General features: G+C 26.9%; 1 protein-coding gene across 1 annotated transcript; it reads right to left on the bottom strand.

Moving 5' to 3' along the window:
• Nucleotides 1-4,298: 4,298 nt before the first annotated feature.
• Nucleotides 4,299-57,476, bottom strand: LOC111641133 (protein FAM13B-like). Its single transcript, XM_023387254.1, has 25 exons — nucleotides 57,104-57,476; nucleotides 56,273-56,602; nucleotides 43,983-44,085; nucleotides 40,171-40,369; nucleotides 32,047-32,057; nucleotides 29,960-30,161; nucleotides 29,635-29,818; nucleotides 28,581-28,788; nucleotides 28,360-28,505; nucleotides 22,837-22,916; nucleotides 19,078-19,283; nucleotides 18,324-18,536; nucleotides 17,459-17,939; nucleotides 17,266-17,368; nucleotides 17,115-17,171; nucleotides 16,915-16,977; nucleotides 16,776-16,837; nucleotides 16,644-16,702; nucleotides 15,771-15,852; nucleotides 11,208-11,452; nucleotides 10,851-11,126; nucleotides 10,593-10,765; nucleotides 10,421-10,522; nucleotides 7,245-7,299; nucleotides 4,299-6,095 (listed from the first exon to the last, which is right to left on the bottom strand). Exons 3-25 carry the CDS (start codon nucleotides 44,046-44,048, stop codon nucleotides 6,030-6,032), a joined length of 3,339 nt encoding a protein of 1,112 aa, XP_023243022.1. The 5' UTR covers nucleotides 44,049-44,085; nucleotides 56,273-56,602; nucleotides 57,104-57,476; the 3' UTR covers nucleotides 4,299-6,029.
• Between the last annotated feature and the right edge of the window lie 5,045 nt (nucleotides 57,477-62,521).

Genomic DNA, 62,521 nt, shown 5'->3' with positions numbered 1-62,521 from the left:
ATAAGAATTAAAATTGTTAATTTGAATGTTTGAAATATGACACACGATAGGGGTCATGTTTCATAATGGATTTTTGATAATGGACGCCTCTAGTGTCCATTATCAAACGGTTACGGGACGGACAGACCCGTTGAATGGGTTATATATATAGATGTTATATTGTATGCCGAGGCCGCAGTTCCCCATAGGCTTAAACTTATACTTTCACCCCAGGGGTTAGGTTTACCCTAGGTAGCCAAGACGGCGGCGGCTCCGCCGCGAAAAAGGAAGAAATTTTGTTGTTCTCTGGAAAGGAAGAAACTTTGTTGTTCTCTATTGTTCGTCGGATTCTCTTTTGCGATGACGACATTTTGTTTTTCCGGACGTAGACTTCTTTTTACTCGTGCACTTTCTTTTGGAAGTAACGTTTGTTTTTTTGTCGATTTTATACGTTGCATTGGCTTTGTTTCCGCCGTTTTTTTCCCCTTTTTGTTGTTGTTGTTTTTTTCGCTTCCTTGTCGCTTGTCGAAACTGGAGAGACAGCGGGTAGACTCTCGGGTTCTTTCCGCGTTTTTGCTGTTTTTCCGGAACCAGGATATACGTTGCGCATATGCTTAACGAATGCGTAAAACTTTTCACCGGGGTTTTTCGATGGCCAATTCGAGAACTTTTTGTACGCGAACGAATACAGGTGGGAGTCGGACGGATCCTCCGTGTAGTGTCTTGGCAAATTCTTCTTGTTCTTCAAATAACCCCGCAGTCTTTCGATCTTTTGGGTGTGCACCCCGGTTTTCGGATTGATGGAATTTTCCGAACGGTTGACTGTTCTGTGTTCGATGTCTAGTCCTTCCAGTTCGTCTGCGTTGCTGTAACCTTTCCGTTCGTTCGTGCGAACCGTGCTTCCGGAATTGACAGATTTATAAACGATCCAATTTAGAGCGGTTTCGGAACTACACATTCTACGAACGTCCTCGACATGCCGAATGTCTAAACCTGCGGCAAATTCGAAGTCGCTACCACCAATATCGGCACATAAACCTAAATTAGCATATTCCGATTCTAAAAGTCGACAAAACTGCCCACTCGTGCACTTTGACCGAAATCCTTCTTCGCTATTAATTTCTAAATTTACCATTATTAGAAATATTAAAAAAATTGATTTGAATCGCACAAACCTCTCCCTTTTTTTCCTTTTTTCTTTTTGAATTCCTAAATCTCTTTTTGCTTTTGCGTCACCAAACTCACCCACAAACGCACGTTACCGTCCGATAATAATTTGCATAATTAATCCGTCACAAATATCTAAACAGCGCCCTCTACGTCAACCGTCACCTAGCGATCTTATCCGAGGCTACAGGAAGCGCCGTCATCTTGGCTACCTAGGGTAAATATAACCAAAAAGTTTAAATAACCAATAAGTTTAAATGCGCGTTTTGGTTATTGTCGATGGTCGCCATCTTGTTTGCATATGTGCATGTGCATGTGCATGCACAAACAAGATGGTGACCGGAAGCACCGACCGAATTGGCGACCGCCACCGTCTTGGATACCTAAGGTAAATCTAACAAAAAAATAATAATAATAATGCCGACAGATTGCGCTCCACACATTGGCGTAAACAGACTAACATGGCAGGCTTGCAGTTCTTTCGCTGTTAAAATAGTGTAAATTTCTAAAAATATTTGCAAGAACTTTGTTTCATCATAATTTCACAATTTCTATGAAATTCCCGGACAAAATTAATAGTTCACCTGGACAGTGAGTCAATTCCCGGACTGTCCGGGTGAAAACCGGACGGGTGGTAACATTAATTATTATGGTGAAAAGGTTACTAAATAATTTTGAATATATGTTTCCAAAGACAGATAAGATTTTGCTATTACTATTTGTTTTGTTTTGTTTATCAGATAATTATAAAAAATGAAATACAGTAGAGCGTCGATTTTCCGAAAGTCAATCATCCGAAAGAATTGCAGTCGCCAGTGCTGTAGCGCTTCAATCTTTGGCTATGTCTTGGGATACTCAAATATTTTACGTTTTTGATACTAAATTAACATCTGAAGTATAATTTTTTATTGTTTTTATATTTTTCAATATATTTATTTTGTTTGTACAAAATAAAAAAAAATAATTTTTAACGATACAATAGTCTTTGTTAGGCTTAACATCGACGAAAATTCAACGCGAAGCGACACGCAACGGAGAAAAATTCAACATCGGATACGTTAAACTATTTTTTCGTACATAAATCGGTTATTCGAAATATCAGTTATACGAACAACCCCAGTCCCCAATTGATTCGGAAAATCGACGCTCTACTGTATTATATTATGAACACTGCTTAAATGGCCATATTCTTAAAACTAGTGACTTTTAAGAATATTGAGTAATATTGAAAATTTTAAGAGCAATCGAATTTTCTATTTTCAAATTAAAAACTACGAACCGATTTGTTAGGAAGTTCATTTGGGACAACTTGTCACTAAGACTGACTCATCAGAGGAGAAAGAAAAAACCTTCTGTTTGGTTTGTGGTGAGGGTTTGGTCTCACAAGCTATGTACAGATGTAAATTCATATTATGTTTGTCACAACTAAATCTGAAGATAATATGTAAAGATTCGAGTTATTTGTCTTTCGCAGAATAAATAATAGTAAATTAGTAATCTGTTTTCTTTATAGAATTGGCACGAGTAAATGTCATATTACGCATAATTTAACATAACCAAAATATAAATAAACTCAGGAAATCTAAGAACTTAGACTACATATACCCCGTCTAAGGGTATGTTGTTTTTTGTGTTTTAGGCCCTTTACCACTCAAAAAGAGCACAAAAAGGCCCCAATCTAGAGGTATGTTGTCACAGGGTAAGTTTTAAAATAATAACTATGACAAAAAAATTATAGAATGTTATATATATTTATTATAAACCAAATCAAAAGATATGTAGGTGTATACATTTTCACTTAAACCTAAATAAATTCATTATAGACCCTAAAACTAGAAATATAACAGAAGAATAAAGATAACTAGGCCTGGTCTCCCCTATACTCTAGCAATGCTGGATAGCTCTCTTGCACCCGAATAGGCACGGATCCATGTAGGCCAGGGGTCGACAACCTTTTGAATCGGAAGAGCCAAAATTACAATTTACAACATTTCAAAGTTTTAAAGAGCCACAAAATTTTTTCTTGCCAACAATAAATAGTACTCGCATAAATAAAGTTTTTTGATAAAAAAAAACTAATTATTTATTCACAAGAAAAAATATCTATTCATATATAAGTAGTGTTTTTCACAACAAATTAGATAATAGAAACATCCGACGACGGCGTCATTCGAGAGCTTCCGACGGACTGACGACAGTGACGACGCGTGTCATGGGGGAGGGGTGCGGTGAAAAGCGAGTACAAGTGACTGAGAAATAGAATCAGTGCCTAATCCTCGTTAATCGATTCAGAATGATTTTTAAATTTTTTTTTTTTTTTTTTTTTGATAAAATAAATATTATTTGCGTATGGAACTAAAGAGCCGCAGCTTCACATCCAAAGAGCCGCAGGTTGCCGACCCGTGATGTAGGCTATAGTGTCTTAAGCCCTTTTCGTTGGGGGGATTAAAATTTATCTGTTCGAATTTCAAACATTTCTAAATATATTTATGATGGTAAATTTGGTTTTATTGAACCATACGCAATACAATCGTTTTGCGTATGTTAATATAACAAACTTATAATTATTTAAATGTTTTCATTTTTGAGTTAGTTTCTTCTGGATCTGCCATTGCATACTCTTTGCATATTGCTTTAAAAATTACAGGGGATCATCTTGTTGCGCACGGACTGTAATTACTTTCTTCACTAAATAAATTTACTCGTATAAAAATATTTTTACTTCAATAAAATCGCTATTCAGAAAAAATAAAACGAATTTCAGAAGGGCCAATTTGAGCCTCCTTGTGATGTCCAAAACGTTCAATATTCTATCATTTTTACATTTTATTACTATTTTCCCATTGTGGTTAATCGTAGATGGTTCAGGAACGTCCATCTTTCCCACGTTTCTGTCGAAATCCATCCTTCGTTATTAAGAAAATACATACGGTACGTATTAAATTACATATTTAGAAACTCGTTAACAGTAACTCTTTCACGGATAATTTTTAATGTAATGCTAAAATGTAACTTCATACAGATGCTACACAGTTATTGATAGAGAAAATTCCAATAATTTAAATTTTATTACTAATCACCATAAGATCTTTATGCTTAATACTGATTTATCATCATTAATATAAATTGTTAAAAAATTATTTTGGAAACAAACGAGACAAAAAAAATTTATATGCACAATTCTTCCTTTCTTTATTGTGAAGTCAAAATATTACAGTAAGAACAGACATTGAAATAAATTCTTTTATTGTTGACATTATCTAGAATTTTCAAAAATGTTAGCCAAAAGACTCCACATTTAAAAGTTTCATTGGAGTTTTCTTTTTCCTCACAAAAAGGTCGACATAGTTGCAATTAATTTAAAACAGATTATGAAAATATGTTCTTGGTTATTCTTATACGCTTACAGTTATTAAAATACTGTCGAAGTACGAAAAATTATTTTTGTTTTTATGTTTAAAACTTGCTTCTTCTCCTGTTTTTAAATTTACTTTAAATAATAATATGATAAAACAGTGATAATTTTTCATTGCACCAAAACTGACTCACCTGAGTTGAAGGATTATTTGTATTGCAAGTATGACTAGAAAATAATACCTTCTTTATTGAATGTTAGCCATAACAAAGATTTTGAATTTGGTATTTATGCAAGAACTGATTCGTTTTGGACTCGAGATCAATTCTTGACAAATACGTGAAGGTCTGTACCAAAAATTTCCCAAATTAATTTTGACAAGTTTCATTCTTGTGATATGGATTACTTTGTTCATATTTCACAAAATTTGGTTAAATTACTGCCAAATTAATTAAATCTCTTTTCTAAACTTTTAGTTATCTTTTAGAGGGAAATTCAAATTTTTTCTAGTATAAGATGATAAAATGTAAATTTAAAATTCTTGAAGAGTTTTAAAACATTTTATCCAATACAAAATCAAGTCGAGAACTTCTGGTAAAACCTTTCAGTACTCAATATAATCAAACAAATCTTAAAATTGAACATTAAATGCATAATAAACACTTAAAAAATTAAATATATTCCAACAATCTCACGAAGAATTTAATAATAATAATAATATATATGAAAATTATCCATTTAGCTTTAACGAAACTCATATGACTATGCACAAATATATAAATATATATGGGAAAGTATGTTATTGTTTTACAATATAAAGTAATTGTGTTTATTGGAAACACAATTTCTTGAGTATATAAATTATCACAATGGAACACACGTTAACAAATTAATAATTATTGTTGTACTTTAGCCCTTTGGCATTATGTTGTATCTGATACTGGCATCGAGAATGCCGAGAGTATTGTGAACCTTCCGCACGGCAAACCACCTCTGTAAACAATTCTATTACAGATAAATCATACTTAAATTACAATCAATAAATTTCTGCTTTCATAAGAACTATGTACAATTATATAGAAAATACAGCTTCCAATATTAACAGAATAAGATTTCAATATGACACGAATGCTGATCAACAATAATGCCGTTCAATGAAAAAGATAGCATGGACCACATACATTCCAACAATCATGCAGAAATGTCACACACACATCATACTTGTACGGCTCCAATATATGACGGCATCTCTAGAGTCAAATACTAATTCATATAAAATTAAGACATCACAAAAATACTGTTCATATATGTTATGCCAAATGCATAATGGAGTATTGAGGCTACTGTACAAATGAAAATCATAATGAAAGCTGTACAGTGAATAATGTTCGGCAAATTGAAGTGATGCTATAGCTTCTCTTCTTCCGTCACACCGCATAAAATATTCCCTCAAAATGGACAATCGTGTAACTCTTCCATAAAAAAAAAGAAGAAATTATGAAAAGTAAACGAAAGAAAGCCAATAGTTTTAAATAAGATGTTGTTCATGCTTGGATAGTAATGCTTCCAACAATTTCAACTGTGCTTTGACATGCTGAAATTTAATCAGAAATATTTATTAAATATTTATATTTTTTCATTTAAGACAAAAATTATAGCAACAAAACTTAACATACAATTTTTGTAGTCTTATATTTAGATACATTTCCAATGATATCTTATTACATTTTTTTAGAATTAAAAATAAACTGAACTTTTACTATATAATATAACTTTCATTATGTTAAAGTATTTATAGAAAATCATTTTCAAAAAGCATACCACTGCTAGAATTCATACCATTTGATAAAACAATACTAGAAGCCAATTGTTTTATGACGAGTTTAAGGCTTCTGGTTGCTCTGGCTTCTTTTGCTTATTCCTGATCCACAAATATTTAAACAAAAAGGACATAACAGCATTTATTTCAACCTCCTTACTCTTGATTTTGCCCCATAGACTTTTATTTGTTCCATAAAACAAAACAAATTCCAATAAGGAAAAGAATAGAATCTGTAATGACAAAAGTCATTAAAGACAACACAAAAAAGAAAAAAAAAGCTTCTGGGACTGATTTTGACAAATAGTAGATATGCTAGCAGAAGTGGGTAGGTGCAGATAGTATGGTATAAGAAGTAAACTCCATCTTCAGTGTTATGTAATATTAATAAAACCTGTGCCAAAAGTTCAGTATATTTTTGACTACTGCATATATAAATTTTCTACAAACAAATACAATTTTAAATATAATGCATCCAAAATATATTGTTTAAAGTTTTATTTTATTATATTATGTTTTAAATGTATTTAAAATCATATTTGTACATAAAAAGTTAAAATAATGTAGCCTGAAAATCTGGCTACTATACCTATTATTAATTAAATACTACATAATTAGGTACTAGAGGTAGGCATTAACCACCTTTCTTATTAAATTTAATAAGAGATGGCACTTAATGCTTATCTCTAGTAACAAATTATTAATAACAACAGTAAAGTAGCTTGAAAATCTGGCTGTCACTTGACTTATTACAAAAATATTGGTCTTTTGGATATTTGTACATAAAAAATTCATATATGCAGTTTTAGACTTAAAATAGTAATTTTTCCAAAACATCTATTTTAACATGCACAAAATACTTGAAATTCTATATTTAAATATTTAAAAGTTTTTAATCTTGTTAATAAAGTTAATGTATTTTACCTTATACTCTCCATAGATACTTTCCATTGGAATTCTGTCTTCTTTTTGCAATTTTCTGAAATTATAAAATATTTTCAGATCTCATCTCTTGAAATTTTCAATATTACTTATTTAATACTAAAAAAATTAATAAAATCTGCATACTCTTTACAAGTGCTCTCCAGCACACTGAAATAAACCATAATAAATTGAACAATGCAAACATACTAAAATATTCTTTGAACTATTCAAAAGTATAAACTTCTAAAAACCAACAATTTTTTAATCACAATATATCAATAAAAAATTTTTACTTTAATTAAAATTGTTAAATGTACAGAAAAACTTTACATAAAACCATATGTTTTTAAATATTTAATAATTTACTTGTTGCAAAATTATACTTTTCATTTTGATTATCAAGTTTACTGGGATCTAGTTACTGAGTAAAATAACAATCTAGTAAAATTTTATCATATGATACTAAATTTATCAATATTTTCTTGTGAGTTTTAAATTTAAAACATTTTATGTAACAAACATGAAAAAGAAGAAGAATTGGCAATTCATTATTTGCTACTGTCATTATAATATGATGACAGTAACAAATAAGAAGTTACGAAGATTATTTTCTTCAGATATGTACAGTCGACCCCCCTATAACAATGTTGATAATTCCGTCTTATATGAATTCCGTGTTATACGAGTCACTTAGATTTTACAAATACGTGAGACGTTCAAACCCTGGCACACGTATTTGTAAAATCTGAGCGACTCGTACAACATGGAATTCATATAAAACGGAATTATCAACAGTGTTATAGGGGGGTTCGACTGTACTATTCTTTTTCAAATTGATTTTGTACAATAGACCTTATTTTTTATGAACTTAATGCAAAATAGAAGTTTGAGATCATTTAACCAAGAGAGAAAAAGGTAACAATTATTCATAAGATACTGTCAATTTCTGTTTTTGGTTGGTATGGTTGACAAACATTATCTCATTACCTGCTGCTACAAACTGACTATGCAATAAATATTCCATTATAAATGCTATTAAATGACAAATATGATAAGATAATAAGATAATTTGTCCATACTTGTTTTTTTACATTAAAATACAAGTTAAAGATATATTAGAATAAAAATTGTTTAATATATTAGAGAATATATAAGCATCTCCATTATTATTTTTTGAAAATGACTTTATGTATGCTATCATTTCATCAAATCTTTACAGAATGACTATTCAAATACTAACTGAATAATTTATATACCAAATTATGGTGTATTAAAAACACTTAGGAATATTTAATTATGTTTTGTAAATTATTACACCACAATGTCACAATAAATAATTGCTCCTTAATTAAAGTTAAATTAATATTTAATTCTCTTAATGTGAATTCTTTGTATAACTGTCACAATGCCGGGCTGCAATTTTTAATCATATTTTTAATTTATTTAACTTAAAATATATGCTCTCTACCTCAAATTAGCAGTGGCTTGCCCCTGTACACTGCACTTTTCCTTTAACAATAGAGTCATGCTTCTTGTCTATTTAACACCTTTCAGGGAAAATTTTTTGAATTGAAATAATGTGACTTTCGGTTTGTATATAGTTAACTGGGGCCTTTTGCCCATAAGATTTCTAAATATAGTCTTATCTTTCATCTATCTAACTCTATTCTTCAAATTAAGGAAAGAGACATGAACAGACAGACAGATGACAGTGGAATTTATAGGTCTACAATTTTTTTTTCAAATTGCAGCCCAAAAACACAGATTTTTTTTATTTACATTACATTAGTATGAAATATCAAAGTACAGTTTTAGAGAAAATGGAATTTTTCTTTTATGAATGAATCCTCTATGTGAGATACTAGTAAAATAACTAAATTACTAACTTAAAACTGTAATTTTGGCTACAAAAGAAAATAATCAGACTATTTTTAATATACATAAAGGCAATAGTTTTATGTCAAAACTTTTATTAAATGTTTAAAATTATAAAGTAGTCCTATTCAAAATTATTTTGATATCCAACATTGGTTGGGTATCAAAGGAGAAACATAAGAGATTGCTGTTTTGTCACTGATCCTTTGTCCATCCTTTTATGAATGCATACCCACTGTAAACATTTAGTCCTGTTTTTTAATGAAAGACTTCTGCTTCATAAGACTTATGAGTTTCCAAGCCATTTTCTTTCAATCTGTGATTTACTGGAAACAGCAACTCTTCACTTATTCCTCAATTTCTCACAGCTTTCAAGCTCAATTAAATAAGACTGAATTTGAAAGACTGCAATCATTTCATATGGTAATTTTTCTTTGGAATCTTGGCACAAAAAGAAGCAAACTGTTAATCATTTTGAAATGACTAAAACACATGTTAACTGTTGAGTGATGACAGCCACGTGTTATGAAAATTTGGCAACAGGACATTCCATTATTAAACACAGAATAATAACCTTAGTGTGTGATGCACTTAGTTTAAAGATTTCACCTGAAGACAATCAAAACAAAGAAGCCTTCAGAGGTGCAACACAGAGCAATCTCAACTTTGAAAAAACAGACACCTGTTATATAACTGAAATCAGATAGTTTAATCTACTATAGATCTTACTTTTCTTGATCATTTATGATATATTTCTCATGAGTTATTCTTTTTAACTTTTAAAATAATGTTGATATTTTAATTCTGTCAGTTTTCAATATCTGATGAAACTGTCTTCAAAATGATGCATTATTTATTATATTTAGAATTCTATTTTTAACATTTAAACCTATTTTGGTAAAATGAGATGTAGTACTTTTGCACCAAGCTATAAAAGTGATAGAAGCTTTATAAATAAATTAAAGCAAATGAAGACTAGTGATATTTGCAGATCAAATCAGAAAACATCCTATCTATTCTTAAGCACAAAAATTACAATTTTTATTTTATTACTCATTGTTTAAATTTAAAACATGAATTGTTTATGTAAAATTTTTTTTCATTTGCCAATTAAAAAATCCATAATGACAGATTTTTTAAATAGTTTTATTTTTTTCCACAGAAATTAAATTTTAAACATTATATATACTTTAGGAAAAAAGTGTATGACATATAATATATTCCATTTGCCTTATGAATGGCAGTGAATATAGAATGTTCAAAGATTGTAAATTTCATAAGTATCATACAGAAATACTTACCTGCCTGTCTGTTTTTGAAATTGTTCTTCAAAATCTCTAAGTAAACGTCTTAATCTATGTTTTTCTATTTTTGCATACTGTTGGCGACGAATAAGTTCTGGTCTGGAATTTAAAACTAATTTAATAAATTTATTTAAAATAAATAACGGATATGCTAACAAATTTGGCTTACAGTGGGAGTTCATGTAAATTTGAACCATATTGTTGTACTTCTGTAGGAATATTTCTCAACTTTACATTATTTTCAGGTGGTTTTTCTGTTGACTTTTCTAATAAAGGAACAGTTTGTTCAGTAGTAACTTCTGATGAACTCTGACTAGATTCAGCTACTACTGTTGGGGATGTCTGAATAAAATACATAGAAGGTTATTTTAAATACTAAATTTATGTATTTTATCATTAAAAATTCTTCACATACATACACACATACCTCATTTTCTCTTTTATGTTCTGGAGTTTTAAAATCCATAGCAACATGTTCTAAAATGGGTTGTAGTTCAGCTAGAGAATCTTTAACTTTCGATGTTCCACTACTCTGATAACCAGATTTTGAAATTATTCGTTTTACATTTCGATAGCGATCATATAGTGGACGCATCAAATCTCTATCAGTTTTTGAAACAGGCCTTCCGTGAACACTTTCAAATCGAAGAAGTGCTTTCTGAATAGCAACTTTTTCTTCAACCACTTGTTCTTTGGTCATTGCCTAATAAATTATTATATTCCATCATTAATAATTAAAATTAATTAAATTTGAAAACTATATTAAATTTAATAAGCTCAAAACCTCTAATTCTTCTGGTCTTTCTGCTAACTGCCTTTTATCTGATAAACTTTTTAGTGTATCTTTTAAAGAATCTTCAATTGAATGCCTTTTTCTGCCATCCCTATTAATAACACCATGATTTTCAGCTACTTTTACTGTTGTTGTGCTTTTAGAATTAGGAAGTTCAGTACAGACACAAGGTTCGGCATAATAAGAAACTGGAGATTCAACTGACATTTCCATAACATCACCTTCTTCTTTTAAATCTATAAATGTTATACATAAATAGATTTTATATATGTTATAAATTATCTATATATTCTATCTAACATCATAAACTATATATCAGGGATGGCCAACACGTAGACCGCGGTCGACTGCAAAGGTTTTGAAAGTAGCCCGCGAAGCTAAAGTTGAACAATTTGCTTTCACTTAAATTAATGTTTAAAAATCTTAATTCGATAATTTATTCTTACAATAATAGACTGTCTGTGCAACGTACCCATACTGTTTGTATTTATCCTGATGAACGTTAACACATGCGCATATAAAAATCCTAAAATTGTTTGCTCATATTCATAGTCGCACATAGACTATATTTTACCAAAAAAGTAGCTCCTAAGGGATAAAAGTTTGGCCATACCTGTTATATATCATGTATTTCAAAAATGATTACAATTCTCTATGTGGTGAGCTGAAACCTACTAATAAAAAGTCAGACCTTCCACACTATTCCAACAAAATAGTTTAACAAAATTTAACAAGATCAATGTTTTTGGCTATACAGTAGAGTCTCGAAAACTCGGCACTCGATAACCCGGCAGTCCGGATAACTCGGCCACACCCTGGCAGAGCAAAAAATTCCTTAGTTAATTAATTTTCATTATAGACAGCTTTATGCCTCATAAAGTATTTTTCTGAGGTCTGTCTTATCAGATAAATTACTGTACACAGTGTATTCATTAATTTTCATTTTCATGTAGTGAAGGCTCTATGCCTTCATAAAGGATGTACTTTTCCTTTGTTTAAGGGTATTTGGGCAGTTTATTCTCTGTTGTATTCTCAAGTAAACAATACATACAAGTACAGTACAGTATTTTTTGAGGAAACACTCATACTTATTTTTTTTTTTAACCCCATTCCCGATAACCCGGCATTTTCACAAACTTGCCACCCTTCGGTCCACATTAGGCCAAGTTTTTGAGAACTCTACTGTATTAAGTAGCTTATTTCAGATTTTAGATATTCAATTTCAGACTGTTGAAACCTAAAGCAGGCCGCTTAATGTAACCGAAAACATTCATTTCATTAAATTTTATTAAACTGTTTTGCTGACAATAGTGTGGAAAATGTGACTTATTAATAATCATTCATTACTGAAAAATTTTAATGTTATTCTCTTCAATCATAAAAAATAACAGAAAATTATTTTTGGTTTTCTTCATTATGAAATTATCATTTCAATAGTTATATTGTAGTTTGTATAAATCATTTAAAAAAGTCATTCAAGTTTAAATCAAATGTTGCAGGATAATATTTTGTTTGAAAATGATTCTATAACTAAGCCAATGGATGTATCTATACTAATATTATAAAGAGGTAATGTTTGTAAGTTTGTACGCAAGGGCTAATCTCCAAAACTAACTCATCCAATTCAAAAATTCTTTCACCATTTACAATGGAACTTCAAGATGGACATAGGCTGTATATTATTCCGTTAAACATTCATATAAATTAAAAGATATCATCTAGGGTTAAGGCTTTTATGTCCAACAGATGGCACTACGAGTATGACGCCCTAAGTTTGTTTTTCTGTGAGGCATTATGCTTTTCTGTAAAGATGAACTAAAGCAGATCATCTTCTATCTATCTATATAAATAAAAATGTAATGTTTGTTTTTTCCTACCGATTCCTTTGAAATTTTGACACAATGCTGCATTCGAATACACACGTGTTTTTATATAATATGTGTCAAAATTTCTCCCACTGGGGGAGAGATGGACAGGATTAAGGCTTACTGTAAAGAACTCTGCTTCTATTTATACTATTTTAGATGCAGTTTTCTTGCATTTTTGATTGCGTTTTAACTGGGTACGTCAACAGAATATACACCAAAAAGGGATTTTTCAATATTCCCCCCGCAGAGGAGAGGGACAGGATTAAGGCTTACCATGAATAACTCTGCTTCTATTTATACTATTTTAGATGCAGTTTTTTGCATTTTTGATTGCGTTTTAATAGGGTACGTCAAGAGAATGTACACTAAGAAGGGATTTTTCGAAAAATTCTCCTCCCTCCATGGTGGATGTGTTATACATTTATAATAGATACATTTTGAGCCACAACAACATGTGGCAGGGTCATTTTCAAGATCATAATTTTTGTAGATAACTTTTCTCAAAGTAAAGAAGAATTGCTGAAATCCTTTCTAGATGACAAATCAGTTCATTGTTATCCTGAGAGGGGGCTACCATAGGAACACCATGCTTTTGTAGGTAAGTGTTGTTGTTAAAGCGGAAAAAGGAGGTGTAGCAAAGAATGTGTGCCCGTTCCAAAATCTGTTTACGACGTAGCTTAGTAATTAGGATTTATGCAAGTTGGTGATCAGGCAGCTTGACAATAAAATCATACTGCTGTTCATTTCCAACATATACAAGAGGTATGTTGACGACATCTTTATCCTAGGGAAAGCAGAACCGAATATAAACCATTTCATAAGTTCAATGAATGACAACCCGTACGGCCTCGCTATCAAATTGGATCGGAAGAGCAACACAGCAGCACATTTCCTGGATGTCAACCTTCAACTTGATGGCACCAGTGTAATAACAAAAGTCCATTATAAATCATGCTATAGGCCATTGTTCATCTCAGCCAACTCTGCAAACCCTTACGCCTACAAGATCGCTGCCTTCCGTGCCCTAACAAAAAGAGCGTTCACACCCACACCAGATTTGAAAACACCAAAGCGGAGTTGAAACACATTCATGATATAGCCGTACAGCATGGTTATATTGGAAACCTGATACACAACATTGCCTGCACTTATCCCACACAAATAGCCACACGTGACACTTCCAACACACACACACAGCAAACCTAAATTAAAAAGTTAATTTCAATTTTATTTAAAATTTTTTATGAAGGAAAAAATTTTTAAGTAATCAAACCCATGGAGTGTATTTACTAAAAATTGAGGAAATATGGTACCATGATCTCAAGAAAATAATGATGGAATTTTGCTTTACTTTCAAGTTTTAATTTTATCATTAGAAATTTTCATACTAGGACTTCTTATATTTATATTTTACTAACTGCAGATATCTATAAAGTAAATCCAATGGCAATGATGATATGACAATATTTTCATACATGTTCTAAAAAAATTTGATTATTGCTATCTTATTACTAAATTTTATCTTGATTATTTAGTACTTCACAGATCATAAAATAGAACAAATAATAATAATAATCAAATATACATTCTTCCAAAGATGAAGATATGTTTATTATTATTTCTCCTGGGAACAAAATTTTCCCATAAAACAAAAATACTTTCAAGCATGACAATAAGCAGGCCTAGACTTGTTATGGTATTTTTTATGAATGAGTAAATATATTTTAGTTGCTTATAATTCATAGATCATTTAAAATACTTCAATTGATACTCTCTCATATGAACAGTGTAATCATTTTTAAGAACATGTAGTAATGATAGATACAACCATCACTATCACAATATCCAATTTGTCCCATTTAAGAGAGGTCAGGCTTTACTATTCTATCTTTCTGATCTACTATGTTATTAAAGTTAGTCCTCTTTTATCTCTAACACATCTTTCCTAATAACTAATTCTTAAAACTTTTTATTACTGTTTGTAACTCTCTCTCCAATCCTACATTGAAATTTATAACTTTTTAACTTCTCTTAGCTCTCTTATGAGTAACATTCTAGAATTTGTATATATTTGTCTAAAACATTTTCATCTCACTACATGCATCTTTCTAATTTGTCTTTTTGTTTTTTTCATTGTAATAACACCTTTTAATATATAACATAGGAATAAAAATGAAACTATTGAATTAATATATAAGTCATAAATGATATAATAATAAAAAAATGACCATTTAAAGAAGTTTACAATACTATAATAATATGTTATGGTGCATAAAAGTATATCAGAACATAAACAAATAAATACATTACAGCTGTCTTTTTATAATCCGACAGGTATGGGACCAAAGTGGTATTGGATTACCGAAAGTACATATTTGACATTGTTTTGCTAGCAGTAGCCTACAATATTCTCTACTCCAACTGTTCACGGAAAACACACATGAAATGTGTGTCATCATGTAAGAATTGGGTGGGGAGATTCACGTTGCGACATGGTTCTGTGCAAGCAGACACATAACGGGGATGGGTACCTTGACGGAAGGTGTGTCGGACTACTGAGCATGTCGTATTACAAAACGTTGGACTATCAAAGAACAGCTGCTGTATTTGTTAAATTTTATAAAATATTTCTAAAATAATAGCAAATAAATGTCAAAATATATTATTTTTATCAAGCAGAACTTACGTTTTAGTTCTTTCCTTATTTTATTTAGTTCTGTAATGATTTTCTTCATATCTGGATAATTCATTTTTTCTGCATGAGATGGCTAATATGAAAATAAAAATGAGTATTTACAAAATTATTTCTATTTTTCATTCATTTTACATGGCAACTATTTCTAAAAAGAATTCAGAGAATTCTAGAAATTCCATTTTCTTTTAAATTGTTTTTTCCTTAACTTTAAAAGTTATGTTTTCTAACACAGTGGCATAACTTCAGATGCTTGGGCTTGGGATCCAAGTCTTAAAAATTTTTGATATCAAAGGTTTGGAATCCAATAGCATCAGAAGGCTTATATCCCATATTCGAAGTCATACCACATGTAAATTTATTTGATATTAGTCTCTTAGTTGCTTACATTGCATATTAGAACATCAAAATGCATATAAGCCTTTTATTGTTATTGGATACCAAAACTTCAATATTATTGAAAGTAGTTAAGACTCAGGCTCCTGGGTAATAATATTATTGATAATTTAATTCTTTATTTACACACATTATTGATAATTTATTTCTTTATTTACACATTTTATTTTATTTATGCATTAGTTTTATTAATGAAATTAGCTTAAATTAATTTTTCCTCATGTTTTATTTTATTCATATTTACTATTTAAGTGTAATTCACAAAGAAAGTTTTTTTCATGTAACTAACAACCAACAATCATTAGATTACTAAGGAAGAATATAAGTCTTATAATACTTTTTAAATAGCATTAACAGACTAATTATGAATCTTACTGTGTATTTTATCATATTTATAATACTAACTGCATAGTTTATAATATAATTGAGATATTTAACAATGTTATTTTACATCAAATCAAATATTCTTACTCGATAACCATGTGTTGCTTCATATGCTTCATCAAACTGTTTAATTTTCTTTTTTAAACCTATAAATATAAAGGACTTAAAAAAATTTTATAAATATAAAAATTTACACTTAATAATACAAAGTTTCTTTACCATGAATTTTTTTAGTTAGGAACTTAATAGAAAGAGTAACTGTTTCATCGTCTTTTGAGGAACTGTAAAATCATTATATTATTTTCTTAAAAAAATTAATTTAAAAAAAAATAGTTAAAAATTTATTATTTTCTTTTACCTTTTAATAAAATCTTCTTGTTCAACAGGAGGGGAAGGAGGAAGACTCTGATCAAGATGTTCACTAATGAAAGAAAAACAGACATCATTAAATGATGGAGAAGAAGAGAGTAAGAAGAAAATATTTTAATTACAATAAAATCTAAATCTTTAAAAAAAAGTTTAAACAACATTTTGCACAAAAAACTTTTAATGACTTACCTTCTATGAGATAAATAACTTTTATATGCACTTGGAGAAAGAGATGCTTCAAAAGAACTACAAAACATTAAGTCAATTGAATATGTAATAGTGTAACATTTTAAAGAATAAATATTACATTATTTCAAGTTAATTATAAATTTGAACATACTTTGTTTTTCTTAAATGGTTTGGGCATGGTGATAATGTAGCATCTTCACTAGAAGCATTTTTTAAAATAGGCCAACTAAATCTATGTTCAGAAGAAAGTTGTTCTGAAAAAAATGAAAATATTTGAAATGTTTTGTTTCTATACATTAAAAAGAATTCTCAAACTAACAAAGTTTATTTATAATGTAACTTACCCAAATCATTATTATCTGAAGCACATTCTGAAGAATAACTATCCCTCATAATATCACTATGATAACCAAATTTTCTCTCTATTAGATCTGATTTTTCCTCAGTGATATCATCTGAATTAGGCAACATTGCATCATGTCCTGTAGAAAACTCTTCCAAACTATTTGATAAATCAAACTGTTCTGAAAGATCAGAAGGAGATACTTTTACAAAACTTTCTTCCATAGATAAGGTAGATTGTTCTGTCTCAAAACTATCTCTTGCATTAGATGAAGTTTGTATACTTATATCATCATTATAATTCTTTAATTCTGTAATTTCTGAAGGAATATCTGTTGATTGTTGATTAGTAGTAGTCAAATTGTTATCTGTTAATGCATCTACTTTCTCTTTATTTTGATTTTCATATTTGTCAGAAATAAATGGTACATTCTTCTGATAAGTGCTTTTAGAAACTAGAAGCTGTGACCTTACAGAAGATCTCTAGAAAAATTTTTTTTAATTTAAAATATTAAACTTGTTACGTTTTTGAGAGATACTTAGTATGATTTCAGAAACATAAAATAGATCTCTATCAAAGGAATTTACACTTGAATGAAATAAAATAAATAAAACTCATAATTTTCAAGTTCTTTAACAATTTTGCAAAGGACTTTGTAAAATATTCATAAAAGGAAATTATTTTTTTTGTTTATAGTTTCATGAATACTATTAAGAGTAGTGTCAATGATTTCTATTAGTATTGTATCCTTCAAACATTTATTTCATAAATGAGAAAAATACTGATAATTGTTAAATTTGTAGTAACTATTAGCTTCATTCAAGTGATAATCCTTGTTTTATCAGAATAGCAATTATTATACTTACTGGAGTAAGACGTTCAACAATTCTTTGTGCCTCATGGAAACTAAAATCTCCTGAAGAAAGCACAGCTTGAGGATCTAATACTGGTTCAGAATTAGACAAAGTTTCTATTTCTCGCCTTTTTGGTTTAGGAGGTCTGGGACTATGGATTTTACTATCACGATGGATATCCAACGATATGGAATGATCATCTGTGACAAGCTTTTTAGAATTTTGCTACAAATATTAAGAAAATATGTGTAATTTGAATTTCTGTCTGAAATAATTTAACCTTATTCTTATAATCATAATGATAATAATAGTAATAAAACTACCAATTCTCCATAAAAATATAAGTTAATACTTTATTTATTTTAAAGTTAACAATTTTGTTTTTAAATGCACTTTCATTATAACAGCATTAAATGATTCAGTTCTACTAAAAAAATCTGTCAATATTTGAAAATAATTCTCATAATCCATATTAAATTTTTAATTTAAAGAATAAACTTTTGAATTATAATTAATTTTCAAATTAAAATAATAAGACTCAGGTTCTTAAGACATGATCATATATTAGAATTGCAATATATTTTTGCTCTCTAGTCACATCTTAGTTATGTGTCATACTAGTGATTTATTAAACTCTGATTATAAGAGTTTGTGAAGATTTATTTTATCACAAAATATCAAATGCATAAAATATATGTTATAAAAATATTGTAAAAAAAAATTGTAATATTTCCTTAATATAGTAATAATAAAAATTTATATTTACATGATTATGTTCATATTTATCAGATGACTGAAAACCATTTATATCATCCACACTATAAGCATCTGTCCTTGTACTTGCTTCTGAACAATGCGCAAAACTCAAAATTTCTTGAGAATGAGCATTTCGTCCAGGAATTTCATGAGAGTTCTGATGTTCTTTGCTCAGCAGCTTTCTATCCTTCCGTTTTCTCCGAAACTGTATAGCACCTAACAAGGAGTAAAGCAATACAACAATTAAAAGACAAAGTTTATATTTGAATATCGAAGCTATTTAGTTTAATTTTAAAACTAATGTAATGTTCCATGTATTATGAATATGAAAGTATGACTGATAAAAATATAAAAAAATGTGAAATATAAGCAGTAAAATTTTGGTTTCTTGTAAAAAAAGTAAAATGTAATAATAATAATAAATTATAATCAGTAAGAATTACTCATGTTTTATGAATTCAATTTTTTTAATTATACATTTACATGCAACATATGCTAAAATAAAAAAATATTAATACTAATATATTTACTGAAAAATAATCTACTCATTCAAGTCAAAGTTAAAATATTCATTATTATTGACAACTGATGATATAGCCCAGTACAAATTAAGCAGTAATGAACTAATATTATATGAAAATAGTTAAATTAAAAAAATAAAAATAATATTTTAACACTTGTAAGTATTCAAGTTTTGTTGTTTATTAATGACTATTCTAATCTACAGTATAAATTATCATTTTGAAATGAATAAAAATTTTGTGCAGAGGCAAAGTAACTGATGAAATGAAAACTCTTTCTATAATCCATTCTGTAAAAGTTATGATTATATCAAACTTATGCTCCCTTTATATAAGTAGCATATTATCAAGTTTTGAAGTTAAACAGATCTGTTCAAACTGTTATAATTTATTTCTGTACTGTACTGTAAATTATATCATTAAAATATTTTTAGGAGAAAAAATGCTGCAAATATTTTGACAGGAATGTTGATAATGATATATACTTATTTTATTTGATTATTGATTTAACTGAACTGATTCATACATATTTCTAGAAAAAAAAAAACAGAAGAAATGCAAATAACTTAAAAAAGATATAACAATTCATTATTCATTTTTATTATCCAGAAATTAACATTTATTAAATTTCAATTTTAATCTATCCGAATAAATCTTACTGCTTACATTATTAAATTATGTCAGTGTATTTATTCTGTTCAATATATAACTCAAAATAATTTAGTTTTCTGTATTTTATTATTAAATTAAAATACTGAGAATTTTATATTCATTGAAATTAGTTACTTCATGATATTTATAATTAAATGTATAATATGATTATGCAACAATTTTATAAATATTTTTACTTAAATTTTTAAATATATTCCTTGAACTTTCAGTGAATGGTATTATTTAAGATTAAATCATATTTAACAGTTCAATTTAAAGCATCAAATATTATCTTAACAGTTATATTTTAATTTTTAAAGTCTTATCTATTGAAAATATGAAGTAAAAATTACATTTAATATAATCTTTTAAGTTATTTATTTTAAATATTAAAAAATTATAAAATATATTTTCTAACAAAATTATTACTGTTTAAAGCAATGATTTAAAGTAAACCTTATTTATGATTCAGTTATATCTTGCAAGCATTACATAAATAAAGGTTTAGTTACCTTCAGCACATATTCCTAAATTTATATTGAAGAACTATTAAAAATATTAAATAACATTTTAATTTTTTTAACATTAGTATACATTCTTAATTTTAATAACATTTTTAAAGACAAATAATAAGTTTAAAGCATGCCATTAATGAAATTACTATTTCTTAAGTTAAAATTAATTGTATATTGATTGACTATTTGATGTGAGGCACTAGCATGTTAAACCTATATATTAAATAACCACAATTATGTCCATTATAGTGAATCTGATCAACAATTGGAATTGAGCCAATGTGATTCAGGAACTGAAATGATTAATTGTAAATGATTCTTTTAAACTTTTTTTTCCCTAATACATAAAAGTGCATTCTAATTGAAGGGCTCAATTTAAAAAATTAAAGTCCCCTTTCACAATTTCTACAATAACTACACCATCTTACATGGTTTTCAAAGACCAATCTACTATCTTAATGGTTTCTTGCATAGCAAACATTAAGTCCTACATTTAACACTTTTGTAATTTGTGATTATAGATACTTTACATTTCAAAAAATCAGCATGTCCATGAAATCAACCTACCTATTGATAAAAAAGATCAAAAAAGACAATTTTACAGTGTACTGCAAAAAATATCTAATGAGAATGCTAAAACTCATATAATGGACACTAAGTGATAGCAGTTATTGTAATAATTATAATTAAAACAACAGAATGTAAAGTTCAGCACACTGTCAAATTGAAAGAATCCCCAAGTATATATTTTTCTTTTTGTACAGAGTAGTGAATTTGTAGGGTTTATTAATGTACAATTGCATAAAATATAAAATAAAAATATGTTTCATAAGTTTTATCTTTGAAGATTTAAAATCTATAACCTCAATTATCTTGATAAAAGGAAAATGTGATTTAGTGATTTTTTTTAAAAATTGGGGCCTTCAATTTTACATCAGAACATAGTAAAAAAATTTTTGTGCATAATGGCAAAATTGCAGAATGACTTAACTACACTAACTGCTTTTTCTTAAATATTCTGTACTGAATTGGGGTATGTTTCATATGTCATAAAACACAATACATATTATTTATTTATACTCATCTAAAAAAATAACAACACATTAAAAAACCAAATACAATTCTTAAAATTTAACTCTGACACTTATAAACACAATAAAGTTGACATTATTTCAACATTCTGTTTAGTGGATTTTTAAATAATTACTTAAAATAGAATGAGTGTTATGAGCATAGAATATTGATACCATCTTCATAAAACTCATATACCAGTAGAACAAACAAACATTTTTTAAAAAGTTTAATTTCCTCAAGATTTTTAAGATAGATGTATGTATTCCAAAAAAGCATTAAGAAATTATTAGAATTATTTTAAATAAAGTAGTTCATACTTTTACTTTGTATAAATTAATTTTTTGATAAATAAACAAAATGTTAATATCATGATTTTATAGATTCTTTATATCATATTTATTTGATTGTACATTATTCTTGGAATAACTTAATCTTAATAAAAATATCAGACTTTTATTATTATAAGAAATTTCTAATGCAAGATTTCAGTATAAATTTGCAAGTTAAAAGAATTCAACAGAATTATAAATTTATTTAATGCAGTATTTTAAAATGAAATTCATATAGTATTATCTAACTGTATCATCTAGTGATAATGAAATGTTGATTAATTATAAAAATAATGTTTTTCCTGATTTATAAATTTTAATTTACTACAATGAGAATTACTGCAATATATATATGCACAAGACATATTTCATCACTATTTGTTTATGTAATATATTTATGTATATACAGTTGAACCCCCCCTATAACACTGTTGATAATTTCATGTTAAATGAATTCCATGTTTTATGAGTCACTTAGATTTTACAAATAGGTGTGCCGGGCTGTGAACGGCTCACGTATTTGTAAAATCTAAGTGACTCATAAAACATGGAATTCATATAAAATGGAATTATCAACAGTGTTATAGGGGGTTGACTGTATGTACTAAACTAATTCCAATTATTCTATAAAATTAATTACCATATTTATATTATAAAAACAACAAAACTTTCTACTAACCATTACTTTCTTCAACAGAACCTTTATCTTCTCCAAAAAGATGTTCTGTAATTGTTCTGTTAATTGTTTCTTCAACAAGACTAAATACAATACAAAGAAAATATTAACTATTTTAAAACAATTTCATTGTAATTTAACTTAATAATTAAAACTTTATCAATTAATAAATCAAAAACTTCCATTATATTTATTCCTTTATGAAAAAATGACAGTATTAAAATTTCTGTAGTAAATGTAAATGAAATCAAACATAGATATGAAATACAAGTTTTTGTTCAGAGTAAAATGTAGTTGTTGACTGTCTACAATTATTAGCAAAATTAAGAAGTTTTAAGAAATTAATTAAATTAATTTTAGTCATATATAATATAGTTAATGTTTAATTAACAGCAGTGCATCCTAGGTATGCTGGGATCTACCTAAACTAATAGTGCCACTTTTGCACTGAATTTTATATTTTATAACTTTATATAAACATTTTATATTATATAAATTGCAGAATTAAAATTATATATAATTTTAATTCTGCAATAGTTGCATTTTTACAGATTTTGAAGTATCAAAATTATGAATGATAAAGCATAATTTTTGTAATGCAAGTTTAACTGAATTTTTTTATACAGGTTGAATCAAAATAAAATTATGCAAAACTTACAATGCAAGTGATGAAGCTGTTAATACAATAGCATATACAGGTAACCCCCGTATAACACCTATAGAATATCCGTGCCGTGTTATATACGGCACGGATATTCTATAGCACGGATTCACTCTAACACGGTACTTTTATAGCACGGATTTACTCTGACACGGTTCGAGAATTGGGTAAAATCCTCGTACAACAGGAAATGTAATAAATTTTTACATACTTAAGTACTAATAGTTCACGAAAATAATAATTTTCGTGAACTATTAGTACTTAAGTATGTAAATTTTCTCTTCTCGCCTTCTGTCGATACACGTGGTCCTTCTCGAAACTTGTTTCAATGTTGCCAGATCGCGACGCTTCTGCTTCTGATGTTGCCGAATGTTTTTCCCTTATTCCATACTTGCTTTATTCTTCATAAGTGCTTAGCACCATATAAGGAAATTTATAAAGACCTTTTAACTAGAAGCAAGCAATCTAAAATTACATACATTTTGCAAAAGGTAAAGCATGGATCTGAAGATAATGCAGAAAAATGCTCAGAGGATAAGGATAACTTGCCAAAAAGAAAACGCTCTCGGTTAATAGTGTTTAGTGATGATGAAGAAAACATTGTTTAATTTATATTAATATGTATCACTTAAAAAAATTTTAATGAAGATATTTATCTTAATTATGAAAATATACTAGCATGATTTTTAATTTTTGGAACCTAACCCTCCTTTTCATATTAGTTCTTTGTTTCGTATAACACGGATTCGCATAACACGGCAAGTTTTTGGAACGTAACTACCGTGTTATACAGGGGTTACCTGTACAGTATCACAAATAATAATCTTATACAGTACTGATCTTACATATAATTTTTTTGGGTAATAGGTGTTTTTGTGTGTGGTAGTGGTGTTGCATTCTGGCTGCAGTAGGTACTAAAATAAAAAAAGCAAAGAGCACTGTTATTGAAAACACATCATTACTTACTACCACTTTGTACATGCAAAATAAATTTATATATTATTACTACTCAACTGATGTCTTATTTTATCCCTATTTAATCTTTTAATGTGTACTAATTTATTTAGGAATTATTTCTACCTAAAATTATATTTATTATTATTAATTTGAATTTTTGTGCTCCTAGACCCAGGCCTAGTGCACCTAAGCTAATAGTAGTACCAGATTGATTCAAAAGTTTCTGAATACAGACACAAGATACAAAGCTTTATTGATGTTAAAACACAAAGGTCATTCTTCAAAATAAAGGAGCTGTGGTCTTGACTCATCTTATTGCAAATTGGTGGATTCTTCAGCAATACCGCTTAGTTGGTTTTAATGCCAAAACTCATAAACCCCATTTTTGACATCATGCACTATATTGAAGGAATGGTGTTGCAGAAAATGTGCCAATGATCGGAAGAGGTGAAAATCTGATGGAGCAAGGTCAGGGTAGTATGCTGAGTAAGGAAAAACTTTTATCCCCTTCAGCTCTTCTAACTTTACTTGGACCACTCTGGAATGGTGTGCCAGAGCATTATTGTGCTACAGCAGTGTACACTTTCAATTAAGCAATGTTGAATAATGAGTGTGCAGGACTTCAAACACTTTTTCCAGTTGTCAGGCATAGAGGTTGCTGTCCACAGTCTGGCTATTAGGAATCAGTTTCCAATGTACCAAACCATCCAAATTCCACCAATAAAGTCATATAGACCAAGACTTGTCTACAAAGCTGGTGTTCCCAGAATTGAAGCAACAGAACCATTCAGCTACAGTTGTCTTGACCTGGGCCTTCAATTTTGCAAATTTTCTCTGCTGCTACATATGTACTGAACCCTTGTCTCCAGTAGTAATGCCACGTGCCTCAAATTATTAGTTTTTTTGTCAGTCATTTTTTATTGTGGAAAACAAAATTCACCAAAGGAATGAACTCAACAGCTTTATAAAATAATAGTATTTGCTTTGATGATGATGCAAATACCAGCTCATTTGCATTCACAGCAGTTTTGCCAGTGCTAGAGATATTTTTCATAAAAAGTGTTGTCAGTGTTCGGATCTTTTGAATCACCCTGATAAATCAGTGGAGAAAGGAGCTATGAGCCACTGGCATCCTAAACTAAATATGTGCATTCAAAAGCAAATTTAACTGACTGAAGAATTATCCTGATGAATTCTTTTATCACATGAATCAAATTTGATATCTGTTATCACTATGTAGATTAAATCAAAACTGAGATATTTGTGCTGTGATATATAACTTGCTTCAATCTTATAATGCTCAATTTCTTTACCTCTTTGATAACAACGAGGTAAAGAAATTAGTTCACAATGTAAAAAATTTTTTTACCAATATAGCATAAAAGAATTAATTTGTGGTGATATAAATCTACAAAGAGCAGAAGACATTATTAGAAAAATTGAATGAAATATATTATACAGTAATACCCCAAACTTACACGATAGATGGGACCGAGCGGTAACTGCGTAAGTCGAATTCGCGTAAGTCAAGGTATAATTTCACATATAAATACATACAAATAATTTTTAATTGGGGCCGGAGACTAAAGAAAACAATAATTTATAAAAAAATGTTTAATAAAATCTTAGATAATACATATGTATAACAAATTAGGCCTATATTATTTTACAATTTTTCACATTTACTTGATTATTACGCCATAATTTTAACATTGTTTCCATCTCAGCGATAATACTGTGACGTTTACGAATGATGCTTGAATTTAAAGATTGAGCATTTTTCACAGCTTCGAGAATTTTTTCTTTGCCTTTTATAATTGTTCTGACCGACAATTCCGGTAGATCAAACTTCTTTGCCAATTCACAAATTTTCATTTTTGTATCGAAGTCTTTAATAATGGGTACGTTCGTAAAGTCAAACGAGTTAAACGCGTTAGTAACGAATCGTTCGAAAAGTCTAACGAAATAGGAATAACGATGACGTCATTCTCGTTTAACTCGTTCGACTTTACGAACATACCCAATGTTAACTTTACATTCCAAAGATAAAGTTTTTCTTTTCTTGTTTGATGCAGAAGAATTAGTTCTACTTCGTTTGGATGACATAGTAGAGTCTCTCGAGTCTCCGTAGATATAACAAACACAGAAATAAATAACACAAAATAAATTGTAGCTATGTGTCGATTCTGCGCGACACGTCCGAACATGTAAGCTGAACAATAGTGCAGGGGGAGTGAGTAATCAAGGGTTGCGTGGCACTCAAACAAAAGACGAATCGACGAGATTTGAAAATCGTGTAACTCCGGGTTCGCGTAAGTCGGGGTATTACTGTATAAAACAAAGTATCTTTTAGTGTAAGTTTTATTTCATTGAAATAAAATTTGATTTAAAAAATTTACTTTCACAAATAATCCTTACAATTTCATAAAACTTGTTTATTACATTCAGTACTAAATTGGAATATTTCACATAAAACATTTATGTCAATATTTATTAGAATATATTTTTTTGAGATAAAATTTAACTTTAAATCATTATAATAGTAAGTCTTATAGAAGATTTTGTGATTTATTCTAATATTAATATATTTTAAAAAATGATAATGCATACAATTGCTTTTTTTAGTCTGTAGATGTGATAACTCCAAGAAAATAAGTGTTTGAACCAATTAAATATTGCAATATAACTGCCTTGTTTCCATTTTATTAAGATAGATATGCACTCCTTATAATAAGAATAAATGATAAATTCAGTAGAAAAACAATATTTTCAGAAAGTAAAATATGGTGGGTTTTTTTCTTATAATTGCCTAATTCACTATACAATAAAATTAACTATTGTCTGACTAAGAAAATTATTTATAGTAGAGTAGATTAACTGTAACATCAATAATATAATGATGTATTAATTAGTTAACACTTTTCAAGGTTTTAACTATCATTATACTGAATTTTAATGAGGATTTTATTTATATTATGTAAATTGCCACCAATTTTTGTCAATGCATGTGAAATAAAGTCTTTAATATTTAGGTCAACATTTTTAAAAACATTTTTGTATTCATCACTCTTTAAACACTAGAAGACCTAACAGAAGAAAGTTCATAATACTTACAAAACCTTGGTTTTTTCTTATCTCAAATTCTCCATCGATTTTCTAACAAGTATAAACTTATTGATTCTTAACTACATTTCTTTAATATGCTATTTATACAGATTGAATGTTAAAAGACAAATAATTCAGATTCTGTCATGCAACATTAAGTTAAAAACAAATTCAGGGAGAATAATTTTCTTTAATTTTTTGAGTTTTAATATTTATTAAATACAATCTAAATATTTTTATAAAATTATTTTGGTCATTTCTAAATATATATATGGAATGCTTTGAATTTTAATTGTAAAACACTGTACAAGTTCATCGTTATATTTTTATTCTAGAATTTTATGCTAATGAAAACTTTGAGAAATCCTGAAAATAATCAAATATTCTTGAATTGATTAGACCTATTAAAATTTATTTTAATTATTATTATTTATTTATTTATAAAAATTTATTTTAATAACCAAACATAAACTAAGAAAACATTTAATAATTTATTTTTAATAAATTAAGTACTTAGTTATAAAATATACTTTTAAAAATGGAAGATTGATCTTGAAGTGGATTAATGTTTTTACTACTTTAAGAAAACTTAAATTAACTAAACTGAAACTTAATTAGACAGAATTAAAAGTGTTAATGAGAATCTACTGCTATCTATTAAATTTTAAAACATAGATACAATTTATGTACTAATATTATAAAGATTAGCCAGTTTTAGAGATAAGAAAAAGCTTTTTATGAATTCTTATAAATTGACCTATAAATAAAATAAATTTATATGGTAATTCTGTTCAAATCATTACCTATTAACCATAAGAAATGGAGGTTGTCTTTCTGGCAATAATTCTTTATCAGGATGAATCATTAACAATGCATTATCCACAGATGGAATAACAACAGATAAAGATTCCAAATCTGTAGCATGTCCAATGCTAGGATAAAGACTTGTCTAAAAAGAAATTCCTTAATATAATTTAATTATAAAAATTACAATTAACTGCACATATAAAATTAACATAAATACCTTTTGAGTGGCTAAAGTAGAGGACGGTAAACCAAGACAAGCATTATTGTTAAGTGAAATTAATCGCTCTTCATCTCCAAGTGTATCAACTCTAGTTCCAGAGTATTCAAGCTCACCATTAAATATATTGTGATAATCACTGATAAAGTAAGTAACAATTTGATTTGTCAAAGATTGTTCTTTTAATCCTTTAAAATCTTCTGCAACTCTAAAAATTCAGATAATTTTTAATTCAATTATATTGAAGATGATCTTTAAACATGAAAAAAATAACTAATATTACAAGTATTAATTAAGAAAAGTCAGTATGTAAGTCATAAATGAAAGCTGTAATGAAAGCAATAAGTTTTCAATATGTATCACTAGAAGCAGCATAAATCTAGTAGATGACAAACTAGTTAGCAGATATACATGCATATGATTGATGGTTATTTTCAGTAAAAATAAAGAGAATTCTTAGGGAAAAGTATATGACTATATTGGAGCATGTAATATGGATTTTTTGCATACAAAAAAAACTCTTTTTGCCCATCTTTTCAGTATGCTAAGAAAGGAAAAAATACTATCTTGGCAGTAAATATTTCTCTGAAGATGACACGATTGAAAATGAAGTGTAAAAATGGCTGAGATGACAAACAAGAATTCTTTGCTGTGAGTTCCAAGAAACTGATAAAGTGGTAGAACAAGTGTATTAATGTTATAGGAAATTATGTTGAGAAATGAATGTTTATTTCATATTTCACTTGTTCCATTTATGATTTATTTACTGACTTTTCCTTGTATTATTATTATTATTGTTATGTTATTATTATGCAAATATCATACTCAGCTAATACTGATGTCATGTTCTATGATGGACTCAAGTCAAGACAAACAAGTGTAATATTAAGTTGTGTTATTATGTATGTATCAATGTCTAGAAACTTCCTAAAAATGTGACGTGTTCAATGTTGCAACTTTCTATAGTGCCATGTATATATTATTATTATTATTATTATTATTGAAATGCTTTATAATTAAAAAACTCATATTTTATTTTGAAAGATACACTAACCGAAAAAGATTAGGTCCAAATACAATTCCTAATGCAGAAGCATTCATTCTGTTTTCTTCTTCATGATGACTAACACTCACCAAAAAGCAAGAAAGATATTTCAAGACATTTAAATTAGCTAATGGTAACCTCTGTACAAGATTTTTAAGCTGTTTTATGCACTCTTCTTTGCTTTGTCCATTAGCTAAAGAAAATAGAAAAAAATATTCAAGGTTTTAAACCTTATTCAATCATAACTTTAAAATTTTTTTAAATATTTTGCTATGTGTTATATTATTTTATTTATATTCACTTTATGTTAATATTTTTTTTTTATAATACTAACTTTTAGCTGCACTTAGAAAAGCTTGATGCATGGAAGCAGGAATTAATGGATCAGGTAATTCACGAAGAAATAATTTAAGCAAAGCTGCCGCTGAAGCTACATCACCTTCAGTTTCTAAAGGTGCATCTCCAGTTTGATCAAAAGATAATTTTAAACGTTCTATTAAACGTGCATTTCCACTAATACGAAATAGTCCGTTTGACTTTACGAACATACCCAATGTGAACTTTACATTCCAAAGATAAAGTTTTTCTTCTCTTGTTTGATGCAGAAGAATTAGTTCTACTTCGTTTGGATGACATAGTAGAGTCTATCAAGTATCCGTAGATATAACAAACACAGAAATAAATAACACAAAATAAATTGTAGCTATATGTCGATTCTGCATGACACGTCCGAACATGTAAGCTGAACAATAGTGTGGGGGGAATGAGTAATCAAGAGTTGCGTGGCGCTCAAACAAAAGACGAATCGACGAGATTTGAAAATCACGTAACTCTGGGTTCGTGTAAGTCGGGGTAGCGTAAGTCGGGGTATTACTGTATAAGTATTGTTTCTATGATATAAAAATATCTTATAATGTTATTATCGTGTTTAATTGTTTGATAGATTTGTCTAAGTAAGTTAAGTTTAAAACTTATGCATGTACAAAAATGGAAAAACCTGTCAGTAATAGTCATTAATATACTGTAATATTTAAAATGTTTATGTAACATTGTAATTAAATAAAAAATTTGAAAGCTAAATTAAATATCATTATTTATCATTTGTTAATAATATCTCTGTTTAAACAGCTGGACATAATATAGTAATGCATCTATTATTTCATTCTATTACTATATCAAACTGAAAACAAAATGATGTAAGCATCATTTCATTGTCAGTTTGATGTAGTAAATTANAATAATTAATATTTTGAATTAATTTAAAAACAGATGTATATTGAATACTTTAATAGTGTTATAAAACAAATTAATGAACATAATTGCTTAAAAATTTCAAAATTAACCAATTTCTTTTGAAGTACAAATAACTCAAAACTAAATGAACTATTAGTCTTAAAAATAGACAAGCAAAAAAATTCAAAAGGTAAGTCATGAACTTTTATTCCTGGTCAAATTTGACATGATAATATACCATATTGGATTCCTAAATAACCATACTAAATGATTTTTGAGATAGTTATTGAATATGATAACAGTCAAGTATTGATTAAAAATTCAGAGAAATCATTCTTTTATATTAATGTAAAATATAAATTATGAAATATGTGAATATAAAAGTTTAGCTATTGAATCAGGTTACTATTGTTTTCTTAGTAAATATATACCTGAAGACAAAGAGGCTCTTATTATGCTAACATATCTTATTGTTTAAAACCAATAAATTCACAGTCAAAAACTTAAAGTATCTAATAAAAAATTAATTTTTCTAATTGACAGCTAATTGAAAATAATAAACACAAAACAATTAACACTGAAATAAAAGAAATGAAAATGATAATAAAATATTAATTTAATTGAACTAATAATAAAGATTTATTTCATTTAAAAACTTTGATATCATTAATTTGGGATTTCATTATTACTCTAAAGATTGTACAGTAGCTAATATAAAGTAAGTAATATCTAATTAATCTGTGTTTATAGCACTCAAATGATAGGCTGGTAATCTCTAAAAAGTATCCTTTCTTGGCAATATCTGACAACAATTACTATTTCATGAGTTGGCTAAATAACAAAATTTCTTCTATTGTATTTATTTATATCTTAATTCACCAAAAATATATTCTAAAGAAAAACAGTTTACCAACTGCCCTTAGTCATTCTATGTTTTACGTTTCTATGTACATGTGTATAAAATAATTTAATGAACTATTTACTTATTCATATGTACTGTATATAAATTACATAATGCAATTATGTATACAGTAATTGGAGAAATTTATAATTTATCATTTTAGCAAATCTTTTAATATTGCTATAAAAATTTATAAAATGTTTATAAAGATTTCATAGAATAAAATCGATATTTAATATACTTTTAAAGAAGTGATATTTATTCTTAATTACAAAATGCTTTTAGACTGCACATCCTTCTTCAGGAGAACATGCTGTGATATTCAGGATGTTACAATGTTGTCATGGAAACATTCTGTTCTTTCTCTTTCTCCCTCTCTCTTTTATTTTTTTATTTATTATGCCCTGAAGATGGACAAGTAGTTTGAAAGCACTTACTGATTAAGAATAAATATCAGTCCTTTAAAACATAACAGTTTTGATCTCTTGAAAACATTCTCCAATTTAATTTTATAAAATCAATAAAGTTATATTTATGGAAAAACATGAATAAGTTAAATATTACATCTTTGGTTTAATTTGGGAAGCACTCATAAATTAATTTATATTTTTGACGTATTTATTTATTAATATGAAATTATATATTTTGTGCATTTTAATCAGGGTTTCTCCAATGGGATCCCAGGAAACCAGGCTGTGTTTTAACCTGGGAAATTCTTCTCATCCTGGGAAATCCTGCAAATTTCTTAAAAATTCACTTTTTTCTTATTTTATGTTAAAGTTGAGGAAATTTTGCAAATAGAGAGTATAATTAACACATAAACCATCAGAATACATTTATATTTATTAATTTTAAGCTTGCTTATTAGTTTTATAAATTTTTGCTTATTATGGCATGTCACAGATTGTCAATAATATGTAGCCTATTTGTGACAGGACTCTGAAAATTCTTTACTTCTCAGAACCTGTAATATCTGGAATAATTGTGCCTATGCTGTCTTAATTTTTAACAATGCCCAGTAGCTTCAATAACTGCATTATGCCAGATTGTGCAAATTGTGCAAGGATACAAACGAGCATAAAGTATTCAAGTATGAAGTTTTTCTTCATAAACCTGATTATTAATGCCAAACAAACTGCCAAATTATTGGGCTGTAAGCTGGATACCACTATTAAAGCAGCCAAGGTAGACAAATCAACACTAGATGACAAAAAAGTACTGTAACGCATCTTGAAAATAAACTAGAAATCTTCCAGGCTACAGGTGAAAAACACATAACATCCGTCTTCTCTTAAACGCATTAAAGATGATTCCAACCACATCAATTGAATGATCAGAGTATTGCTGTCTTTTCTGTATTGATCAGAGTGTTGTCCATCATTATTATAAATTTTTATGTTTTATTTAAAAAACGAAAATTACCTGTCATTGAGAAGTTTGATCTAAATTCATTTTTTTTCTATAAATTTGCAACTCAATTCAAAGATATTTTAGTTGTAAGCAGTTTCCAACAAACTTTAATAAATTTTTTCTATTTGTAAAAATTTCTACATAATTCAAAAGTAATTTTTAATATATATTTTGCACAGCATTATAACTATTATGATTTTGGAAGTTGCAGAATGTATTAAATACTTTAAAAACTGAAAAATAATTATATCATTTGATTTCAAGATATTTTTTTTATATTTTAAAAATAATTAACTATATCCTGGGATTTCCCAGGGAAACAGTTCACTTTTTTTACCAGAATCCCGGGACAAGCAAAAGACCAGGAAATGAGAAACCCTAATTTTAACAAAAATTACATTAATTAATAAATTATATCTTTTTTTATATGTTCAACACATTTAATTAGTGTATAATAATATAAAGCAATAAAAAACACAGATATATTTATATAATTTTTCTTTTTATATTAAAATTCCTAGTAAAAATTTTTAAAATGATTTTAGAATAATTTTAAATAAAGATAAATTTCATCTTTTATTCATTAACTTATCATACTTTTACTTTTTCTGTATATATTATTTTAATATTTAATTAAAAAGTGTATATTTTCATCCCAAAAAATCATTTAAGAAATTATTTATGTCTTTTGTTAAAATTTTTTAAATGTGTTAAATTGAACACTCAATGTGGTAAACCCTTATTTAAGATAACCTTTATAGTTATGTAAGTCAAATACTATAATGTAACAAACATTAAAAACAAAAACCATATAAAGAGTTTATTTCAGTCTAACATTGTCATGTTTATTGCGATACTCGGATGGTATGAAATGGCACACTTTCAATGATTAAGCAGACAGGAATTGAAAATATATATCAAAAAACACCACTAACCAACACCGGAGTGAAGTTATTTACATCCCTGAAAGCCTGTTACCAATATGAACTCCAATAACAACAAAAAAAAAAAAAAAACAGTTCTTCACAAACAGTGGCGGAGCAAGACCTAAATTTGACGTGGGCAAGGTACATTTTGTGAGGCCCTCTGGTGGCGCAAGAAGATGGATTTTATAAAATAAAAAGCAGTTTAAACTGTCAAATTTTTATTCATAAAAATGCAAATTATATTCTTTGACTAACATTAAAGAAAAATTTAAAAAAAAATAAAAATAAAAAAAGAATTAAAGAAACAGAAATGCTTTTAGCTTTACTGAACTCCTTAAATAATAGCGGCCGGATGGCCGAGCGGTCAAGGTGGCAGCCTACCTGGGGGACCTGGGCTCGAATCCGAACGGGTCGAAAAATCCCCAGGAATTTTTCGGGAGGTGGTCCGTTTGGATATGTCGGGCCCCGTCCCTCACCACCTGGCAGCCCCATCATGGGCCTGACCGAACCCATAATGGGCTTGCAAAAAGAGGCCCTCTTAGTGCCCACAGGCGGAAAGAGTTTAAAAAAAACTCCTTAATAATTGTATCGTAATTTAGCTTAGATGCTATATAAGCTTCAATAGATAAAAGTGCCAAAGCTGAAAGTCTTTCCAGGCCCATTGTATTTCTTAAATAATTTTTTATTAGTTTTAATTTTGAAAAGCTCCTTTCAGCGTAGGTTGGAAGTCACTGCTCTCACCCACTCGCAGGACTGAGTGTAAATCTTGACAGTTTTTTAATATTTGCTCTTTTGGAATATTTTTTAACTCGCTTAGATCATAGAGAAAAACCAAAATTTTCAAAATGTCGATTTAAAGACATAAATCTCGAATCCATATTGCTTATTATAGAACCAATCGTGGTGTTAAATAAGTCTATTAAGTTACCAGAATTCCTAGTGCCGTCGTCTGTCTTGAGAGATTCTCTGTGACCTCTTAATGCCAGATTATGAGAGGATAAGAAATTAATGATATCAATTAATCTCTCAAACAAATTGTGCTAATGTTTTTGAGATTCACGAATTAGCCTTTCGTTTTCTTGGTCTCTTATGTCAATATATTTATCGTTTTATGACGAGTAAAATTTTTCCGTTGCGTTCACAGCTTTTTTAAGTAATGCGTAAACCTTCGAGGCGCGAGGCCCCTCGGACCGCGAGGCCGTAGCCCACGTCGCCCACGCCTTACGCCGCCTCTGTTCACAAACATTTTTGAACCATAAATGATTGCCCAGGAGGACGTCATCAAGAAACACATATTTGAATTTCAAATCATGTTCTTATTTAATTGCATTCTATCAGAAATTTGCCTTCACCTGAAGAAGAACCATTCATGGTTCGAAAACATTTGTGAAAAACTGTTTTTTGTTTTTTCATCATTATTGGAGTTCACTTTGGTAACATGCTTTGAAATATGTAAAGAAATATATATCTTAAATTTTTTGGATATCATAATATTTTCTAATGTTAACTCTAAGAAACTGTACCATTCACAGCCAAATATCAAATGATAATCTGCCAAAAAAATCAAATTTTGAAAAAATGGACCAAATATTTAAACTTGGCATCTTCAAAAATCACTTAAATCATATTTTGTGCTCGCCAGTAACTTTGTATTATGTAATTTTCCTATTCAAATGTCACCATACCACTGATCTGACAGAAATTTGGAACTATTGCAGAAGGAAATTGAAGTAATTCAACCAAAAGTAGTTGTTGACTTCTTCCCAGAAGAGAGGATGCTCAACAACTACTATTTAATACTGATCTACTATTAATATTTAAAAAGTGATCCATGTTAGACAGGTTGTGATGGCCTGCATGTGATCAAAGTTGCTAACACCTTAATGTCTGAAAGACTTCATATAAAACTTATTTAAATAAAAAAAACCTTGAAAAATTCTGGAATAATTCCTTTTGTGATAATAGTCTTTAAATTTTGGCAAAATATTGTATAAACTACATGGGAAGTATGTTCTTGTAAATATTGCATTTATAAAAAAATTATTGGACTGCAATTTTAAAAAATTGTAGACCTATAAATTCTCACTGTCATCCATCCATCTCTGTCCTTTAATCTTGAGAACTAAGTTAAATAGAAGAAAGTGAAGACCAGACATGGAAATAGTAAGAGAAAGAAGACCAGATTAACTATATATGAACTTCTGATTTGTACTGCAAGTCATGTTATTTCAATTCAAAATTTTTCCCCAAATGGAATTAGATACATAACCAGCACAACTCTATTGCTAACAGGAAAAGTATGATGTACAGAAGCAAAACACTACTACACTCCATATAGACAAGTGCTATGTGCCACCTGTCACAGTAATGGTGCATCTATTTTGTGCTATATTATTGTTGCAGTAATTCAGTGAATATAATATATATTTTTTAAAATTACATCCGTTTTTGTAAGAATTATATTTAGTTAATTATTTTGTTACATTTTTTCCAATAGATCTAACATGTAAAGTCAGCAATCAAATGTAGACAAAAATGAATTGATATATAGAAATCAAATCAATAATTTGGAATGGGATGTATGACATGATCTAAATTAGAAGTATTTGAATGTAACTGCTGAGTTTTGTAGCAACTGGTCGAACAGCCTAGGCATGCATAGCAAACAAACAAGTACAGTATGCAAAAAAATTATTAATAATTCCATTAAAAAGGAATTAGAACAAATTAAAAGAAAATGCAACAATTTGTTTGTCTTGATCATACATGATTTAATTGCAAAGTTTGATATTTCCAAAAATTTGGTTTGAAAGCATTCAGAGAACTTGGGTTACATTTTGTGACAATTATAAATAAAATTTTCAGCATAAATGTAAAAGTTTTGATACTATAGAGAGCTGGACAAGAATGAATAAATTAATGATAATTTCAAATCATTGACATAAACTATAATAAAAATTTCCTTATATTTTAAATATCAATATATAAGAATAATTGGTGCAATAAGTTTTTATCACTATACACCCTAAATGTGTGATCACTCATTTCATTATTACAGATATTAATTACCAATTATTTTTATAGCTTTATATTCAGAAAGGTTTACATTTAAAGTTCAATTGTCAATATTGTTACTTTTATTCTTTTTTTTAAATGTTCTATCTTATTAAATTTATATATAAGAGTTGTTAGATTTTTTTTTATTACAAAACTTACTGTATTTCTGTGCAAGTAAAAGCATGCTCTTATATGTAAAATTCACTAGTTTTCAAAGTTCTGAAACCTATGTCCTGCTTTGCATGTAAGAGCATACTTTTATGTAAGTAGCTTTTTTTTGGCTTATAAGACTTATAGTAACACTGTATTGCTGTGTCAATGTAAATTAAATATAAATGTACTGACACAGCAACTATTCAATGACATCTCTGTGGTAATCATTATTAAAAATAAAAAAATGTTTCCAATACTATAAAAAACTTTTATAGTAGTTTTTTAACAGTAGTGAGTTTTTACAGTATTTTGTGGAATATAGTGTTGATTTTGTCCCACTATAAAAGCTTCTCTTATAATCTTATATATAATCATTTTTGCATATTGTGAGAAAGCACAGTATGCAAAAATGATTAATAATAGCTTTAAAGTTTGAAACCAAAATTAAACAGACTGCTTTGTTAGGAAGCAAAATATTTCTATAACTAGAAAATATTTTTGGCCATTATTTTGACTATCATCAACTTACAAACAACTGAACAATGTAAAATAAAAATTTAAAACAAGAAGCATTCAGTGAAAATTATCAATATTTTTATGATTTAAAAAAGCAACATTCCAGAGAAAAACTATAATGATTGTTTTTCAATACTAAATATCAAAATTATCACATTCAGTAATGTATATGTAATGACACACTTTTTATATCTCAAACTAATTATTGTATTTAAGCATATAACATGCAACTTTTGTCCAAAAAGCAGGTTCAAAATGATTGCCTTGTGTCTTATATGAGAAATATGATCTTCAATAGACTAAATAAACACCCCAAATGACTTTCAGTAAGTTACAGGTAACCTTTACATAGAGCAACTCTTGAATAAAAATGTTATTGTTTAGTTAAACATATTACAGTATTATTATTAATTTTGTTTGCTGTAGCTAGCAACTTTTGCATGTATTCAAGTTGAATATTTTAATGATTTAAATAAATTTTAATTGTAAATGACTTCTTTTCAACTATTTTTCTGTGATACATAAAAGTGTATATTCTAATTTTACTTTTTTAAAAAGCAGAATACAGTAAAAAAATTTCTGTACAGATTGCCAAATGCATGAAATTGCTAAAATACAATAAATATTTTTTCCTAACTATTCTGTGCTGAAACAGGAGTCCATCTTATATGCCACAAAATATAGAAATCTTTAAAAATTTTAAATATTTAGTAATATATGTAATAAAGCAGAGATTAAATATTAATTTTCTTAAGTGTAACAAATTAAATTGCATAATAGATGGATTCTTTTTAATAATCAAATCTCTGTTTAAATTTGTTCATTACCTATTTCAGAAATACTGTAATATCAAACTGGAAGTTATGAGTAAAAGAATCAGAGAAAGTTTTTCAATCAATATTTTGAGTATTTAATAAATAATAATCCTAATAAAATTATACAAAACATTAGAATTAGTGAATTAAATAAAATTTAAATATTTTAAAATGTCAAGAATCACACCTACATGCAAAATTCCCAACAAAAACCCCTAACTATTGTTTGTTTCTTTATAGACAATACTCAACCCTCATTTGAAAACTTTCTCATCTACACCATTAGAAGAAAATACTACTGTATTCATTATTTAAAAATGATATTGACTGGGATATCATCAGTCGCGAAAACGATTTATCTCACACATTCATTTCAGAATTTGCAGATAAGTTAAATTGGGAATATATGTGGAAAAATTACATATTAAGTATTAAAATATTAAAATTAAAAATCTCAGCCCAGCATTGAAACCATGTCACAATAAATAATTGCTCCTTTATTATGAATATAGAAATCGTACTGTACAGTATTTGCATATACAGTAATATCCCGAACTTACGCGATAGGTGGGACCGAGCGATAACCGCGTAAGTCGAATTCGCGTAAGTCGGGGTATAATTTCACAATTTGTGTAAAATCCAAGTTGGCTGTATATAAGCTAATAAATGTTCTTGTTAATCTTATCTCGTCTTTTGATTCGTTCACGGTTACAAGAAATTACCACATAGAGTCTCTCAAGTCTCCGTAGATATAACAAACACAGAAATAAATAACACAAAATAAATTGTAGCTATATGTCGATTCTGCATGACACGTCCGAACATGTAAGCTGAACAATAGTGTGGGGGGAATGAGTAATCAAGAGTTGCGTGGCGCTCAAACAAAAGACGAATCGACGAGATTTGAAAATCACGTAACTCTGGGTTCGTGTAAGTCGGGGTAGCGTAAGTCGGGGTATTACTGTATAAGTATTGTTTCTATGATATAAAAATATCTTATAATGTTATTATCGTGTTTAATTGTTTGATAGATTTGTCTAAGTAAGTTAAGTTTAAAACTTATGCATGTACAAAAATGGAAAAACCTGTCAGTAATAGTCATTAATATACTGTAATATTTAAAATGTTTATGTAACATTGTAATTAAATAAAAAATTTGAAAGCTAAATTAAATATCATTATTTATCATTTGTTAATAATATCTCTGTTTAAACAGCTGGACATAATATAGTAATGCATCTATTATTTCATTCTATTACTATATCAAACTGAAAACAAAATGATGTAAGCATCATTTCATTGTCAGTTTGATGTAGTAAATTATGGGTTTACTATGTCTTTCATTATTCATAAATATTTCATCACTTCCATTATAAAAAAATTAAATAAATAGAAAAGTATTTTTTTCAGTAAATAACAGAAACATAAATTGTTAATAAGTATTGTTTATATTTTCATTTTGATATAAAAAGAAATAAAGAATAATACAAAAATTTAGCATAGTTATTAATAAATTTCCTACATTACTTACCACTCTTTTCAATGTATTGACAAATTCGCATAATAATGTATGGCACTGGAGTATCTGAAGAATTTTTTTGAATTAAAATTTCCAGAGGAGTGCCAAATACCTTTGAATTTGTATGATTAACTGGTGATCTTTTCCTTGTTAATGGTGAACTAAGAAACTTTCTCATTCTCTCTATACGACTTTCTCCACTATCATTATTTGGCTAAAATAACATTTTAATATATTTTAATTATAAAGATCAATATACTATAAACAATAAAAACTAATTATTCTATAAATTAATAAATTTAATACTTTCTAAATATTAATCTTTTTTTGTTAGGATGTTAGTAACTATAATGATGACAAACTTATGATATTTATATTTAATTTTTTTAGTTAATTTGCAGATGAAATATATACTCGTATATATGACATTAAATTAAATTATGAGATAAGCAATTCCATTGACATTAGCCAGACTTCAAGATGACTATATTCAACAAACAAAAATTGAATCAGGCATGATAAAATGATATATTGTAGAACAAAATTTATTATAATATCATAGACAAATTAAGTAGATTTATGTAATTCATAATAAAATTAATAACTAAAGCAAAATTGACAGTTAAATATTTGCTATAATGTTTAAAAAAAAACTTATTTTTTCAATATCAAATTTAGACATTTTTAATATTAATTATATTCATCAATTAAATAAGATTTAGCTAATACTCCATAACTTTCAAAACTCATTAAATTATTTCAAAATCAAAATTAAATAATGGTTTATAGCCCTCTTCATAATTACTATATTACACTAAACCATTAAAATTCAAAAATACTGTACATTAAATTATTAATGCAACTTATGTTATTTCATTTTTCCATTAAACTGGAAAAGTGAATATCTAATATTTGACTCATTTGAACATTTTATATTTTAAAACATAATAAGAGACTATGAACAGTACTACTACTAAGAAATTAAATTTATGCATTATTTAATTAATAATGCATAAATTTGCATAAAAATGTGTAGTAAATTAACAAAATAAAATAAGCAAAATACTGCAAATGACATGAATATTATTAATAGAGTTTTAAAAAAATTTGCTTAGATTTATAATTTCATAAAAATTTCTATGAAATTCCATTAATTGTTTGATAATGTTAAAAATAGCTTTCAAAATTTAATTTTGGAAGTTGATAATGTTTAAGACATGATGGGTAATAAATGATGATAATAAATATACATACATAAACATCTTAAAGACCAATGATCTTATCAAAGCCAAATGATTATTGGAATAAATTGGGCTACATTCTTGCTACTAATAATTATTAAATACAAGTAATTTGGCACTAGAGATAGGTGTTAGACTCCATCTCATATTAAATTTAATAATTATAATTAAATTAATATTTATAAAATAATTTAGAAATTTCTGAAAGAAAATAATTGGCCCAGAGTGGAATTTGAAGCTGCAACTGCTGCTTACCATGCAGATGCCTTGACAGTTATGCTACCCGGACCTCTGTCTGCTCCCTTGATTCCTCTGGTGCCAAATTACTTGGTATTTAATCATTATTAGTAGTGAGAATGTAGCCCAATTTAATCTGGTAATTGTTTGGCTTTAATAAAAAGTACATTTTATATCAAAAAACTTGTTCAAAATATTGAAATATCTAAAACAAAAGTTATCTAAAGATTTTGTAAGTTCACACAATATTGTTATAATTAAATCATGATGCGACATTACTTTATATATTAATTTTGTTTGTTAACAGAATTATGTTTTAAAAAACAAACTTTGTTTATTATACAATACAAAACTATCACAAAAACATATTAAAAAAAAAAGCTGGTATAAAAAGATCAATATGTGAAATCTCAATCAATTCTTTTAATGTGCAGCTTATAATAATATAAAATTAACTATAGACATAATTACCATATTTCAAACAAATAAGAGCATGCTCTTATATGTGTGGAAATATCATATATTTTATTAGAGAAAATAGTTTAAATTTAATCAATTTAAACAGTATGAATAAAACATGCTACACATGTAAAAGATAATTTACGAATAATTAATAATATAGATAACATAATATACATTATTTGAAATAATTATATCTGATTTTTTTCTCAAACATTCACAACTTGTAACATGATATTGAAGATTAAAAATTTTAAACAAATTATGAATTAAATATGTTTCAATTTGAAACATATTAAACCTTATTTTAATTCTACTTAAGCTAATTTCACTTTTAGAAACCATTCTAAAATATGCAACTATTCACCAAGCAATTATTTATTAACTATTTATTGGGCTATATTAAGGCTAATTAATAATCAGATAGTAAATAATTTGGCAAGAATTAGGCAGCAAAACTACCATCTTATAATGATAAATTTAATAATTATAAATAAATTAAATTTTACTTTTAATTTAGAATATCTGGAAGAAAAAAATTGGCCCAGAGTAGAACTTGAACTACAATTCCTGCTTACTGTGAAGATGCAGATAAGTAACCAGTAAGGTTACATCTAAATTAATTAATTAATAGCTCTTGGAGCAAAGATTGGATGGAGCTCAGATAACATAGCAGTTATGCTATGTTATCTGAGCATAGCAAATAACATAACATAGCAGTTATGCTATGTTATTTACTATGCAGATAACATTATACTATGCAGATGCATTTCCAGTTATCAACTTAAAATTCTACCATGGCCAATTCTTTTCTTCCAAAATATTTTAATTTTAAATTATTAAATTTATTATGAGATGGCAACTTAACTACTTACCTCTAGCCAAATTGCTTAGTATCTGATTATTAAATAGCCTTACTATAACACAATAAACAATCTGACAGATCATTTGGTAATACTTTACTAGTGTAATAGGTTGATGTATAAATTATGTTATTATAAGTTAAATATGAGAAAAACAAAATTTTTATAAAATAAAACTAATATATATTATTTATCAAAATTTCTATTTTTGTTTTCTCCATTCTGTTTTCATTAAAAATATTTTACAGATTTGATAAAGAATACTTTTTAGTAAATTATAGATAATTTAAAATCAAATTTTAACTAAATTATCATAATTATACTAGTATATGATTACTATTTTTATATATACAGTCGACCTCCCTATGGAATTCATATAAAACGGAATTATCAACAGTTATAACACTGTTGATAATTCCGTTTTATATGCATTCCATGTTGTACAAGTCACTTTGTACAACATGGGGTTGACTGTATGTAAGAATTTGCTTTCAATTTTCTGCCAGAGTCATCAAACATTAAAAAAAATATTTTGTCCATAAAAAAATAACTATCTAATGATTCTAACAACTATTCATGCTAAATGCATTTAGTATCCTTGCACTCAACTATATATATATAAACAATTTCTTTTAAATGCATGACATTGATCCATTTCAGTCTGACTAAACAGCTGATAAGAAACTATAGCACTACTATGAATTTTTTTTTCAGCTTCAAGTTTAATAGATAATTTAAATTATGTACTGTACATGGATAATTTAATTTTCATAATCAAAATCATTATTTTAATAAATTGTTCTCAGAGAAATTTTTTATGAATTGAATAATTTTGTTGTTAATAATAATAATAATAATAATAATTATAAGTTACACATAATATCCAAATCAATCATATATATTTATTTAATTTCAAAAATCATATTTAATCAATACAAAAAGGTTTTTTATATATCACTAATCCTACAAAGGATTATATGAAAAGAATTAAGTAAATATTTTAATCTAAATTTAATATATTCTTTACCTGATTAGACGTCATCATATCAACAGTTTCTGTACTAGCACAAACAGAAGGTTTCCGCATCGTCATACACAGCAGATTTGTTATTAAGTGTTTGCTAGATACACTGTGATCATAAAGCAAAATATACCATTGTTTGAATTAAAAATTAATATAGCAAAAATATTATGTTATTAAATTAGTTATTTTATTAAATTTAATCACTTTAAACTGAAGATAAATTCAAATTTAAAAATTGATGAATATAAACTTATAACAGCATTTTATTTATCCAGAGTTTATAATAAATTAACTAATGTGTAGATAAATGAAATTCTGTTCTCTAAATCGATTATTATCTAAATTTTGAAGTTTTCAATAAAGAAATTATATTATTAAAACTGATAGCCTGTAATAAATTTGATTTTGAAAAATATAACAAAAATGTGACAATACTATTATCATTTAATAAGGTAACAAACATGATGAAAAAGTAATAAATTACTATTATCAATATTAAAAAATAATTCTAACAGATTTTAAAAATAATGCAGTGATAATTAGTAACTAATACTTTCTGTCAATTAAAAAGAAACAATCTTTTATTATTATTTTAATTTCACTAGAAGCAAAAATTAATATAATTTATTTTTTTATAAATAAAATCTCAAAATTTGTCTAAAAATTACATTCAATCAGACAGTTTATTTTAAAAACAAGCTACAAATTATCAGTTCTTCTTAATTTTTCTTCTTCTTTTTTTATCTTTTATCAATTTCATTCAAAATATTTACATTATTTGTTAATAAACCTAAAAGCTTGTTTAAGTATAAATATAATTTAAATCTTTCTGGAAGTTATCTAAGTGCAGAATGACAGGAAGAGATGATCGTTTGTCAAAGGAAGTGAGTGAATGAATGAGTAAGAAGGAAAAGAAAAAAAAGGAAAGAAAGAAAAAAAAAGCAGAGCAGACTGGGTGGTCAATTGTTAGTTCACAAGAACATCTCTTAAAGTAATTTTAATCTAAATGTGATTAAAATTTATGTTGATAGCAATTTTCCAATAAATTATCATTACAATGTTAGTTAATAAGATAATTTCTTTAGATAATCATTATAAATATTACATTTTAAATAAATAAAAGCTATGTGTAAAAAACAAACATATATATTATGAAAAATAAATTAAAACATTAGCAATTACTATACATAAACAATTTGTGCAAAATAATCTCATAATGATAAAATTTCTACTTTAAATTTTACCTACTATAAAAATTCCTTATATACTGTTATGTCCTTGATTAATTATAACAAACAAGTTTCTTGTAGTAACAATTATATGTAATTATCTTCATATATAATTATACATATCAAGAAATTTTCTTTATTTTTGTATTTGATATGTAGAATAATTTAAAATAAACTCTCTATCATTATAAATACAGTATATTATTCATAATACAAGATTACAAAACAGCATCAAAAGAAAATCCTCCTTGAAATTCTAATAGTCATAATCATTAACTTACTGTAATACTAGTACAAAAGTTAAAATTTATCAATAAGCTTATAACATTTATATAGTTTACATTATAGATAAATATATTTCTTCTTTTAAAAACTTAGTGTCTAATTTTCTAAAATCATAACCAAGAAATTTAATATTAATGAACTGTATAACATCCAGAGAAATACTTTAATCTATGTGTTTTATTGTTATCTTAAACAAATTTGTTTTCGTTCTACCCTTAAGCAGCTTATATTCTTTATCTTATGTTTTCAAAAGTAATTTATGATTACTGAACACTTCAACTATGTCTTTTAAAACTGCATTATTTTAATTATATATATGTATCTTCATTATTCTATACTAAATTATCTTTAAAATTTTCCGCATTCATATAAATGCTTATAATAAGATTTTTCATATTTTTATCATCAGAATTTCTTAAAATTAATTGGAATAATATAATGATTTTATATTATAATCCAAAACAATGTGATATATGTAATTTTAGTACTATATATCACTTATAAAAATAGCCTTAAATTAAAGATGTTAACATAAGAGATTAAGATTAGTATTTATGTTCTTATTATACTGTATATAATAAATTAAAAGAAAAAAAATATATATATACATATATAAATTACTTGAAATTTAAATATAATCTATATATTAAAATTTGTTTCCTTCATCTTTATATGTAAAAATCCATTTACAGTAATTTCAAACAATTTTAATATTTAAATATTAGACAGATGTCATAAACTGTATTCTCTTATAAAGAACAGATGTTTAATTTACAACTAAAAGCATGTTTTGATTTATGAGAATTCACTTCAATTTTTTCTACTCAAGAAAACATGTTTTATCACAGTAATAAAATAAGACAGATATGTAAATAAAATTGTTACTTTTTTAGAACAACAAAGAAAAAAGGAGTACATATGTTATTTAGGATTCAGAAGTTGGTCAATAAAGAAAAAATGAAAAATATCATAAAATTTAAGACCAGCATTATGAAAGAAATGATATATATAGTGATAAATAGTGTTTATTACTAGATACTTTTTCCACTTGAAATAGTATTGATAGCCAAGCCACCTAAGAAATAAATCTTTGGAAGAGGAAAATTTTGTACCATTACAATCAATGCATGGAATTTATAGCAATTAATTACTTTTATCCAATCTAATAGAGCTAAACAAATAAATAATGATTTACTATTCAAAATGCTAAAATATTTATATTTTATTTAAATAAAGTAATAATTTGTGTTCTCTCATCGGAAGTTTCATAAATTTAATCATAATCTAATAAAAATAAAATGTTGTATTTAACTATTTAATTTTCATATTTAATTTAATTCATTTATCAAATACTATATTTCTTAGTTTTAAAAATACTACAGTTCTTCAGTGTCAGTTACACCATTGATTCTAAGACAAGTCATAATTTTGAAATTCCTTCCATAATCAATTTTATTAAGCTTTATTAAAAAAACAAGAACTTAGCAAAACAACACTAATGTCATTAAATAGGTAATATCTGGCAGCTTTATTTCCTTCATATACAATAAGTTTTCTTTTAATTCCAATTTTTAAACGTGTATTCTAAATATAAAAACAGCATTTCAATTAAATGCTCATTATCAGCAAAACTAATTTAAACTGGTATTATTTATCTGTAGCAAAAATATATACAGTATAGCCAAAAACATCTATTAGTAAATAATGCAGCATATTGTCTGTTTATGAAGAGTATTGTTTCAGACTATAAATATAAAATGCCATCAATTGTACAAAGCAGCTCTATTTCAAAAAACTGAAAATTGATTAAATAAAAATGTATATTAGTATCAATGAAATATAGTAATAGAAATTCTGCATTATTTTCAATTTTTCAATGACAGTACAGTAATTTTAAAAAACAATTTTTAAATAATAAAAAATTAACTTTATATATGATAGTAACTACTACAATTTTTTTCATTTATTTTTATGTAAATTTTAAAAATTGTTTACTTTATAGTGTAATTTAAATTCAAGAAAATAAAATATTACTTTACAAATATTACAATATAATGAAAATGTCTAAGCAGAACAAGTTTTATTTACAGTTCTGTCTCATTTTATTATTTTTCTTCCTGTGATAAAGTATATTTATTCCAAAAAAGAAATTATCTCTAGCAATAACAGCCTAACATTCATTCTTTCCTCTAATGTTCTGATATCATATCAATCCAGTAAATAGATAAGAAGTTTATGGAAACCTATATCAAAAGCATTGAAGATCTACTTATAATCATAATTCATTTGCAAAAATTTTCAAAAAGAATCCACAAAATAATTTTAAAAAAAACCATTTTAATGTAAAAGCAAAAATGCTTTTTTATATAAAAAAAGTGCTTTGATAAACTAAAAATAAAATTTGCATTAAAAATTTAACCGATTTAATTTATTAATTTTATGCGAAAACAGCAGTAATGTTTCATTTTATAGAAAAACATTTTATTTTTATTAGATTATGATTAAATTTATGAAACTTCCAATGAGAGAACACAAATTATTACTTTATTTAAATAAAATATAAATATTTTAGCATTTTGAATAGTAAATCATTATTTATTTGTTTAGCTCTGTTAGCAAACTTCAACCATTTGATATACTTAATAGATGACAAAAATGATTTTTATTAATCATTTCTACATAAAACTGCATTAAACAAGTAAAATGTTTATCAACTACATTATTAAATAAACTGTATTAAAGCATTTGATAGATTTAAATTTTTTAAACATTTAAACGTAATTTACTCTCAAACAGAAATTGAGAGTTTTAATCTACTTTTCGTAGATGTCAAGACTGAAATAAGTTTATTTTTTCAGCTTTGTTATTACATGTTAGGCAGAAAACAATAAAATAGTTACATATTGAGTTTTTCTTTGAAATTAATACATGTGTTTTTCTAAATAAGGTATGAAAACTGTATATTTTCATTTAACTGAGTGAAATTAATGTAGAAGAAAGTAAATAAACTAATAAATAAATACTTTTTGTTAATTTTCATATAAAAGTAAATAATATTTATCACTAAATTGCAACATAATACAATAAAAATTATGATGAAGTGCAGTAAAAATTTTGAAAATATTCTAATAAACTTATTACTTTTTAATTTTTAAAAAAATATTTTATATTACTATTTTATGCAAACTAATAAATTATGATTACAAAGTTAACATTAAAATATTAAATTTATAGAATGGTATATAAAAAATTTCAAAGTAACAAAACAGCTGCTTCACTAAATAACCTAAATTACAAAAAGGCTACATTAAACAGTGTAATCTTATAAAATTTGTGGAGTTTCATCATCATATATCAGCTATACCTCAAAGCACTATGAGGCAGAAGGAACATAAAAGGGACATTAACACTAATAAATGTAATACTGTCCTAGTTTTTTTGGATCTATTCCCAAAAAATCTTATAAGATGGGATGAATCCAGGATTGTTAATAAGTGCCTGATACTTTTAAGGCTAAAGTGATGATGCCTACAGCCCTCTAGTCATCCCCAGTCAGTAAGAGTGAGTGACCAGTATGGTTATATCTAAATTAATAGTTCCAAAAGCAAATATTGGACAAAGGTCTGGGTAGTGTAATCAGCAAAACATCTGCAGAGTATGCAGAAGTTGCGGATTCAAGTCTACTCCAGGCCAATTATTTTCTTCCAGTAGTTCTGAATTTAATTTAATTTATTATAATTATTAAATTTATCACAAGATGGTAGTCTGACCACCTACCTCTTGTCAAATTGCTTTGAATCTAATTTTTAAAATTAGCCTTTATTACAGTCCAATAACATAATGGTTTGATTGGTTTGGCTTTAATTTTTAACATTTCCATTTAAATATAAGAAAATAAAAATTAATGCAAATTTATAAAACATCTATATGCAAATTTATATGTAGGCCCCTTTATGAATAGAAAATTTATAAAAATTTTCTATTCATAATAGCCTACATATAAATTATAAATTTTTTGATGTTTCTTATTAAAGTTAAAATTTATAAATGATTACAAATAACTTATAAAATTTAAGTTGAAAGATATTGTTAATATAAAATTTAAATCACTAAATCCATATTAATTTAATTTAAGATTCTAAATATTTAAACTGTTAGAATTATAATGAAAACTACAATTCATAATATAATTAAACTTAATTAGGATTCTTATAATTATATTATTGTACGCAAGAGTTATAAATTATTGTTAATATAGTAATAATAATAGTAATGTTTAATTGCATTTCCTTTAAAATGATTTTTCTCTCTTAATAATTTATCATCTTGCAATTTCATTTAATTAAGATAGTAAACATTATAAAGAAAACAGTAATTTTTATTTCTGAAGAGAGATCAAAATATTGAAAATTCTTCACAATATTAAATGTATGTACAAATATCAAAAATTAATAAATATGTTTTTCAAATTATTATTTTTTTTAAGTAAATTTATCATTGTTAATGAGTTTTAGAAAAAGTTTCTGTAAGAATTATTTAATGTATAAAAATTGGGTCAATGAATTCTTTTCATTATAAACTTAACCACACCCTGACAACATATATATTCGTTTACCTAATTTCATATAATTTCTGTTATTTTTTATCAGTGTTATACAATAAAACTGAATAAAACAGAAATCTACCTAAATGGAAAAAATTCTTTAGAATGAAGTGATTTTCTATATTAAATTCTACTATAAGCTGTAATTGAGAACTTTCAAGAATCAAATAAGTTTCTAAGAATTGAGTCAAGCAACAAAATGTAATTTGTGAAAACAACAGCAATAAGATAATACAGTGCTGCCAATTTGCCTTGTATGAAATAATTAGTAATGATTAACTAATTACTAACTAATACTGAGTATTCCAGAACAAGTTGACAAACATTGTTGGTAATTATACAAGATTAAATTTAGTGATTAGTTAATAGTTAGAGTATTAAAATTATGTGAGAAGCCAAATCACAAAATAAGTTGGTCTCAGTTTATTGTAATGCAATTAAAATTTTCAATAGTAGAGTAAGACAGTAGTTTTTGATACTTGAATAAACTTGTTCACTGTTATACGAGCTTTTAAGGATCATATCGGAGAAGTATTCAAATATAAGGACAGAAAACAAAAAAATACTGTTCAAATAGGAAAAAAAAATTCAGTACCATGTAATTATAGTTTACCACAGGTTTTATTGTATAAATAAAAAACACAATTAATTTTTATGACCATCATTTGATAATTATTTTTTTATATACAACAATTTAAAAATTAAACTATTTATATAAATTTTTATATATTTTTTCTTTTTATCAGTAAGAAGATTTCCCATATAAGTCTATTTTTATTATTGTTTTGTTCTCCTAATTAACTTATCCTCTAGAGATGTTATTCCTGTCTTAGATAAAACTGAATATAGTTTAAAATATTTGATGTAATACTATTTTTTATGCAGTATATTTTTTCTTTTACAGTGGTTTATATATTGTCGCAAGTCATAAAGGTTGTGGTTTCTTAAAATACAACATTGGCAGGTTAATAACAACAAAACTAAATGAATACATTGCAGAAACCAAGAAAGAGCAAATTGAACAATAAAAAAAAAAAACAAAAATGGAGTTTGTTCTCTAGAAAGTTTAGGAATAAAATCATTCCTTGAGCATTCCTCTATCTAAAAAGTTTGTGAAGTTATTGCCATGACTTCACTTGATTAGTTGGTGGTCATGATGGCAGAAGTCCTTTTCAATACATATATAATTTTATCAGTACAGAGCAATTTATAAATACATATACAGTGTATATAAAAAACATAAAAGGCATTAAGAAATATCTTATTTTCCTGCAAGTGCTTTGAAAGCAGATATGAATATTGTCTTCAGGCAGAAAAGGAATCAAACAATTTTTTCAAACAGATTTTAAATTAGAAACAGGAATGGCATTAACTGTTTAGAGTATTAACAACTTTTAGAACAAAAAGTTTTAAAAATTTTAAATTTGAAAATTGCATAACATCTACACGCATGCGCTTTAATATGTGGAGAAGATGGAGAAATGCAGTTAATTATAATGATTTAATAGAGCTTATACAAGCTGATCCAAATTCCAGGCAACTCAAGGGAAAGTATTATCATACAGTAATGGCTACCAGTAGTTAAGAAGACAAAAATAGAAAAAGGAAAAGAAATCCTACCATGTGGGCAAAAATGAAAGAAAAATATACTGGTAGGCCTATTAGTTTTTGTGAAGTGTATATGTTAACAAATGTTGACATAATCTACTTTCATAATAATCTGTACAAAGATTCATATAAACAATGGCAAAATGCCACAATTCTTTTTGTTAATTCAATTCAACCACTAAAAAGAGCTAGAAAAGTCAACAGTGATAACAGAGTTGAACATATTGCAACTAATTCATACATACATTTGAACACATTTGTATCATTTTACTGTAGAAAATTTTTTAAAATCCCTTGATAGTCTGACGTTTTTTAATCCGACATGCTCAGTAGTCCAACGCACTTCCCGTCAAGGTACTCGTCCCCGTTATGTGTCTGCTTGCACAGAAGCATGTCGCGACGTGAATCTCCCCATCCAATTCTTACACGATGACACATTTCGTGTGTTTTCTGTGAGCAGTTCTGTTCAAATAGTTAGAGTAGGGAATATTGTAAGCTACTGCTAGCAAAACAATGCAAAATATATAATTATTTTTGGTAATTCGAACACTTTTAGTAATCCAACACCCCTTTGGTTCCATACCTGTCAAACTATTAAGGGAGAGCTGTAATGGTTTAGAAAAATTCCAGTAATACATTTATCCTGATTATTTTCAGTTTCCAAATTTGCATTACTCCAACTTAAGGATCTGTTCTGATGCATTTCGCAGATTGGTATGAACTCATTATCATATTTCATATTAAAGAATCTCAATTGTTACACAGTATAAAAAACAATTACAGGAAATCCTCATTAGTTTGAAGTTCAAGGAAAAAAATGATCGTGACTTCAAATTATTTGAGATCTACATATTTCTGTACAATATGCCAAATGTCAGATAATTGGTGTAATTTTTTAAGCAAATGGAATATGGCTACATATACCAAATGCTGTTTTCATTACTTAATAATTGTTAGTAATAATAATACAAATAAACTGCAGGTAAACAGCATGTGTCCAGTGAGAACCTCACAGGTTACCAAATAAATTTTATAAAAAGTAGACTGGAATTCCTTGAAATGTAGCCCAAAATATAGTAAATCACCCAAATCTAATAGACTAGAGCCCTACAAGTATCTCAATCTGCTACTTGAGCCCAATCTTGCCCAGCTGTATTTGAGAGATAAGAGAAAAAAGGGTATTTCATAGGTAAGGTGACACCCAAAAATATGTTACTGTAAAAGCAAAGCCATGTTGATTAGATTAGAGTTGTCTATTGTTCTCTTATAGTATAGAGGCACTTTGGTCTAAATGAACAAGTTAACATACCCATATCACAATTTGGACAGAATTTTCACTTTGAATTTCGAAGTAACCATATTTAAAACAAACCAAATTCCTTAATTTATAAATCTCTATATCCCTGGCCAAGACAAATAGTACAGTTATGAAGTAATGGGATTTCAACCTATCTGGGTTTGAATTAATGAGGATTTGTATGAAGTAAGTTTAAAATATAATTTATTATTAAAGCAAATTAAAATAAGTAATTTTTAAAAATTCTGAGATCTCAGATGGACAGACCATAAAAGTAAAGTGTAAAAGCTGGATTTAGGACCAAATAGACATATTTCCATACTTCATCTTTTAGCTTTGCATGTTTTATATGATGAGGATTTTTAAAATTCATGTGGATACTTTAGGGCCCTTAGGGACTTTATGCCAAAAACTGATATTGTAAATAATGATATTAGCTAAATTTTGCCTTTGTTAGTCTTTCTGTAAAGTTTGTATTTCTTGTATTACATCCATATGGAAATATGCTCTTCATATATTTAGACAAATATAGATTATAGTCAATAACATGTGTACTATAAATATAATGATGCTATTATATACTTATTACAAAAGTTTCAAATAAAATTGAAAAAAATATATTCATTTATGTACTCACAATCTATAATATGAACAATTTATTAATTAATATAAACACTATAATAGTATGGTTGAGATTATGTGATGATCTCAATTTATTCTTTACCACTTACTATTGAGACCTTAGTAAATAATTACTACCTTTGGAATGGCCAAAATGCATATTGTAAAAAATAATGTTATTCAATAAAACATTTTTCCAAAGGCAATAACTGTTCACTAAGGTCTCAATAGTAAGCGGTCAAGAATAAATTGAGATCATCACGTAATCTCAACCACACTATTATAGTGTTTATATTAATTAAAACATAAAAAACCATCCCTTATTGTTTCACAATAATAATTGTTATTGGTAACTATCACTTAGTAAACTATTTACGTAATTTAACACTGAATTGAAATTTTGTTTTAATCTAAAATGCAAAGAATATAAAAAATAAATTTCTTAAATAAAAATCAAAAAATAAATTTAAACAAAACTACCTATTCTATATGTAAATATATTAATATTATAACATTCATATGCTAAAATCTGCTATAACTATGATTTGTAATAACAACTTATTTTGTATTATGTCAAGTATATAAAAGAATATCATCCATTACTATAGGCTTCAGTTCATTGTAAGATAGTAACTGTAATAAAATGCTTTCATTGTTTTTTCTTTTTTAAATGAGGTGTAATAATAGATATAAGAAGAGGTGTAATAAAATGTAATAAATAAAATTTCACCATTGTTAAAGATGCATTCAGCTAAGTAACCACAGTGGCTAGATCACCCTCATTACAAGAAATATAAAATTCACTAAAAATTTTAGATTTCAAACTGAAGCAGAAAATAAAAATAGACATTTAAATAATCTCTTAAATAACATTAAATGAATTCTTGATAATTTTAACTAATTTACATTTACAATCATTATTCATATAAACTTTTTAATTGTATATTAAAACATAGTTTGACATACAAGTTTAAAATTTAAATGTGTGAAAGGAAAATATATATTTAAAATAAACTAATATGACAATTTCATTTTTATTCAAATTGAATGTAGCTTCTAACTTACTTCTTAAGTAATACAATAATCAATAATTTTAATAAATGTTTCTGCCAGAAAATTCATGTATTATTGAAATCCAAAAATAGTATTAAAATATTGATTAAATAATGCAACTTGTGTAGTAAAATGTTTTCTTTTATATGCAAAAAAAAAAAACAAAAAGAGCTTAAGTAATTTTAAATGAAAAATAATAATATCTTATTACTACTTTTATATAAAGTAGTTACAATATTATCTATATAATATGATAATGATGTATAGAAATATGTTAAAAAGTAAATTATTATTAAGTTAGAATGTAAATCAAAAAATATATATACACTACAGTTTTATAAATAATTTAATATATAATTTTGTCACAAAATAACAACAAAAACAATCTATTCAAAATTAAATTATTAAAATAAGTAAAATTAAAAGTAAACATTCTTCATTTTTATTTAATCCTTTATAATTATTATTATTTATAAACTAGGGGGTGTTTTTCCACTGCACACTTCACTCATCCCACAGGATTCGCCCACTTGTGCAAAAATTTTTTGATGATTCATCGATTCCCAGTGCTGTCATTTCTATTTTTTTCTTTTTGCCACGGAAAAATGTTTATGATGATTTTAAGCTAAGTATTTCATACATATAGAACAGATATTATAAACAGAATAAATAAATATGCCAGTAACAAAATTAATTGAGATTAACTAAGTTCATATAAACAAATAAAATAAATTTGATTTTTAAACAATATATATATCCTATATTATTCTTATTTTTATGTAAATATACTGTTTTATATAAAATACATTAATAAGAAAATGAATTATTATTGCAGATATTTAGATTTATCAACAAATTTTATAAAAATAGAAAAACAATTAAATTTTGATATTCTATATTAAATTTACTTGTTTTAATTTATTTATTTACTTTGATATATTTACTATTTATTGAATAATTACTTTGAAGCATAATTTTTTATATGTAGATACCAAAAATAAAAATGTATAGTTAAATAATGCATACAGTACGTTTGATAAAGTTTTAATTGAAATAGTAGTTGAATTTTATACATATCAATTAAATATTGTTTTTGCATATAATATAATATCAAAAATGACAAGAATGAACAATATATTATTTCATATATTTGTGAATTAGCAAGTTATTACTTTAAGTTATATATTTCTAATTTAAATTTAGTTATGTTCAATAGCATTGAATCTTAATTAATAATAGAATATTTACTTATTCAAATGTGAATAGGCAAATCTAACAAGTCAAATTAAGAAATTTCATGAGCACTGATTTAGAAGATACAGGAAAAGTCAATTTCCTGTAATCTGCATGCTTCAATGAGTTTAAAATTATTAAAAATTGTTTTGAGTAAAACTTTTGAATAATTTAATGTTTTACAATCATACAAAAATATTATTTCTTGATATACTGTAGAAAAATAAAAAATATATATATATCTAATATTAGAAAATACATCACAACAATCTAAAATAACTACGGGTAAACAACTTCAAAAGATATTTTCAATAATAGATAGTTATATTTTATTTGATAGATTATGCAAAAAATTTTTACTCACCCTAAATGTCTTTCTAGCTGTTATGATAATGGAGTAATAATACTGTTAAACAGAACTATTACAGCCAAGAAATGCCACAAAGAAAAATATCAGCAAGATATACAAACAGTAAAATGTATCAATATTAACATTGTTTTCTTTTCTTTCTAATCAAATAAAAATGTTCATATCCATCACAAATTCCATCAGATTTCAAACTGTACATTTTTCATGACGGTAACTTCAATGCTCTACAGGACACTAAACGGAATGATAACATTTGCTATCGATGCCAACTGGCCGGGAATGTTGAAATAAATACAGTTTTGACTTCTTCACTTTTCTATTTGGCTGAAAATAAACCAGAAAGAAAACATACTTTAAAATTTATTGCAGATTAGTTTTCGGTAAATGATAAAGCAGCAAAACAGAATAGTAATCCATTGCGAGGTTTTATGCGGTTCGAACACTCAATAAACATTTTAAGAACTCCGAAAGCGTAATTAACTTAGTTTGCGCATACCAGAAACATAGATTTTAAGAATGAAACTCCACAATATCTTTCATTAAAAATAGTATAAAACTTATCAATAATGTTTACACAGTTCATACAAAATCAGCAAGTACAAAGGGCATATAGAAATATTTTTTTTTTAAATAAATAAATATGAAGCATTACCAACACATCATCCAACTGGCAAGGGTGTTTCACCTTTATATTATAATTTATTTACATATGTAACATTAAAGGAAAAAGTTAAGTTTGCCAATGACCAATTGCAAACACGGCCATTCAATAAATCGATAACCATCAATTGAATGATTAAGAAAAAAAACTTATAGCCTACTTACCGATACAAATGGCCGAATCGTCATCGATCCAGATCAGTAAGACATTATTCAATTAACTAATGCAGCGTGGAGAATGTCAACAACCCAAAATAGACTACTAGGCGTCTAGGATGTCCTAACTGTTGTCAACATTCCGAGTAGGGAGGCGATCGCCATGTGTTTGTGTCCGTGCGCATGCGTGGTTAATGAATTCGTCGGCATTCGAGTAATGAAATTTTGACGTACTCCCCCTACTTTTTTTTTATGTTTTTACAAGAACTAACGGTTGTAGACAAGAATTTATCGCTAACGAGTTTTGTATGATATCGCGTTTTATATAAACATTCATAAGCGTAAAATGGTTAGATAATCTAGCATTTTCATTTAAAGATCGTTTTTCCAACGCCATAAACTACTTTATAGGCTTTTATCATGTTAGTTATGAACGAATGCTACCCTATGGCGTGATTCATATTATCGTTTTTTATCGCCCAAGGTTAATGTTTTCGGCGTCGACGAATAAAAGAATTCATTCGCGTTTAACAAAATAAAAAATAAAAAAAATTAAACGATCCTAGTTAAATTTACTCTCTTTTTTTTCATTTTAAACAATCTACAAGGTAATAACTTATCTCCTGCAATAAAGTAATTGTTTTATTTATTTTATGATTTTGCATTATCTAAATTGAAAAGAAAAGTTCTAGATTTCTAAGTAGTTAGCATTAGTATGGGTTCTAAAACTTGGAATATCTTACATGTTAATAATGATAGGAAATACAGTAAGATGAAACCAGAAAATAATCCCAATAAACGGATTTAAGATCATTGTGATGTTATTAAGAAGCCTACTTTAAATTTTGGTGTATGAAACAAGATAAGATTAAATGAATTTTAGCTTACTGCATTTGTCTTTGTAAAAAAAAAAGTCTAACACTATGCGTGAATAATGAGTAGGCGTGTAACAAGCAATGAACTATAGAATATGCGAATTCAGCGACGAGTAATATTCAGCGTTTTTTCGACAATATTAAATATAAAACTTGATAGAAATGAAACTAGAAAATATCGATTGGTATTATTGAATAAAAAGCGACAGTTATTGAGATATAAAAATCAGGAAAACAAGCAAGATCTTCGAAAAAGAAATGAAACCCAAAGGGATGTACAGTACTTATCTACAGGGAATAGAAAAGTATATCTTCGAGTAAATAAACCATCAGAAAAAATATTTTTATACAATTTTATCACTCAACGCTTTAAGTAAATACATAACAACGCAATAAAGATATTTGAAAAACGTAATATTTAAAATTTATCAATGTAATTAACTAGAAAATGAGAGAAAAAAATATATATATATAAAAATTCTTTTGATAAAATCCATTTTGCTCATCTTTTCCCTCAAAAATGGGGATTTATATTTTATTTCCTGTCAGTGATTTGATTACTGAAAATTGATCGATTTTCTCATCTCGTTTCTCTCCCTATTGACCTTTATAGCATCGAAAAACAATTAAAAAGCAATAACTTTTTAAAATATTGAGTTTTACTTATAAAAAAATATGTATAGCTTTTTATCTGGAGTGTTTTATTGATATTTAAAAAGTAATGCATATTTTACTTTAATGTAAGATATGATAGTGAAAAAAAAAACATTAAAGATATCATCCTGCCATACACTTTTAGCCTTTAGCATTTGACTATCTAAGATCGGAAGCTCAATTTTCTTTTACCTCATTAAGTATATAGAGATTGGGAGACTTCCTAACGATCCTTCAACTTCTCTTTATCGATCTTGACATTTTCCAAAAACAAGAATCACCGATCAATATTTATACGTGTTCTTTCTGTTTATGAAAACAAAATGACATTGATATTAACCAAGATAAAACATCAGTAAAGTGGGACTCGATACAAATCAATCATTTCTTTAATAAATTTCAAACATTCACAAAATTAAAAAAAAAAACTGACAATTTAAACACTGTTTCAATTATTTTTACGTATTATTTAATGCGAGAATAGAAAATAAAATGTTTAAATGACTTTTCATTTGGTCATAAATCAATTTTTAATCCGAATCTTAAGATGCCCCTCGAGTATGTTTATTCCTCATTACATTTAAGTATTGCAGTGTAGAGTACACTCGAGAGATTTTTAAGTTTTTAATTAATTAAAATACAAATAAAAATAGAACAGCTTAATAAAATTAAACATTATTAATTAATTTACGTGTTATTTTTATATTTAATAACTATGATTAAATTATAATACGTAACAGATCAACATTGAGAATAGATTGAATATCCAATTATAACAAAGATTATAATTAAATTCAAAATAAAACCAAGATTAAATCATTTAACTCTGTAAATTTTTATAATCAGATAAATCTTATCTAACATCAATTTGCTGCGGTTTTAAAACTATGTCGACCATACTTTCACCTATCGATCCGAAGAGGTAAGGTCGTATCAGCGTGCGATGACTCATAGCGCGACCACACCCACAACTGTCAACCCTTTTATATAGATCGTGAGAAGTTAAAGTCTCTTAACTTCTCCTGGGCTTGACCCGCAAACCTCTACTGATTAATTTTTCAGACAATTAAGATCGTCGACTTAATATGCTGTGGCGAAATTAGTCTCCAACAGAGTAGAGCCTAGTCCGGTTCCCATCTCTGCATGTTACAAATCCATTTTCTGTACAATGAAATCGTCCATTATCGAAAAATTCACCACAAATCGATCACAAAATCAATTATTTAACAAAGCAGATAAATTGTAAGTTAGATGTTTAGTGTATCCGAGGAGAAAAATACTGTTTTCGAATACATTTCGCGATTCAACGCGTTTAAAATGATGCAAGACACGTAGGATTAACGGAAAAATCAATTTTGGGGAAACACGAAGGTTTAATTTAGATATTTTGCGAAACTCCACGTATTTTAATCACGAAGAATAGTTTATATAGTGAAAACCGCCCGGGGTATTTAACTTAAAGTGAAGGTTTCCATCACGAGGAGGAAAAACACCATTTCGCGGGATTACGTCATGTTTATGTTTAACATCGGTGCAGGTGGTAACTGTGCCAAGTTTACATAAATATTTTCCGTAACGTTAAATAATATTTCAATAAGAAGAAAATGTAATTATTCTTCTATTACTAGTAATAATGTTTTTTAATATACAGCTCCGTTATATATATATATATATATTTACAATCTCATACAAAACGCGTGACGGCATTATCTGGTTCGTAACACGTTTCCTCTTACATGTATCGGTTTAAAACCAGAACAAATCGTAGTTTATCGATATTCAGTAAGTTTTATAGCGACAAACCGTTCTGCAAAATGTAGCTTACCCACGGTTTCCAACTGTGCATCGATCGTGCATCGGAAATGCTCTTTCCACTCAAGGTCAAGGATGTGATGCGCGAAACGACCACCGGAGGGAGACACAGTCGGTGGCCACCCACGCAATGTTCGACAGTAAAACCGGAAACAAAGAATAAATGTTAATAAATATAATTTCTACAGTGCGTATTAATTGTCTTGTAGTTATTAACGCGTGGGTTGTCGGAAAATAGTATTTTCTCGTTAACGAATGATAATGTTAGAATTACACTTCCACCGAAATTTTTTTAAATTTAAAAAAAACCAACAAATATATAAAAGCAAGATTTAATTTTTCTGTACTATTATTTTTGATTCAAATTTAAACAATTATAATTGTAGTTAAAGTAATTTTTCAATTATTATATTAATCTTAATTATTTGCGAAGAAAAACATTTAAAAATCACTTTTACAATACTTTATATATCATCAAATCAATTTTGTTATTTAAGAATTTTAAAATTTAGGTTTTTAAACGGGTTATTTTATTAATCGCATCGAGCAATCATTTTAAATTGCTGAGGAATAAACTCAAAAACGGACAGTATCGAATATGATTAGTCGCGATACAACACGCCCTCTTCCGACTGAAATCGCAAACTAATTTATTTAATCCATTTTTCCACATTTTTTTTTTTTTTAATGTACTATAGAAGAAATATTTTTCAATTCAATATATATTAATATTTAATGTAATATTCCAATTTTTTTTATGAAACCCAATATTCACACAATTTTATCTTACAAATTTTAATTATGAAGATAATGTCTTCAAAAATAAAAAAGGGAAGGTTAATGCTCAAAAACTGGGTCAAATTTATGTACTTGATTTATAGTTTCTATACTCAACAATATTCTGTTGGTATTTAGTTCATAAAAATCAAATTATTAATTTCTAGGTTGTTTGTTACTTAAAAAATTTGAATACTTTCAGTACTGTTTTCACTTTGAAATTCAAAACACACTGATAAATTTATCAAATTATTGATATTACAGCGATTGTATATGATTTAGAAATAAAAATAAATTATAACATCCTACATATATATACTCTAGAGTAGTGGTTCTCAAAGTATGGTTCAGAGACCAATGGTAAGAAAGTATGTGACATGTGGTCTTTGGACTGACCCAGTGATTTTTCCAAAATGCAATTTATTTTATGCTGTTTAGCTAATGAAATGAATATTGTTATGCATCTCAACCTTTCATGTTAGGTTACAAGATATTGTATGATAAACTACTGTGTCTATCATTATCTAAGGTAACATTTACTGAAGACAAGTAGATGAGAGCAAAGGCAGTCTATGGTTCATCTGTGACTTAAAGTATCCACAAATCAACAACTTTGAGAATGATCTAGAATACAGATTATATAATAAAAAATTAATTTATAAACAGTGCAATGTACAGTACATTTTCTGCAAAATTATATGTAATTTTAATTAATAACTTTCAATGGTACAGTACATACATATATATTATCAGATTTCTGAATTATTTTTATTCTTATGTAAAAGATTTACAATACTGTTCTGACATTTTTATTTGAAACAATTTTCAACACAAACACAAATTACTAGAGGAAAAAAACAAAATAAAGCAACCAGCATTTAAAATAGAGCAAGAATAAATCTTAAAACATTCTTTCATATATTGACAAATAATGTATACATATATATATATTGTGATCAAAATATTCACCTTTGGTGTCAATAAAGAACTTCTTTTTTAATAAATGCTAATTAAAAGATGCTTATCATCACACATTCAATTGTTTAGAATAAAATATAATAATAAAATGACATATTGTTGTAAAGATCTTTGAATAAAAATATTTAATCTTCTATTACATACATCTGATATGCAAGATATTTTTCAAATCTATTTATTCTAATATTCAGAAAATGAAGTTGAATATAGTTTACAAATATAAAGTGGATTAAGTCCAATAATACGAGAATTTAACATTTCTAATATCGATCAATATATTTGACAGTAATGTAAATTAATGAGACACAAATGATATAATATTCCCATTAAT

The sequence above is a fragment of the Centruroides sculpturatus genome, unplaced genomic scaffold (genome assembly GCF_000671375.1).
Source record: "Centruroides sculpturatus isolate CEXI.00-Female unplaced genomic scaffold, Cexi_2.0 scaffold1489, whole genome shotgun sequence".
NCBI classification, from domain to species: domain Eukaryota; kingdom Metazoa; phylum Arthropoda; class Arachnida; order Scorpiones; family Buthidae; genus Centruroides; species Centruroides sculpturatus.
Note: the sequence above shows the minus strand (reverse complement) of the source record. Positions and strands in the feature narration are given on the sequence as shown.

Coding starts and splice junctions, on each gene's coding strand:
- LOC111641133 (XM_023387254.1), bottom strand. CDS start 44,048: ATGACGATGCGGAAACCTTCTGTTTGTGCTAGTACAGAAACTGTTGAT. Junction 15,853..16,643: donor AAGCAACACATGGTTATCGA/GTAAGAATATTT, acceptor TTTTCATATTAG/CCATCTCATGCAGAAAAAAT. Junction 7,300..10,420: donor TTTCAAAAACAGACAGGCAG/GTAAGTATTTCT, acceptor TTATAATTTCAG/AAAATTGCAAAAAGAAGACA.